The sequence below is a fragment of the Salvelinus alpinus genome, chromosome 33 (assembly GCF_045679555.1).
Source record: "Salvelinus alpinus chromosome 33, SLU_Salpinus.1, whole genome shotgun sequence".
Taxonomy (NCBI): domain Eukaryota; kingdom Metazoa; phylum Chordata; class Actinopteri; order Salmoniformes; family Salmonidae; genus Salvelinus; species Salvelinus alpinus.
The window spans coordinates 14,671,039-14,742,468 of NC_092118.1; the positions used below are offsets into that span (position 1 = coordinate 14,671,039).

A 71,430-nucleotide genomic window follows, 5' to 3' on the forward strand; every position below is an offset into this window, starting at 1 on the left:
GGTCAGACACCGTGTTATGCGGTAAAGCGCACGGTGTCCCCAGTACGCGTGCTTAGCCCAGTGCGGGCTATTCCACCTTGCCGCACTGGGAGGGCTAGGTTGGGCATCGAGCCAGATGTCATGAAGCCGGCCCAACGTATCTGGTCTCCAGTACGTCTCCTCGGGCCGGCATACATGGCACCAGCCTTACGAATGGTGTCCCCGGTTCGCCAGCATAGCCCAGTGCGGGCTATTCCACCTCGCCGCACTGGCAGGGCTACGGGCACCATTCAACCTGGTAAGGTTGGGCAGGCTCGGTGCTCAAGAGCACGTGTCCTCCTTCACGGTCCGGTATACCCGGTGCCACCTCCAAGTACCAGTCCACCGGTGGCAGCCCCCCGCACCAGGCTGTCTCTCCGGGTTCTCTCTCCAGCTGCTCCCACCTGTCCAGCGCTGTCAGAGCTTTCCTCCTCTCCAGCGCAGCCAGTGCCTATACCACGCACCAGGCCTACTGTGCGCCTCAGCAGGGCAGAGTCGGCCGTCTGCCCAACGCCTTCTGCACTGCCTGTCTGCCCAGCGCCGTCGGAGCCATCTGTCTGCCCAGCGCCGTCGGAGCCATCTGTCTGCCCAGCGCCGTCGGAGCCATCTGTCGGCCCAGCGCCGTCGGAGCCATCTGTCTGCCCAGCGCCGTCTGAGCCATCTGTCTGCCCAGCGCCGTCTGAGCCATCTGTCTGCCCAGCGCCGTCTGAGCCATCTGTCTGCCCAGCGCCGTCTGAGCCATCTGTCTGCCCAGCGCCGTCTGAGCCAGCTGTCTGCCCAGCGCCGTCTGAGCCATCCGTCTGCACAGCGCCTTCTGAGCCATCCGTCTGCCACGAGCCATTAGAGCCGCCCGTCTGTCCCGAGCTGCCAAAGCCGCCAGCCAGTCAGGAGCTGCCAGAGCCGCCAGCCAGTCAGGAGCTGCCAGAGCCGCCAGACAGTCAGGAGCTGCCAGAGCCGCCAGCCAGTCAGGAGCTGCCAGAGCCGCCAGCCAGTCAGGAGCTGCCAGAGCCGCCAGCCAGTCAGGAGCTGCCAGAGCCGCCAGACAGTCATGAGCTGCCCTACAGTCATGAGCTGCCCTACAGTCATGAGCTGCCCTACAGTCATGAGCTGCCCTACAGTCATGAGCTGCCCTACAGTCATGAGCTGCCCTACAGTCATGAGCTGCCCTACAGTCATGAGCTGCCACCCAGCCCGGACCTGCCGGAGTCCCTCAGCCCGGACCTGCCGGAGTCCCTCAGCCCGGACCTGCCGGAGTCCCTCAGCCCGGACCTGCCGGAGTCCCTCAGCCCGGACCTGCCGGAGTCCCTCAGCCCGGACCTGCCGGAGTCCCTCAGCCCGGACCTGCCGGAGTCCCTCAGCCCGGACCTGCCGGAGTCCCTCAGCCCGGACCTGCCGCCCCTTATCCCGGTGCCGCCCCTTATCCCGGTGCCGCCCCTTATCCCGGTGCCGCCCCTTATCCCGGTGCCGCCCCTTATCCCGGTGCCGCCCCTTATCCCGGTGCTGCCCCTTCATTTAGGTGGTTTTAGTTGGAGGGTGGTCATTGGGAGGGGGATACAGAAGCGGGGAGTGACTATGGTGGGGTGGGGACAGCGTCCGGAGCCTGAGCCACCACCGTGGTCAGATGCCCACCCAGACCCTCCCCTGGACTTTGTGCTGGTGCGCCCGGCGTTCGCACCTTGAGGGGGGGGTTCTGTCACGTTCCTGACCTGTTTTCTGTTGTTTTGTATGTGTGTGATGGTCAGGGCGTGAGTTTTGGGTGGGCAGTCTATGTTTTCCGTTTCTATGTTGGTTTTGGGTTGCCTGGTATGGCTCTTGATTAGAGGCAGGTGTTTTGCGTTTTCCTCTAATTGAGAGTCATATTAAGGTAGGTTGTTCTCACTGTTTGTTTGTGGGTGATTGTCGCTGTGTCTGTGTATTTTGCACCACACGGTACTGTCTCGTCTCGTTCGTTCGGTCGTTCCTGTTTATGTGTTCCTCGTTCATGTAAGTTCATAGTTTAAGTCTGTCTAGTTCGTTTTGTTATTTTGTAAATCATTCAAGTGTATTTCGTTTCGTGTTTTTTCCGTCTTGTCATTAAAACATTATGTATTCATCACCCGCTGCGCCTTGGTCAACTCACTCATCGAAAGACGACCGTTACACGTACAGTATGTTGTCGTGTACTTATATTACTGTAGATCTAGGGATTGATGGTGACTGAACAGTATCGTTTACCTCATCAGTGTAATTACAGCATATAAAACAGCCATTGTTAATAGGAACTGTGTCAGGGTTAACGAGTTAGCAGATCGTCTCTCAGATGGTCTCATCGGTATCATTCATTCAAGTCTCTGAAACAGGTGGGCGGGCTAGCATAATACAATGACTGATGCAAGGACAGAGGGATGGATGCCCTGCCTGCCTGCCTGCCTGCCTGCCTGCCTGCCTGCCTGCATGCCTGGCACTGTAATGCTGTTGATGTCTCTGAACTGTCATGCTCTTAGTGCCTGATGTTACATAAGACTGGTAACGTCATTGTGGCTCTATGTCACACTCTCACAAACACTGACTGTCCTTAGGCCTTGTGATTCCAGACTGGAACCTGTGTGTTGTGTTGGGTATCACACTACAGGACAGGATATGATGTACAGGTACATGTACAGATAAAAACAGCCATCTGCCAGCAGCCATTTCATTTAGCGTTTTCACATGTGTATGTGTGTGTGTGCGTGTGCGTGTGCATGTGTGTCAAATAAAATGTTATTTGTTACACGCAGTGAAATGCTTACTTACAAGCTCTTTCCCAAAGATGTAGAGTTTTAGATAAAAAGATTAAAAAACACATGAGAAATAAAACACACAAGCATGAAGCTATATACAAGGAGTACCAATACCATATTAACGTTCAGGGATACGTGGTAATTGAGGTAAATATGTACATGTAGGCAGGGGTAACATGGCTAGGCATCAGGATATAATAATAAGAGTGAAAAGTAGCAGCAGTGTATATGATGGGTGTATGCGTGAGTGTGTGATTGCGCGCGCGTGTGTGTGTGTGTGTGCGTGCGTGCGTGTGGATAGAGACCTGTAAGTGTGTGTATATAGCCAGTGCAGGTAGAGTCAGTGCAGATAGTCCATACAGATAGTCCGGGTAGCCATTGATTAGCTATTCAGCAGTCTAATTGCTTTTAAGATAGAAGCTGTCTCGGAGCCTGTTGGTCTGAGACCCGTTGCTCCGGTACCGCTTGCCTGACGGTAGCACAGAGAACAGTCCATGGCTTAGGTGGCTGAAGTCTTTGGCAATTTCCTGGGCCTTCCTTAGACACTGCCTGGTATAAAGGTCCTGGACGGCATGGAGTTCAGCCCCACTGATGTACTGGGCTGTCCACACCACCCTCTGTAGAGCCTTGTGGTCGAGGGCGGTGCAGTTGCCATACCAGACGGTGAAACAGCCAGTCAAGATACTCTCAATGGTGCAGCTGTAGAACTCCTTGACGATCTGAGGGACAAATCTGTCTTTTTAGTTATTGTTTTTGATTTGTTGTTGAAACAGGGAGCCTCCGGCAGCGTAAAAAAAATTGGAATGATGTCAGAGGGGAAAAAAGTGTGTTGGTTGTTTGCAGTAACTTCTTTGTTGTTGTAATCTCCCAAACAGACGTGGCAGTTTCACCAATTAAGGATTCCAGCTGTAGCCCTTTCCCGCAGTCAAATGACCTAGTGGCCTCAAAAAGGAGGATGGTTATGAACAAACTACTCCACTCCTACGAGTGGAGTACTTTTGTTTCAAAGTAGATTTGTTTGACTACCAAGAAACACTCTGTGTGACACAGATTTAGTCCTCTGCAGTAAAAGGTTTTTAAAGCAGGAGAAAGAGACGAGTTGGTGCACTGTTACCAGCCTTTACTCTTCAGCTGTCCTCTGTATGGTTGCACTTTCACGTTGCTGTACTACGCATTCAGCATCCTCTCTCCTTTCGCTGCAGCACAAATCAGGATAGCTATGTCTGTCTATACAAAGGTCTTAGTCATGAATGTTTCAAACTATTCACGTTGATTCAATCACTGCTATTCAATAGGGAATCAACAAAGGTTTACACCACACATTGATTGCCAATGAGAACTGTCCCTTTGAACCAGGTGACTCATATGCCTGAGTCATCTGTGATCATATAACATTCAAAACCTCCTTAGATCAACAAGTCACATAGTCTTGAATGACACCTACAGGAATTTTGTAACTCTGGACGTCATTCATTTCTTCTATATTTTATTTTGAAAGAATATTTCAAATCCATTGCTCTGAGTCATAAGAGTTCATTGTATTTCAGCTGAATTCATTGTATTCACAAGTGATGCTCCCATTGAGGAGCCTCTCGATCTACGTAAATAGTGCAGTGGAGTCAGGCAAGTTGGCCATGGACTTTCTTTGTTTGGCACGGTCTGTTTCACCTACCCAAAAGCTACTTGAAACTTTACGTCTTTTAGTTTGAATGACTCCTCGGCAAAGATACAATCCCGTCAACAGTTTAATTCATAGATCTGTTTCTTCAGAATGCAATCATTTATGATGTTTACGCATTTGACCTTCACTGTCCTCAAACCTTTGTCTGACCACATATAAACACACATATAAACAGACACCGAGTCATCTGTTGTAGTCTGGAGGACTGGCTGCTGGCTGCTTGTCAACAACTTTACAGTCCATCTATTTATGTATTGCCTCATAACCTTAGTTTAACTGTTGTACCCCATCAGATCCCAAAATAAAATATTGTTTTACTCCATTGTTTGTAAACAATGCCTCAAAACATGGTTAAAACTATAACTTTGATTCCATGGATGGTCAGTCCTTGCATCCATAACTCTGTCTATAATTTTGAAAGTGGTTTCATTTCTCCAGCCCCATCGCGCATCCCTTTACTAAAACGTTGTTATGGTTCAAACTGCAGATTACCATTGGCTACATTAGAGTGCTTCTAAAACAGGATGGAGGAATTCACAATTGACAAGAGGAGAATCTACATAGTAAAGCACTCAAAGCAAAAATGTCAGTAACACCACTCAGCACAGATGCGATGACTCTACCTGACAGCCATGTGGTTTAAAATACAGCACATTCTCACCAGGGTGCTGTACCTTTAAAGAGATGGTGTGGGCTGTGCTGTGCTGTGGGGGACCATATGGTGAAAGGACGCCAAGGAACTTTGTAGATCATATGAGGTATGGGGTCATTAAGTGGGAGGGGGTGGGGTCAAAGCCATTTGATGTGACCGACCGAGAAAATGGGAAGAGGGCATGGAAAGGCAATGGGAGCAGTGCTTCCTGGGTCTAATATTGTGATGTTAGCGTTATAGTCTACCGATCAGCTGCATTCCCCAGTTGTCTCTCATTGTGGGTCATATTACCATAGAATTGGGAATTAGAATACTAGAACAGTTATTTAATAGGATCTCTATACCTATTATTCAGCTGGAGTGGACTGACAAACTCATTAGCTAGCTACATCCTCTCATGAGAAACAAAAGTCCTTTCGGAAAATTAGTCAAATTAATCGCATGGGTGAGCTTACTTTCACTCAGAGCCTAATTTAGTTACATGGAGAGTTTTTCTTCTGGAATTTCTATTTTGCATCAGGCTATGTCACTACATGCTGACTGGCTTTTAAAAGAGGATAATGAACTGAGAACTGTCTTTTCTCTGCGGTATTGTTTTGCTATCTTGTCTGACAAGTTGACTGAGTGTGATCTTGGAGGGAAGACACTGTGCTGAAAATATAAATATAAATCGCAACAGTCAGCACGCCATTTTAATATAGCCTTAGGGGTTTGTAGGTACAGTATGTGAACCCCATACCACACAAATGCATTATAAGACAAGACAAACATGGACATGCTAGGGGGAATGCTTTGACGTTGCCAGATTATCCAAATCGGAAAGAAAAATGACCTTATTGTATTTCTATGTGATTGAGTGTGTGCATTTATATGAAGTTAATTTATATGTTGTTAACAATTATGTAGTAAGTCACTAATAGTTCAGCAGCCCAATAAGACATCTAGGGATTGAAGAAGTGTTTACCTGGCTCTGTGGATCTACCGTTGACTGCAAGCTGTTGTTATTTTATTGTGATAAGTTATTATGATTGGGTGAAGCAGCCAAGCATGCTCAGTGCATACACATGAAGTGCAGTGATAGTGGAGGGGGGAGTTGACTGGGATGGTGCCTCCCTGAGGGCTGCGGCAAGGCCGTGGCAGGATGTGACCCATGCCAGGGCCCCTAAGCGATGTGCTGCTACCGCATCTACTGGAGCTGGGCTGACGGTCGCCAGCGTATGCTCTCTGCTTCACAAGGGCATGGACTCTGGCGGGGGATTAAGAGTGCACTGCCAGGGGTGGAAGAATGGGAGAGGAACAGAGAGGGGGGGGGGGGGAAATGAGAGAAAGGGAGAAGAGGAGAGAGAGTGGGGAAGAGGAGAGAGTGAGTAGGGGAGGGAGAGAGTGCCCGAACAAGGAAGCCAGGGGAAAGAATACGAGCCACAGAGAGAGAAAGAGAGAGCTAGGTAAGGGTTAGATCACGTAACAAATTCATTCCACAGAGGGCCGAGTATCTACAGGTTATCCCTTCACCCTTGTACTTGATAGATGAATTAAAGTCACTAATTAGTAAGGAACTCCCCTCACCTGGTTGCCTAGGTCTTTATTGAAAGGAAAAACCAAAAACCCGCAGTCCCTTGGGAATCAAATTTGACACCCCTGGGCTAGACGTTTTTGACTGTGGAGTTGTTGACTGTGGACTGACTGGAAAAAGACTGACTGAGGGAGAAAAAAGAGTGAAGCAGTGCCTAATTTGTAAATTGGGAGATGCCGGAACAAAAAGTAAGCATCAGAGAGGGGTGACCTGGGGAGCTCTGAGGTACCGGACGGAACACATGAGAAAAAAATCACCTTCATAAGAAAGCATTGGATGCAAATCATCACATTTGCGTAGTGGCATCGAGCAGTAGAGTACAGGCACTTACAGAAGTCGCACACATGGGAGAAAGAACATTTGTGGCCTAGGGTCCGGAATATTGTTGGCCTTTTTATAAATGCATTTAATGCAATTCTACTTCATTTTACATGACTGGAGACTTTGGCATAATCCTTTTGAATGCTGCATTCAAAACAACTGGGAACTCGGAGCTGGGAAATCTCTGACTTCTGACTTCAGTGCGTTCAAGACAACTGGGAAATTGGGGGGAAAAGGAGCTCCGATTTGGAAAATTTGTTTTGAACGGAATTCCAAGTGTGGAACTCTGGCCTCTTTTAGACCTCCGACTTTCTGACCAGAAGATCACTGACATCATGATTCAACCTAGTTTTTTTTCAGAGTTCCCAGTTATCTTGAAAGCACAAAATGATCGAAATGACAGGCTACTTAGACTGACAAACTGAGAATCTGAGATCAATGAAAACGACCTTGAATCCATCAATAGCCTAGGCTTAGGTGTGTGGAGACAATTGTATGCTACAATATGAGGAATAAATTATAGTCCTAAAAAAGCATATGCGCTCGTGCAAAAAACATCTCTCCCTCACTTTCTCTCATTTCACTTTGTAAAACAATAGTTTTATCAAATATGTTGGTAGCCTACAGCTGACGGATTGGAGACTTATCTTTTCAGCAGGAGCCATTTGCTTTCCAACCTGTGTTTTCTCACGATTGTAGACTATTTGAAATATTAGGAAAGGACAGTTTTGTCTGCATGCTGTTTGCTCACCCACAGATTTGCTGAGCGTTCCCGACTGTAGGCTATGCCTTAATATTGGGCTACATTACACAGCTAGGCAATTTTTTAAATAAGCTATTGATCCTCTGTGTCTAAATGATAGGCCTTCTCATGAGGTAGTTCTGCTATTCTGAATGATTTCATTTATTTCTGAACAGACAACAGTAATTCTATAACTTTAGCAAATGTATTTCAAATTTTCAGGCGTGCTGCATAAGGAAATACATTCTGAAGTGCATTGCTGGAGAGATGAGTTGCAGGCTCCTGTCTATCAGAGCAGAGGGAGAGAGAGATTATAGAAAGTGAATCTCATTGTAATTCTGTGAGAGATGGGGGGGTGAGAGAGAATTAAAGATGAGGCAACTCGAATGAACTTTGATCGCGTTTGTTATAATTTGTACATTGCAAAAAGGGACAATTATTGTTGATGCCAGAAGAGGTACCGGATCTGGCCAAATACAGTTGAAGTCGGAAGTTTACATACACTTAGGTTGGAGTCATTAAAACTCATTTTTCAACCACTCCACAAATTTCTTGTTAACAAACTATAGTTTTGGCAAGTCGGTCAGGACATTTACTGTGTGCATGACACAAGTAATTTTTCCAACAATTGTTTACAGACAGATTATTTCACTTATAATTCACTGTATCACAATTCCAGTGGGTCAGAAGTTGAAATACACTAAGTTGACTGTGCCTTTAAACAGCTTGGAAAATTCTAGAAAATGATGTCATGGCTTTAGAAGCTTCTGATAGGCTAATTGGCATCATTTGAGTCAATTGGAGGGGAACCTGTGGATGTATTTCAAGGTCTACCTTCAAACTCAGTGCCTCTTTGCTTGACATCATGGGAAAATCAAAAGAAATCAGCCAAGACCTCAGAAAAAAAATTGTAGACCTCCACAAGTCTGGTTCATCCTTGGGAGCAATTTCCAAATGCCTGAAGGTACCACGTTCATCTGTACAAACAATAGTACGCAAGTATAAACACCATGGGACCACGCAGCCGTCATACCGCTCAGGAAGGAGACGCGTTCTGTCTCCTAGAGATGAACATACTTTGGTGCGAAAAGTGCAAATCAATCCCAGAACAACAGCAAAGGACCTTGTGAAGATGCTGGAGGAAACAGGTGCAAAAGTATCTATATCCACAGTAAAATGAGTCCTATATCGATTTAACCTGAAAGGCCGCTCAGCAAGGAAGAAGCCACTGCTCCAAAACTGCCATAAAAAAGCCAGACTACGGTTTGCAACTGCACATGGGGACAAAGATCGTACTTTTTGGAGAAATGTCCTCTGGTCTGATGAAACAAAAATATAACTGTTTGGCCATAATGCCAATCATTATGTTTGGAGGATAAATGGGGAGGCTTGCAAGCCGAAGAACACCATCCCAACCGTGAAGCACGGGGGTGGCAACATCATGTTGTGGGGGTGCTTTGCTGCAGGAGGGACTGGTGCACTTCACAAAATAGATGCATCATGAGGAGGGAAAATTATGTGGATATATTGAAGCAACATCTCAAGACATCAGTCAGGAAGTTAAAGCTTGGTCGCAAATGGGTCTTCCAAATGGACAATGACCCCAAGCATACTTCCAAAGTTGTGGCAAAATGGCTTATGGACAACAAAGTCAAGGTATTAGACTGGCCATCACAAAGCCCTGACCTCAATCTTATAGAAAATTTGTGGGCAGAACTGAAAAAGCGTGTGCGAGCAAGGAGGCCTACAAACCTGACTCAGTTACACCATCTCTGTCAGGAGGAATGGGTCAAAATTCACCCAATTTATTGTGGGAAACTTGTGGAAGGCTACCTGAAACGTTTGACCCAAGTTAAACAATTTAAAGGCAATGCTACCAAATACTAAATGAGTGTATGTAAACTTCTGACCCACTGGGAATGTTATGAAAGAAATTAAAGCTGAAATAAATCCCTCTCTCTACTATTATTCTGACATTTCACATTCTTAAAATAAAGTGGTGATCCCAACTGACGTAAGACAGGGAATTTTTACGAGGATGTAAATGTCAAGAATTGTGAACAACTGAGTTTAAATGTTTTTGACTAAGGTGTATGTAAACTTCCGACTTCAACTGTAGGTTCTAGAACGAAACAGTCCAAAACTGAGCGGTGCCAGATCCTGTTCCGGCAGGATCCGGCTTAAATTAAGCACTGGAGTGAGGGAAGGAGAAAGGTGAAGAGCGGTTTAGAGAAAACATCTTATCCCAGGAAATGGAGAGAAGATTGGAAGATTGTTTTCCTCCGGTTATTAAACAAATAGTTGGCCGATGTCGTTTCAATTATTTGAATTCCATTTAGTTCGTTATTTTTGTGATCCCAATGCGCCGTTTCTCTAGAGAGAAATCAAATCATTCTCGAGAGAAATCAAGTCAAAAACTATATGGGACACTGGGCTGAAGGGAGTTGTAGTTTTCATTAACCAACTATTAATTAACCTAGTTCAGCGCAGAAATGTGGTAATTAACTACAGTAACCACGTTTTCATCCTCAGTTGATATGTGGGTAAAGTATACGGTATAAATAAATACACTAGCTATGATGGAAACAGGAAGATTTGGTACAATTGTATAAATGCAGACAAATAATTTCTTCATTTGACATGGTGGGATCTTTTTGTGTCTGTAAAATTAATTATGGAGGAATGGCGGTGGAAACGCCTTTAAGCTCAAATATTTATGTAATAACATCATTTCGAAGTAAACTTGTCACGCGATGATATTGTGTGTGGTCCTCCCACTACGACTCAGGAAACCATGCAGTTTATTAGGCTACAGATTTTAAAAATTATGATGAATTTCACAGGGTGGTGAAAGTGCACGGTGATGAGCATGATGCTCCTTTCCAATAAATATCGAGGGTCTTATTCTGGTGACACAATGCTCGACTGCCATTTGTCAAATACAAATATCCATAATAATTTAATCACGTGTACTAGCCAGTGACCAGGCATTCAGGGTAGGTGGGGCACCTGCTTTGAGCCCCACACTTTTGCATATTATTTTAGCATTAATATGTGTCACATAACAGTTTGCAAACAATGTAAAAAAAATTATAATCATAAGAGTTAATAAAGCCTCCATGCAAACATGGTCTCTTTTTTGCTTCCTTGAGTAAGGCAGCTCCAAAATGCAGGTGTTTCAGCCTAGCTCAGCGCTTTCTGTGGTGGTGGGGCAGCCAGCGGAAAATACAGAGCATAGGGGTTGGTAATGTTCTCTAGTTGCGCCGTGATTGGCTTTGTGTTCTGTAACTCATGGGGACACTTAATCACTGCCAAATCTAACATGCTGACCACACCGCCCACGTCGTGTTCATGAGAATTGCTAAATAAATGTACATATACATGTTATTCAATCTACAATCTAAACTAGATGTCCTCAATCTCACAAAAATTATCAAGGAACCCACCAGGTACAACCCTAACTCCGTAAACATGGGCACCCTGACCAACTTGCCCTCCAAATACACCTCTGCTGTTTTCAATAAGGATCTCAGCGATCACTGCCTCATTGCCTGCATCCGCTATGGATCCGCGGTCAAACGACAACCCCTCATCACTGTCAAACACTCCCTGAAACACTTCTGTGAGCAGACCTTTCTAATCGACCTGGTCCGGTTATCCTGGAAGGATATTGACCTCATCCCGTCAGTCGAGCCGAAGCCTGGTCGTTCTTTAAAAGTAATTTCCTCAACATCTTAAATAAGCATGCCCTTTCAAAAAATGTAATACTAAGAACAGATACAGCCCTTGGTTCACTCCAGACCTGACTGTCCTCGACAAGCACAAAAACATCCTGTGGCGGACTGCACTAGCATCGAATAGTCCCCGCGATATGCAACTTTTCAGGGAAGTCAGGAATCAATACACGCAGTAGTCAGGAAAGCAAAGACTAGCTTTTTTCAAACAGAAATTTGCATCCTGTAGCTCTAACTCCAAAAAGTTTTGGGACACTGTAAAGTCCATGGAGAATAAGAGCACCTCCTCCCAGCTGCCCACTGCACTGAGGCTAGGAAACACTGTCACCACTGATAAATCCACGATAATCGATCATTTCAATATGCATTTCTCTACGGCTGGCCATGCTTTCCTCCTGGCTACCCCAACCCCGGCCAACAGCTCCGCAACCCCGCAGCTACTTGCCCAAGCCTCCCCAGCTTCTCCTTCACGCAAATCCAGATAGTAGATGTTCTGAAAGAGCTGCAAAACCTGGACCCGTACAAATCAGCTGGGCTCGACAATCTGGACCCTCTCTATCTAAAATTATCCACTGCCATTGTTGCAACCTCTATTACCAGTCTGTTCAACCTCTCTTTCGTATCGTCCGAGATCCCTAAAGATTGGACAGCTGCCGCGGTCATCCCCCTCTACAAAGGGGGAGACACTCTAGACCCAAACCGTTACAGACCTACAGTATATCCATCCTGCGCTGCCTTTCTAAAGTCTTCGAAAGTCAAGTTAATAAACAGATCACTGACCATTTCGAATCCCACCGTACCTTCTCCGTTGTGCAATCTGGTTTCTGAGCTGGTCACGGGTGCACCTCAGCCACACTCAAGGTCCTAAACGATATCATAACCGCCATCGATAAAAGACAGTTCTGTGCAGCCGTCTTCATCGACCTGGCCAAGGCTTTCGACTCTGTCAATCACTGCATTCTTATCGGCAGACTCAATAGCCTTGGCTTCTCAAATGACTGCCTCGCCTGGTTCAACAACTACTTCTCAGATATAGTTCAGTGTGTCAAATCGGAGGACCTCTGGCGGTCTCTATGGGGGTGCCACAGGGTTCAATTCTCAGGCCGACTCTTTTCTCTGTATATATCAACGATGTCGCTCTTGCTGCAGGTGATTCCCTGGCCCACCTCTACGCAGACGACACCATTCTTTATACATCTGGCCCGTCTTTGGACACTGTGTTAACAAACCTCCAAACAAGCTTCAATACCATACAACACTCCTTCCATGGCCTCCAACTGCTCTTAAACGCTAGTAAAACCAAATGCATGCTTTTCAACCGTTCACTGCCCACACCAGCACGACTAGCATCACTACTCTGGACGGTTCTGACTTAGAATATGTGGACAACTACAAATACCTAGGTGTCTGGCTAGACTGTAAACTCTCCTTCCAGACTCATATTAGACATCTCCAATCCAAAATTAAATCTAGAATCGGCTACCTATTTCGCAACAAAGCCTGCTTCACTCACGTCGCCAAACATACCCTCGTAAAACTGACTATCCTACGGATCCTCGACTTCGGCGATGTCATTTACAAAATAGCTTCCTATACTCTACTCAGCAAACTGGATGCAGTCTATCACAGTGCCATCCGGTTTGTCACCAAAGCCCCTTATACCACCCACCACTGCGACCTGTATGCTCTAGTCGACTGGCCCTCGCTACATATTCGTCGCCAGACCCACTGGCTCCAGGTCATCTATAAGTCTATGCTAGGTAAAGCTCCGCCTTATCTCAGCTCACTGGTCACAATAACAACATCCACCCATAGCACGCGCTCCAGCAGGTATATCTCACTGGTCATCCCAAAGCCAACACCTCATTTGGCCGCCTTTCCTTCCAGTTCTCTGCTGCCAATGACTGGATCGATTTGCAAAAATCGCTGAAGCTGAAGAATTATATTTCCCTCACTAAATTTAAACATTAGCTATCTGAGCGGTTAACCGATCGCTGCAGCTGTACATAGCCCATCTGTAAATAGCCCACCCAATCTACCTACCTCATCCCCATATTGTTTTTATTTACTTTTCTGCTCTTTTGCACACCAGTATTTCTACTTGCACATCATCATCTGCTCATCTATCACTCAAGTGTTAGTTTGCTAAATTGTAATTACTCCGCTAATATGGCCTATTTATTGCCTTACGTCCTCATGCCATTTGCACAAACTGTACATATATAGACTTTCTTTTTTTCTACTGTGTTATTGACTGTACACTTGTTTATTCCATGTGTAACTAACTCTGTGTTGTTTGTGTCGAACTGCTTTGCTTTCTCTTGGCCAGGTCGCAGTTGTAAATTAGAACTTGTTCTCAACTAGCCTACCTGGTTAAATAACGGTGAAATAAAAACATTTTAATAAAACATTTGCAGCCACACTGCTCTATTTGTGACGCTTCACTCGCTACAAGTCCTGCTTCTCCCATCTCCTCATTGGTTATTTGCAGCATAAACCCACATGGGTGATTGAAAGATGAACTGAGGTCCACACTTCAGTTCAGTTGGTGGTGCTAATGGAGCTTAAAGTTGGTTGTCAACTGCCATATAGGTCCGAAGAAGAAGAAGAAGAAGCCAGATGGAGGAGAGATTGCTAGAAACAAACTCGGTTTACCCTTATCTGTGGATGAATTGTCAGAGTAGAGGACCTTGTGCATTTCAGGTAAAATAACAACCCAATGTTTATATCCCAGGACAAATTAGCGAGCAACAGCAAGCTAGCTAGCTAAATTGCCATAAATGTTTAATGATATACGACCTGTCCCCAAATTAATATAGTTGGTTCAGATATCGTTTTGGTATTTCAACCTGCGTGTCCTGATCGCGGGCGCGATGGCACACGCAGACACACGTGCGCGAGTGGTTTGGTCAGCATATTAAAGTAGAGCTCGAAAATTCAAGCCCTTTGGGTGATGCCATAGAGTTATATTAGAAGAGCCCATCCAAGAAGGCTCAAGGTAATTGGCCACAGATAAAATTACTTCAAATCAATGTTATTTCTACAGTAGCTTTGATTGGACTAGTCATGTCAACATCATACTTTCAAAATCTTAGCTAGCAGTCATCATCATGAATCAAGTCGACAATCTACTGGCAAATCCTTTTTAATCCTTGTCATATGACGAGAAATAATGAAGAGAAATTATAGATAAAATGTATCAGTGCTCATCGGCCAACAAGTTGGAAATAGCAAATTCAGCAATGAGTTGGTTTGGAAGGAACCAGTGGCTAACTGCAAGCATTGCAAAGCAATCACTAGCCTACTATTCAGTGGAGTAGGTGTGTGGTCCCAATTCTTGGTTTAACCTCTAACGAGTCTCCCTCCCGGATCCGGGATCCTCCTCATCAAAAAAGCTGACTAGCATAGCCTAGCCTAACGCGACAGGGATATCATATAATATAATTTCATGAAATCGCAAGTTCAATACAGCAAATGAAAGATAAACATCTTGTGAATCCAGCCATCATTTCTGATTTTTTTTATGTTTTACAGCGAAAACACAATATATATTTATATTAGCTCACCACAATAGCCAAACACAGAACGCCATGTTTTCACCATGTTTCCACCGCATAGGTAGCTTTCACAAAACCCACAAATAGAGATAAAATTAATCACTAACCTTGAACAACTTCATCAGATGACAGTCTTATAACATCATGTTATACAATACATTTATGTTTTGTTCGAAAATGTGCATATTTGAGGTATAAATCGTAGTTTTACATTGCAGCCACCATCACAAATAGCACCAAAACAGCCAGAATAATTACAGAGAGCAACATGAAATACATAAATACTCATCATAAAACATTTATGAAAAATACATGGTGTACAGCAAATGAAAGATAAACATCTTGTGAATCCAGACAATATTTCAGATTTTTTAAGTGTTTTACAGCGAAAACACAACATATATTTATATTAGCTCACCACAATAGCCAAACACACAACACCATTTATTCACCACCAACATAGCTTTCACAAAACCCAGAAATAGAGATAAAATTAATCACTAACCTTTGGACAACTTCATCAGATGACAGTCTTATAACATCATGTTATACAATACATTTATGTTTTGTTCGAAAATGTGCATATTTAGAGCTACAAATCGTGGTTTTACTGTGAATACGTAGCCACAATGCACCAAATTATCCGGAGATATTTTGGACAGTCACCTAATCTAACCAAAGAACTCATCATAAACTTTACTAAAAAATACATTTTGTACAGCAAATGAAAGATACACTGGTTCTTAATGCAACCGCTGTGTTAGATTTTTTAAAGTAACTTTAGTACAACATACAGCATGCAATATTGTGAGACAGCGCCCTACAATTCTCCGCCTTGTTGGAGCCAACATAAAACACAAAAATACGAAATAACATCATAAATATTCTCTTACTTTTGATGATCTTCCATCAGAATGTTGTGCAAGGAGTCCTAGTTCCAGAATAAATTGTTGTTTTGTTTTAGAATGTCCGTTTCTTCTGTCGAATTAGCAACTTTGGCTAGCCATATGGAGGGCACATGTCCAAGAAATCTTTGCGCCTGGAACGAAAAATTCCAAAATTCCCAATAAACGTCGAATAAACTGGTCAAACTCGGTTGAAAATCCTACTTTATGATGTTTTTCTCATATGTATCCAATAAAATCAGAGCCGGAGCATTTCGTTGTGTATACGTAACGCATTTCAGAAGACAATGTGGAGTTCCCCTGTGCGCAGTTGAAAACTGACAAAAGAGCAGACCTGTCACTCCAAAAGCTCTCATTCGGCCTCACATCAAGCTAGACACCCCATTCAACCTTCTACTGCCTGTTGACATCTAGTGGAAGGCGTATGAAGTGCATACAGATCCATAAATATAAGCCAGTTGAATAGGCAGGCCCTGACACAGAGACCCATTTTCAGAATTTTCACTTCCTGTCTGGAAGTTTGCTGCCAAATGAGTTCTGTTTTACTCACAGATATAATTTGAGTGTTTTTCTAACTTCAGAGTGTTTTCTATCCAATAGTAATAATAATATGCATATTGTATGATCTAGAACAGAGTACGAGGCCGTTTAATTTGGGCAAGATTTTTTCCCAAAGTGAAAACAGCGCCCCCTATTAAGAGGAAGTTTTAAGGGTCTCTTTTCCAACATTGGCCATGCTGTCAATCCAGCACGATTTCTGCCGCTTTCAAAACAACTGTTAACTCTTAAATCTGACTTCAGTGAGTTCAAGACAACTGGTAACTCCGACTTGAAAAATAGGTTTTGAACGGTCATCCAACTCGTAATTGTAAATCTGGCCTCTTTCTAGAGCTACGACCTGAAGGTTACTGACATAATCATGATTCGAAAATGTTTTTTTTTCGAGTTCCCAGTTGTCTTGAAAGCACCATAAATCCAGAGAATGACAGATTTTGATGACAAAGTTTGATGCCACCTTCCTGTTCAAGTGAGCACAGCACAACAAGGTGAGTCCAACATTGGCTTGTATGCTGCTGCATAAATTATGTAATATGCCAGGGAGATATGTATACTGTAGCTAAGAAAGTAATACTAAATGTATGTTGTGTAGTAAGCTGTTAGTAGCCCATGTGCCTCACCTTAATAATTTGGTCTGTTTTCCCCTCTTAATTTTGCCTACTGTTCTGACTTGGTGGTGCACATGTAGCCTATAACCTGTTTTAGAGAAATGTAATCATTATTGTAAGAGCTTTCCATTGTCTGCTTATTTTATTTGACCCCTTTTTCGATCCAATTGGTAGTTACAGTCTTGCCCCATTGCTGCAACTCCCGTACGGACTCGGAAGAGGTGAAGGTCGAGAGCCATGCGTCCCCCGAAACACGACCCGCTAAGCCGCACTGCCTCTTGATACACTGCTTGCTTAACCCGGAAGCCAGCCAGGAGGAAACACCGTACACCTGGCGATCGTGTCAGCGTGCATGCGCCCGGCCCGCCACAGGAGTTGCTAGAGAGCGATGGGACAGGGGCGGCCGGTCAAACCCTTCTCTAACCCGGACGACGCTGGGCCAATTGTGCACCGCCTCATGGGTCTCCCGGTCGCGGCCGACTGCGACACATAGACGAGACGGTCTCATAGACGAGACGTAACATAGTAAATGTAAATCAGGGACTTCCAAATCAGTGTCACGTTTGGTATGGTTACATTAGACAGAAGGTTACTTAAAAAGTTGGGTGGTTGGTCGGGGTGGATGGGTCTAGCAACCCAAAGGTTGTGTATTTGAATCTCATCATGTACAACTTTAACATTTTTACTAATTAGCAACTACTTACTACTTTTTAGCTACTTTGCAACTACTTGGCATGTTAGCTAACCCTTACCCTAACCTTAACCCTTTAACCAAACTCCTAACCCTAACCTCAACCCTAACCTTAACCCTAACAATAACCCCTAACCCTATCCTCTAGCTTAGCTAACGTTAGCCACCTAGTTAACGTTAGTGTTAGCCACCTAGCTAACGTTAACCACAGCAAATTTGAATTCATAACATATCATACATTTAGCAAATTCATAACATATTGTATGCATTGCAATTCATAACATATTGTACGAATTGCAATTAGCAACATATCATACAAATTATAATTTGTAACATATCATACTACACTGAACAAAAATATAAACTCAACATGTAAAGTGTTGGTCCAATGTTTCATGAGCTGAAATAAAACATTCCAGAAATGTTCCATATGCACAAAAAGCTTATTTCTCTCACATTTTGTTTACATCCTTGTTAGTGTGCATTTCTCTTTTGCCAAGATAATCCATCCACCTGACAGGTGTGGCATATCAAGAAGCTGAATAAACGGCATGATCATTACACAGGTGCACCTTGTGCTGGGAACAATAAAAGGCCACTCTAAAATGTGCCATTTTGTCACACAACACAATGCCACAGATGTCTCAAATTTTGAGGGAGCATGCAATTGGCATGCTGACTGCAGAAATGTCCACCAAAGCTGCTGCCAGATAATTGAATGTTAATTTCTCTACCATAAGCCGCCTCCAACGTTGTTGAGACACTAGTCTCAATGTCAACAGTGAAGAGGCGACTCCGGGATGCTGGCCTTCCAGGCAGAGTTGCAAAGAAAAAGCCATAACAGCCTTCATTTCTCAGAACAAGAATAGACTGACGAGTTTCAGAAGAAAGCACTTTTTTTCTGGCCATTTTGAGCCTGTAATCCAACCCTAAACGCTGATGCTCCAGATACTCAACTAGTCTAAAGAAGGCCAGTTGAATTGATTCTTTATTCAGAACAACAGTTTTCAGCTGTGCTAACATAATTGCAAAAGGGTTTTCTAATGATCAATTAACCTTTTAAAATGATAAACTTGGATTAGCTAACACAGCGTGCCATTGGAACACAGGAGTGATGGTTGCTAATAATGGGCCTCGGTACGCCTATGTAGATATTCCATAAAAAATCCAGCTACGATAGTCATTTACAACGTTATCAATGTCTACACTGTATTTCTGATCAATTTGATGTTATTTTAATGGACAAAAAATATGCTTTTCTTTTAAAAACAAGGACATTTCTAAGTGACCCCAAACGTTTGAATGGTAGTGTATCTGTGACCAACAGATGCATATCTGTGTTCCCAGTCCTTATATGAACTATAACTCAGTAAAATCTTTGAAATTGTTGCACGTTGCATTTATATTTTTGTTCAGTATAATTGAAGTGTCCCAGATTTAGTTTACTATGTTACATCTACCTCTGAGTCCACGTTGTTTATCTACTTTGAAGAGCTAGTAAAATGATTTTGTCAGACAGCTCTGCAGCATACTTAGGCAGGCTTGCCTAGCTGAATATGATGACCAAAGACAGTACGAGGAGCCCAGAGATAACATTGTCTGGCTGGCTGCTCCTGCCTGAGCAGAGATGAGATGATGACTTTAAGGAATGAAACATGGTAAAGCCATCAAATAAAAACGAAAATAAAAACAAAGTAATATACACAACTGAAATATTGTATTATTTCATAGTAAATTACTATTTTTCTATTGATGTCTACTCAACGTGGACCTGACAGAGAAAATGTAATATTTTCAATATTTTGTCAATTGAATGTTCACAGTTGTTGGCTTTGGAACTTCCATTAAAAAGCTCTAAAATCATTTGAAAATCATTATTTCATAATGGTTCTCCTATGAGGACAGCCGAAGAATCCTTTTAGGTTCTAGATAGCACCTTTTTTATATGAGTGTGAAGAGCGCACAAGACATAGGGCATATAAGTCGCTTGGAGTTGTGAGGGACAGAAGGGGGAGGGGACGTGGGAGGGAAAGTGTGGGGGAAAGAGACTGGGAGAGAGATGCTGCTGCGTGTGGACTGTAGCTTGCAGCTGCAATTGTGGAAGAGCGAGAAAGCGTGCTCATGTGAGAGAGACTCAGAGACTACTAGAAAGAGAGAGAGGGATATAGTGAGAGAGAGAGAGAGTGAGAGAGAGAGAGAGAGAGACAGACAGAGAGAGAGAGAGAAGGCTGAAGCACAGAGAGTGAAGTAAATAAAGAATGCACGAAAGACAGTAGAGTGGCGCAATGCTTCTCTGTCTACTGTAGATGTACGAATTCGGTTGTGTCTGTGGAGGCAGTGTGATACCAGAACGACACATTTGCTGTCTCATCCACTTGTCTCCTATCAGCTGGATTTACTCAGAAAAGGACATCAATGACCATTGGACCATTTACTTGTTCACAATATTGCAGGCACTAAAGGTGAACTTTTAAGAAGTGCAGTGACAATGCAGGTGAGATTCTCTTGATTATTCTAACACTGTACATGTGTTCAACTGTATGTTGTACTGAAATTAGAGTTTGGTTTGCCAGATTTGAATTTGAGCTTTTGGTTCATGGCATTTCTATCTGTTTATAATTGGGGAAACTGAATATCTACCAGATGCTGAGTTATCTATATTTCATATGTTATGTTTGCGGTAAAAAATATTCAACAGCTTCTGTCTGAAGCCAGTTGATGTGTGGACAGAGGCTGTGCTGTTTAGTTAAATTGAGGTAATAAGCTGTTACTATGCATTTACTTGTAATCTGAGATATATTTGATATGCGCTTCCAGGTAAAAAACAAAACAAAGATGTGCTTTGAAAAGTGAACTTTTATGATTGAGTGTAGAGAACAATGACGTACTGTGTCTCTGTATCGCTCTTCTTTCCCCTCTCTCATACCGTACACACAGATACAGTCACACTCACAATATGTGTTGCTTTTGTTCAGTAAGTCCTGTGCTGCTGGCTCTCCCTAGAGCTGCAGACAGCAGGACAGTTGATGGAGAGACGTGCTCTGGGTGGGATGCCTGTTCATTAGATGAGTGTGATTGAGACCACAGCATATTGACAGGGAGTAGAACAACGAGACTTCTGTACATGGTTAACAAACACAACAAAGATCAACAGAGCAAGCGAGGAGATAGCTATAGATCAACGGATAGCTAGATTAAGGAATAAAGCACTGTTCACAGTGGTCTTCACACATCCTGCAACAGCAAAATAAATTGATAGAGAAAGTAAGAGGTAGATGAGAGGTGTGAAAATAGAAGGCTGGGAAGAGATATGCAGTATGGGGAGTCGTCAGAGATTGAGTAGACTTTGGAGAAGGGAAGAAAGGGTTAAAGGAGGAGAGGGAGTGTGAGAGAGATGAAGGAGTCACTGCTGTGGTCAAGTACAGCTAGGCCATGACAGTGAAGACAGCCCTTGGCTTGGGGGGACATCGAGTAGAAATGGCCAGTCCATTATTCCAGATGAGCGTTTCCTGCTCCAGGGAGGGAGCCCTGACCTAGCCCCTAATCCAGCAGCCTTCCCCACGCCTCGCTTCTCACTCAAGGAGACCGCCACGGCTCTCCTCACACAGTCAAACATATATCCACTGCATGCATGACAAGCACAGGCCTCATGAGCCCCATGGTCAGTCAGCCCTCCTCACCCACCTCCTCACCAAAAGGTTCACCACACACTTCTGCCTACCACTTAGGCATTTTACTTTGCACAGACGCCTGTATATCAGTTTTAATTTGTATCAGGGGCAAGGCATTTGTTCGTCTATTGTTATACTGCTAGTGCACACAAACACTTGCATCTCCTTGGTCTTTTGCATTGGTTTGGAGTTTGTGAGATTTGTTTTGTTGTAAAACTAAAATATTGTGTGCATGAAGTCTAGTAAGTCTGCCAGATCAGAGGCAGAAGGGATGACCAGGGATGGACTCTTGATAAGTACGTGAATTTGACCATTTTCCTGTCTTGCTAAGCATTCGAAATGTAACAAATACTTCTGGGTGTCAGGGAAAATGTATGGAGTAAAAAGTAAAAAAAATTCTTTAGGCAGGTAGTGAAGTAAAAGTAAAAGTTGTCAAATATAAAGTACAGATACCCCAAACAATGACTTAAGTAGTACTTTAAAGGTTTTTTACTTGAGTACTTTACACCACTGGTTATGTGTCATTAAATTATGCAAGTTGAGCTTCCACCTCCCATTATGACCTGTAGAGTAAATTGCTGCTCTTAGTTGAGCTATTTAGTCATGGTGATTGGTCTATAGGCATGGCTCATAATGAACAAAAAAATGCAGCCTCTCTGTCCATGTTGGATTCATTAGCTTCATTCAGCCTGTTGCACACACACATACGTCTGCGTTCGAAGATTGCATGGAGAGAAAAAGCACCTTTGAATGTGCCGTAAAGGTTAAGGGCTCCATTATTCTGTGTGCATTATCTTAAACATGTGAGGTGTGTCACTTAGGCTGGTCCTGCTGGGCCATACTGATAGTTCCCATGGCACTCATCCTCGATGTTAATAAACTGGATGTAATTAGCTTGAAGAATACTGTCAGTCCCTGGAGAACCCTTGATCTGTGTCCCTAACGTAAGATGAAGTGGGAATGCTGCTGCCTGAGGAGCTCCAGCTGCAGTCAATATGAACTGGGCTGGGCTATTTTTACAGTCGGACTCACAATGTTCTTTAACACATTTCCACGTTCACATTTTTTATTGTTGTTCTGTCAGTGTTCCCTCCAATTGCCTTTTTCTTGCTAGATGTCTGTCTCTTGATGTCTTCATGCACAGCAGTCAAGGGGATATTGTGTGGGCGATTGAAAGGGAAAGGTGTGTAGTTGTCAGCTGAAACCAAAATGTGGTTCTGAACATTGAGTACTCTTGGACTATCAGTTTCGAAGACAAGCATAAAAATGTTACGCAATAACAAGATTTAGAAGGAACATTTAGCTTCCATCTTACCTCACATAAAAGGTACCTCTGAAATATGATGGACTATTTGATTACATACAGTCAAGTCCCAAATTATTGGCACCCTTGAGAAAGATGAGCAAAAAAAGACTATATGAAATATATAATACAAATACCGATCTACAGTATTTGAATGCAAAAAAGGGAAAGTTAAATTGTTTTATACTAATGCAAGTGCTAAGAGGAAGAGATTTTATTTAACAAGTAATAAAATAGGGTCTTTAAAGAAAGGTATCAAAATTATTGCCACCCCTGTTTTTAATACTCTAGCACACTCCCCTTGCGAGGATAAGAACACAGCCTTTAAAAATGTTTTTATGATGATTGTAGAACATTTTGGGAGGGATCTTATACCATTCCTTCATACAGAATATTTCCAGATCCTTGATATCCTTCGTCTGCCCTTGTGGACTGCCCTCTTCAATTCAAACCACAGGTGCAACTCAATATTAAGAAGGTGTTCCTAATGTTTGGTAGACTCAGTGTGTATGTATAGATTTTCTTTAATGAATACTACTAACAACAACAGAATAAACACATTTTGGCCAAGGGATCCGTGGAATAAGTTTAGAGGGTGTAATACAATACAATGTCATATTATTAATTTACAATTTTTCACTGATGAATTTGATATCACAAAAAAGTTAGAGAACCCCTGGGCTAGGGGTTAGGGCTTAAGGTTAGGGTTAGGGAAGAGTTAGCTAACAAGCTAACATGCTAAGTAGTTGCAAAGTAGCTCAAAAGTAGTAAGTAGTAAGTAGTACATTTTTTAAACAAAAATAAGTAACCATCCTTTTTCATTTTCACATGTAGCAAGCAAAGTGTTTGTTGTTTCCAATCAACATGGGTAGTAGCTGAGTCAGACAGACAATACAGTTTTCATGCATCTAATTAGCCTATTTCTCAGTTACGCCGGTGGCAACCCTGTCACGACTTGTTCGGGCGGCGTTCGGCGTCACCGGCTTTCTAGCCATCGCCGCTCCATTTCTCATATGTCCATTTGTTTTGTCTTGTTCCATACACACCTGGTTTTCATTCCATAATCACTGCATGTATTTAGTCATCTGTTCCCCTCCATGTCTTTGTGTGTAATTGTTTATTGTTATGTGGATATTGTCAGGCGCCATACTTTTGTTACGTTCCGTGTTTTGGCACGTTTATGTTTTTATGTGCTGTCGTTTTTGGACCGGAATTAAAGTGCGCCTGTTTACTACACTCTGCTCTCCTGCACCTGACTTTGCCTCCCGTACACACCCCTAACAAACCCGCCTCTGCTATCAAGTTCAAAAAAGTTAGGTGAATCAGGTCGGACTCGGATGGAGAGTGAGTGAGTTGTTCAAGATGGATAAACAAAGGCAAGACTAATTGGTGCACAAATACGCCGCAAAAAGCTTTATCTGATCAAGCTCGTGTCAAATTACAGACGATAACCACATCAGCAAAGCTACCACCTTGTTCTCAACTGACCAAACACCATCGCAGGTGGAAGCTAGTAGGCTTAGTCATGCAGCAGCTAGCACTAGAGTCTCCCAGTCCCCAGAGACCTCACTGCCAGGGCCTGGCAATGACAGTGGCCTTGCTTCTCCTCTACTTCCTCCCCTCAAGAATAGTGACAGTTCCTCTAGAGAGAGTACCGGTCCTCCTCTTCTCCCAGGAAACCAAGCTGATGACTGTCAGAGACCCAGCGGCGCTGAGCAACCCCCCTCCCTTCTATGAACACTGGTAAAAGCCTATGAGTGATGAGACTGATATCCCCGACAGCTAGCCCTGAGTACCAATCTGTAATATAAAGAGGCTACCAGCTAAATACTGTATATAGCTATAGATAGGCTAGTAGGCTAGACTGCATTGTTTGCATAATGAAACAAGCCCTAGTAAGCTATTGTTTTGACAGTGGACTGATTTGTATTATTTGGCATTAATAGACTGGTTTTATGCAGCCCAAACTTTCTATCCGTACTGAGAGAGAGTGCAAGGATGGCTGGTAGGCTATAGGCCTACAGGACAGTTGTATATTAAAAAAAATAATCTATTGGGTACTGATTTAGTATGCTGTTGCATCGAAAGTTCATTTTACAATCTGACATTTTAGAATTTTCCACTTTAATTACTGAACAAGTAAATACACTATTGCCATTATTGCCGTAAATACATTATTACATTATAGCATTCGAAATTGCAGCTTTGCGACACCGTAGGCCTATAACTTCGTGAAACATAAAAGTTTGACTTAACATGAGAAAATGACGACCAAATAAATATAAACGTATCCATTCAAGCAAAGCTACAAGATACTTCAAGCACTAGCACCACATAATCTGATATGGGGAGCGCAAACTCCGATTTTGCTCGGGGTCCAGAGAAACTGCGCTACGCCAGTAAGCGTAACATATAATTTGAGTGACACAAATTTACATTTACTATGTTACGTCTAGACTTTGAGACCAGGCTGTTATTTTATATAGTCTTTTTTACTCATTTTTATCAAGAGTGCCAATAATTTTGGATCTGACTGTATATTGCAGTGAAACAAAACAATGTTTCTCACAAATCCCCTAATCAAGCATTGTGATGTGCATAGAATAATAAATATATATTATGTATTTGTATTTTTTATTTAACCTTTATTTAATTAGGCAAGTCAGTTAAGAACAAATTTTTATTTATAATGACGGCCTACCCCGGACGACACTAGGCCAATATTTGCTGTGATACAGCCTGGATTTGCACCAGGGACTGTAGTGATGCCTCTTGCACTGAGATGCAGTGCTTTAGACCGCTGCGCCACTCGGGAGCATGAGAATATGACATGCCTATGACAAATTTCCAGTACAGTGCAACACCAAGTTTCTATTGTCACGTACACAAGTACAGTGAAATGCTTTTCTTGTTTGCTCTTTCCCAACAATGCAGTAATGAATATAAGAAGTACTATAAAAAATAAACACCATACAAAAACCTGTGGGGTACACTGTGTACTTACACTGATTTGGGAAGTATACAGTACATGTCATTTCTTTTGAATACATCATGATTGCCCATTTTGTAGTATATTCAATACCTCAAAAGAGGTTGTCCGTTGATGGGGATTTGTGAGGTGTCGCTAGCAGTGCCCTTCTGCAGAACATACTGTACAGGTAACTGCCAAAATAAAGGAAACACCAACATAAAGTGTCTTAATAGGGCCACCACGAGCCTCCAGAACAGCTTCAATGCACCTTGGCATAGATTCTACAAGTGTCTGGAACTCTATTGAAGGGACGCAACACCATTCTTCCACAAGAAATTCAATAATTTGGGGTTTTGTTGATGATGGTAGAAAACGCTGTCTCGGGCACTGCTCCAGAATCTCCCGTAAGTGTTTAACTGGGTTGACATCTGGTGACTGAGACACACACACAAGCCTGTGTGGAGGCATCTGCTTTCAATAAACTTTGTATCCCTCATTTACTCAAGTGTTTCCTTTATTTTGGCAGTTACCTGAAGGTCATTTTAGGAAACATATAGCTAGACAGCACAGTAGGTCATATGAGTGTTATCATGCAAATCAACTCTGTATGATGTGTTACATAGCAGTGTTTGTAGTTTTCTTTTGAACAGGTTTGATGGTTTACCTTGGTTTATAATGTTCCTGCTTGTTTCTCCAGTAGCATCTCTCAGTCCAGCACATGGGCACCAGGAGCACAAAGTTCACCTAGTAGTGAGGTTTGTCCTGGGCCTCGTCCAGACTACCATGACTGACCTCCTGGCCAACCTGAGTGTTCCATGGGGCACACAGGCGATTGTGAGACCCAACCTGACAGCAGCTGCCCTGGTTGTGCCAGGGTCAGACAAGTCTCTGGCCCCCTTCTGCACCTTCTGCTGCTGTGGCCTGCTGAACCGTACCCTGGCTGTGGTGTTTATGGTCAGTCTGGCCTTCGCCATAGTGGTGGGCAACGTGGTCACGCTCACCGTCTTCATGCAGACAAGACAGGTCCGCACACCACAGGGATACCTCAAAGGTAAACAAACAAACTCACTGATTCATTCAGAATGAGCTCATTTACTCTCTAGAAATGCTGTTGATTTGGATAGGAGAGAATGGTAGTCACATGTAAGTTGCTTATGTTTACGCACATAGGTGCAATAGATTCTCTGACATGGAAGAACAAGCTTTGGTGTTTTTGACATTGAAAGGTGAAATTCATTTAAATTCAAATTCTGGTTTAATGTTCTGGAGTTGTTCTAAGATTTCTAGAGTCACATGTTTGTTTATGTTGCCTGCTGGTTACATATAATTTTTTAGCAGATACTCTTACCCAGAGTGACTTATAGGAGCAATTATGGTTAAGGGCCTTGCTCAAGCACACATCGATACATTTTTCACCTAGTCAGCTCAGGGATTCGAACCAGAGACTTTTCGGTTACTGGCCCAATGCTCTTAAACGCTAGGCTACCTGCCACCCTGCGTTAGTTATATTGGCAGGATTAATTAAGACAGTCGGTGCTTGTTGATTAACAGAGAACTAAATCAATCTTCAATACTGTTCAGTTACAATCAGGGATTCCTTTGTGCATTGCCTCAAAAGCCGCGAAACCATTTCCACACAGACTGTTGATTTTTCCCCCATGGAATTGAATGTAAAATCAGCTTTTAGAACACAGGGATTTGTACCGTATGTGGTTGAGTGTGAACTGTGAATGACCTTTCTCTCCTGACAGTCTCTCTGGCCATAGCGGACATGATGGTTGGACTGCTGGTGGTTCCTTTCTCTGTCTACACTGAGATCTCTCTGATGGTGACCAGTTCCCCTCCTGTCTGGTACCAGGGGGGCACTGACCCCTCCATGGGGGGCCTGGTGGGACCCTGGCAGCCCTGCATGCTGATTGGTCCAGTCTTCGCCGGCTGTACATTTGTCTCCATCAGTACTATTTTCCTGATGACGGTAGAGCGCTGTGTGGCCATCTTATGGCCCCTTCATAAGGACCACCTGGTGACACGGAGACGTACCCTGTTTCTCATCCTCTTCTCCTGGGCAGGCAGTTTCCTCCTGGCCCTGGCCCCCCTCATCCTCAGCAACAACTTCACACTGGAGTACAGTGAGTGCAGCCGGATGTGTAACTACGTCCCCCTGTGGGATGGAGTCACGCTGCCCTCTGACGCCAACATCCTCCTGCTGTTCCCTGTGTTTGACTTCACGCTGCTGGGCGGCACCCTGGTATTCAACATCCTGTCCTTCACCAGCATCCGCCACTACACACGCAAACGTAAGCTCATGTCAGAGGGGAATGTAGGGGTCGAGGGAGGGGGAGGCGGCTGCCAACATAGACCCTCCTTCTCTGACATCAAGGCTGCCAAGACGATCAGCATTCTGACGTTTGCCTTTACGGCTTCCTTCACCCCCATCGCTGTGTTTGTGCTGGGCAACGTGGTGGGCTTCACCTGGTGCAACTTCTCCTTCGTAGCCTTCTGGATACTGACTGGGAACAGCTGCTGTAATGTGATAATATACAGCGTGAGAGACCAGCGCTTCAAGAAAGGAGTGACTCTGCTTTTTCAGAGGGAGCACTCACCTTCCCACGGGGAGAAAGGCGGAGCTACACCACCCCCACTCACCTTGTGACTACACCCCAAACCCCACCTCCTCTATTTTGAAAAGACAACCAGTGCCCTTTTCTTTAACTTTACTATGGAGAGAGGGATTTAATCGGCATTTAACTTCAGGTAAAACAACAACAAAAAAGACACAATTATGGAAAATTAATTGTTTCCATTTTTTTTCACTGTGTCTAAATAATGAAACATAACTGTAGCTAACCTATGCGGTATCTAGTAGTTGCCAGTTATTCCCAGCATCATTTAAATCATATGACTCAAGCTGTCTCATTGGACTAGGTGAGATATCTGTGGGGGATATCTTAATAACATGCACTTTATCATAGAGTTGTAAGTAATGTATGGTTTTCATTTGTTTTGTGACTATCCAGAAACGTGTTAATTTTGCACAATTTTCTCTATAATAGCTTTTATTTTTGCTATAATACCATTATATTCATGAGGATGGCCTAATCAAATGTGAGTGAATGAAATGAATCTAAATCAAGAGTGATGTTGATTTTTTATAAAGTTATGGGCAAATCCACAGGTCCCTGATCTGTACTACACATAAATGCATAATTATGGATATGAATGTCATTCTCTTCACGGTGATGTATCCTGAATAGGTTCACAAAGGTTTACATATGCAATATCCTCTTTTGCATATTTGAGTATTATTCTACACACTGGATATTATTTTAATGAGCTCTGCCCCCAAACAAGACCAAATGAAATCTGAACCAATCATAGATGTCTTTGTTTCATAAGTTTGGACATCAAAGTACAGCAGAGTACAGTAGAGTACAATACAACACAGTAGAGTTCTGTACAGTACAGTAGAGTACAACACAGTAGAGTTCTGTACAGTACAGTAGAGTACAATACAACACAGTAGAGTACAATACAGCACAGTAGAGTAGAAATCAGTACAGTAGAGTTCTGTACAGTACAGTAGAGTACAATACAACACAGTAGAGTAGAAATCAGTACAGTAGAGTAGAAATCAGTACAGTAGAGTACAATACAGCACAGTAGAGTACAATACAACACAGTAGAGTATAAATCAGTACAGTAGAGTTCTGTACAGTACAGTAGAGTACAATACAATACAACACAGTAGAGTAGAGTACAATACAGCACAGTAGAGTAGAAATCAGTACAGTAGAGTACAAAGAGTACATTACAACACAGTAGAGTAGAAATCAGTACAGTAGAGTAGAAATCAGTACAGTAGAGTTCTGTACAGCACAGTAGAGTACAATACAACACAGTAGAGAACAATACAACACAGTAGAGTTCTGTACAGTACAGTAGAGTACAACACAGTAGAGTTCTGTACAGTACAGTAGAGTACAATACAACACAGTAGAGTACAATACAGCACAGTAGAGTAGAAATCAGTACAGTAGAGTTCTGTACAGTACAGTAGAGTACAATACAGCACAGTAGAGTACAATACAACACAGTAGAGTAGAAATCAGTACAGTAGAGTTCTGTACAGTACATTATAGTGTACTCAACTCTAGTGTGCCCTACTGTGTACTGTACTAAACTCTACTCTACTGTACAGTACTGTACTAAACTATACTTTTCTTTACTGTATGGTACTGTACTGTACTGTGCTGTGCTGTGCTGTGCTGTGCTGTCCAAACTTGTGAACCCAACTGTGATTTGTGACTACTATTTCAAGGCACAAGGCAATGTTTCATAAACTTACAGAAGGCAGAAACATTTCTCCAAAACAAAATATGTGTTTGATATTAGTTGGCAGGTGTCATTTCTTCAACATTATTGTGTTTTGATGTATTTATGATACCTTTTTAAGACTTTTTCTGGTAGTTTTCAAAGACCCCTTTTCCAGAAAATCAAAGCACTTGCTTATTCCTAATTTCTAGGATGGAAAATTGTAAAAAAAAATATACACTGCTCAAAAAAATAAAGGGAACACTAAAATAACACATCCTAGATCTGAATGAATGAAATATTCTTATTAAATACTTTTTTCTTTACATAGTTGAATGTGCTGACAACAAAATCACACAAAAATGATCAATGGAAGTCAAATTTCTCAACCCATGGAGGTCTGGATTTGGAGTCACACTCAAAATTCAAGTGGAAAACCACACTACAGGCTGATCCAACTTTGATGTAATGTCCTTAAAACAAGTCAAAATGAGGCTCAGTAGTGTGTGTGGCCTCCACGTGCCTGTATGACCTCCCCACAATGCCTGGGCATGCTCCTGATGAGGTGGCGGATGGTCTCCTGAGGGATCTCCTCCCAGACCTGGAATAAAGCATCCGCCAACTCCTGGACAGTCTGTGGTACAACGTGGCGTTGGTGGATGGAGCGAGACATGATGTCCCAGATGTGCTCAATTGGATTCAGGTCTGGGGAACGGGCGGGCCAGTCCATAGCATCAATGCCTTCCTCTTGCAGGAACTGCTGACACACTCCAGCCACATGAGGTCTAGTATTGTCTTGCATTAGGAGGAACCCAGGGCCAACCGCACCAGCATATGGTCTCACAAGGGGTCTGAGGATCTCATCTCGGTACCTAATGGCAGTCAGGCTACCTCTGGCGAGCACATGGAGGGCTGTGCGGCCCCCCAAAGAAATGCCACCCCACACCATGACTGACCCACCGCCAAACCGGTCATGCTGGAGGATGTTGCAGGCAGCAGAACGTTCTCCACGGCGTCTCCAGACTCTGTCACGTCTGTCACATGTGCTCATGTGCTCAGTGTGAACCTGCTTTCATCTGTGAAGAGCACAGGGCGCCAGTGGCGAATTTGCCAATCTTGGTGTTCTCTGGCAAATGCCAAACGTCCTGCACGGTGTTGGGCTGTAAGCACAACCCCCATCTGTGGACGTCGGGCCCTCATACCACCCTCATGTAGTCTGTTTCTGACCGTTTGAGCAGACACATGCACATTTGTGGCCTGCTGGAGGTCATTTTGCAGGGCTCTGGCAGTGCTCCACCTGCTCCTCCTTGCACAAAGGCGGAGGTAGCGGTCCTGCTGCTGGGTTGTTGCCCTCCTACGGCCTCCTCCACGTCTCCTGATGTACTGGCCTGTCTCCTGGTAGCGCCTCCATGCTCTGGACGCTACGCTGACAGACACAGCAAATCTTCTTGCCACAGCTCGCATTGATGTGCCATCCTGGATGAGCTGCACTACCTGAGCCACTTGTGTGGGTTGTGGACTCCGTCTCATGCTACCACTAGAGTGAAAGCACCGCCAGCATTCAAAAGTGACCAAAACATCCGCCAGGAAGCATAGGAACTGAGAAGTGGTCTGTGGTCACCACCTGCAGAACCACTCCTTTATTGGGGGTGTCTTGCTAATTGCCTATAATTTCCACCTTTTGTCTATTCCATTTGCACAACAGCATGTGAAATTTATTGTCAATCAGTGTTGCTTCCTAAGTGGACAGTTTGATTTCACAGAAGTGTGATTGACTTGGAGTTACATTGTGTTGTTTAAGTGTTCCCTTTATTTTTTTGAGCAGTGTATATAGACTCTTAGCTTCCATTTGACAGCCAGTTTGATGTGCTCCTATGACCTTTACAAGTTGGTGTTCATAGGTCCTTTTACATGAAAATGACCTTGTTCATCTCATGGATGCCAGTGTACACAAGGAAAAATGTATCTGAATGGTACAACAAGCAAGAATGAATACGAAACATAAATGAAACATTTATAAATTCACTGAAATAGACATAACGATTCAGATGCCTTATCTTATGTTTTGAGTGTGAATGACCCACAAAGACCAAATTCTCTGTTTAATCTGTTCTGTTTGGCGGCTGTAAAGGTACACCATTAGAGGGGCTACATTTACCTCTGAATATTCTCATTAAATACCATTATATGTTGAGTATAAAATTATTATTATTCAAGGAAAAACATGTTCCAGATATTTACAGCACTTATACAATGTTGATCGAATAAATGCTAATCAACTTACTTAAATTCAAATAATATCTAACTTGAAATTACATGACTTAAAGTAAACATTTTTTAGCATTTTCAATAAACATCACCAAAAGAAATCAGGATAATTTGCATATGATCAGTACTAAATAGCTGTTTGGTACATTTTGTCACAGTGGCAATGATAATATTTCATGAAAATAAAATATCTGTTTTGAAATATTTTACAAGCTTAGAGACTTTGGTTTATGTGAACATTGCTGTGTCAATATTTAAGCACTGTACAGAACTTTATCAGTATTGCATTATTCATCAGATGACGTCAGATTTTGTCATAAATGCATTTGGAAACAGTTCATTTGTGAGTTTTTAATGGTGTTCACTCATGAGAGTAATGTGTTCAGACAGTGCTAAATGTCTTTCTCTGCTCTAAAATTCACCGCTTCAGCAGTTACACAAGCAACACTAGAACCAACCATTTTCATCTTTTGCCCCCATCAGGATCCAACTTCCTTCCATTTGAGAAACGTTAGTGGAGAAGGGAACATCCTGCTAGCTGTGGTCAACAAGCCACTGGATGTCTCAGGAGTCCTGACAATGTCTACAACGTGATCTCTCACACATGAGTCATGTCATAGTTTACAAATGTGGCATAAAAAAAAGTAGATAAAAAAAAAATATATACAATAGATTTTTATCTACTATCACTATTTATGTACGACCATGCCATCTTCCTGACAACAGATCACCAAATGGTAGACCTAGTAAATGTGCATATAATCAGGAAGCTACTCCTCACTCCCATGTGCTGACCTCACAAACTATGTCAGCAACAGGGTTATTATGGCGACAAAACAATTGTATATATATTTGTTTACCTTTATTTAACTAGGCACGTCAGTTAAGAACAAATTCTTATTTACAATGACGACCTACCATGGTCCCCTAACCCAGACAACGCTGGGCCAATTGTGCACCGCCCTATGAGACTCCCGATCATGGCCGGTTGTGATACAGCCCAGGATTGAACCAGGGTCTTCAGTGACACCTCTAGCACTGAGAAGCAATGCCCTAGACCACTGCGCCACCCGGGAGCCCAATAAATAGGCCATGATTGGCACCAGGCCCATCACTGAGCAGTGAATTGCTTGTTTGTTGAGAGAAATGCTCTTTGCTGAATATGGAACATGTCAGATGCATGCCCCGTACAGCCGTGCTTCATCTTATCCCCCCGGTTGACAGAGAGGGGGTTTGGATATCACATTCACTCCTCATAAGAGAAATCTGGAGATGCTGCAAGGAAGCATTAGATGGAAATGGATGGGGAGAGGCTAGTATGTCAGAGCAGAGGTCTGGCTGGCAGAGATGTGATAAAAGCATATTCCTCCTACAGCACTACCATGACATAAATGATCTGACATGGCTGGTCATGTGACACAAGGCAAGGCTAAGGAGAACACTGGACTGTCAAAAGAACCACTTACTGGGAGAGAGAGAGATGGGGAAGAGGGAGAAAGAGAGGAGAGAGAGCGAGACAGAGGCATGATTAAAATATGCTGCTGTGTGTTGTTCATTTCACAATCTAAAAGTGGACCTAGAATTTGGGTTGTATCATTACGGCACAACTAACAGTCTGACAAGTGTTCGTAGGTCTATGTTTGCATACTGTATATACCCAGCGCTTTGACTCCTTGGCCACCAGAATGACAGCACTGTTGATTTCCCCAGGCATTTTGGACACTGACAACCCATCTGTGGTTCATCTAATTAGGGTTTGAGATGACAAGAAATCCTTTTTGTGCTTAGGAAATCTTGAAAGTTACTGGCTAATTGCATCCTTAAACTGCCCCTGCAGACATCTGCCACCCAACCAGCTCTAAACCATTTTTCCCTTTCAGCTGAAAGGTAGTCATTAATGAGAGGATGTTCTCAGCTCATGGTTAAAGTTCCTACTGCCTAATTGCCAATCTCAAATAGTTGGCACCAAATCTGCTGCCAGATAAAGATGAGAAATCAAATTATGTGTTTCACTTCAGGCAATGTTGTGGGGTAACTTGACAGGTTGCATATTTTTCCAGTAACAACGAGCAACTCAAGTAAACAAGGTGCTACTTTAAATGTTTAACCTGCCAAGTGATTCACAGACACATTTTAGGCTTAAGAAATACACACATGGTAATCATTGTACTGAATTTCAAATCTCTGGTAGCAAAAGCTATTATGTTTTGGTTCCTTTTGATGTTTTTCATTTTCATGGTCTATTGGTGTGCTGGTGAGGGACAGAAACAGAGTCCTTGTAGGCATCTTAGCAACATTGTGTTGTGTTACATTAGAGTTGGTTCAGCCATTACACACAGGTGGGAAATCAGACAACTGCAACTTTCCTTGCGGCTACACTTTTATGGAAAAATAGATGATTTAGCCTGCTTGCTCTCGCTGTGTGACTAGCCAGTCTGAGGTTAGTGAATCGCTTAGTGAATTCACATCGCTTAGTGAAATTGTAAGGTCAAAAACTTTGCAAGACATGAGTTTAATTAAGTTTCATTAAAAACATTTTACCTTCTTGAAATTGTGTATTAGGCATTGGATATGATTTTAAGCTTGTCTTCTACCAAAAGATAAAGGTTGAAACGCAGATTGACTAAAGCATTTTCTAAGTGCTTAAAAAGTGTTTTAGCCCCATTGCAATTATCATATTTGTAGCAACTCTGAATAGGCAGGCTGGCATTAATCCCTCCTGTTACTCGAGTGAAGTTCTGATGCAAGGTGCCTGAGGGAAGCTCCTATCATTACCACCCAGGTAAATAGGACCCAGACAATTAACAGGAAGAACATTGTGTCAGCTACTGATAGCGCTCTTGGAACAACCTCAACAAACCTCCGTCAAATATCACCATTCATTCCTGTATTATTTTTATTTTAAAGGACACAAAGATGCTTTCCTCTAAACAAACAAAATTAAATTTGCCAGTAAAAAAAAAAGAGACCTTAAGGCATTTGTTATTCACAGAGAGATTTGAATATGTTTACGACACGTGCATGGAGCCAGCCAGTGTATTTTAGTCACAGTTTGGAGAGCTGTCACAGGTTTGTTCTCTGAAGGTGGGGTGATTCACCATACAGGCCATTCAACGATCAGAGGCTCCGTTGATAAAGACAAAGATCGACTCACTATATGTAAAATATTCATCCACCCTCAGCACCCTTGTGATGTGGAATCCATGTGGAAAATACATTGGATTTGAAAAAAGGTCAACGTAAATGGTTGTTTTGAGGGTGTATTTTCACAACAGGATTATGTCATCATTGTAACCACATTCCAACATATTTTACACAAGGTTTGTCTATGTTGAATTTGCACCTTTAAAACAACATCGTATCTTCTCCCATCCAGGGTTTTAACCAAGCCCAGCCCTGCTTAGCTATGATATCAGTCAGACTATTACCAATGTGCTATCGTGAGAATGATAGATCTTCACTTAAAAACAAAACAGATTCACTGTTGTTATCGAAGTCATTCCTAAAGGTAGGTTTAACAGAGACAAATGAAATGTGATCATACTTTACCAGTCATAACATCATTGATGCTATTGAGGCTTATATAGCATTTTCAAAGTCATCAACAGCTATTGTTTCAAATCAACCCAGAATTCAACTCAAAATAGGCAATACAATAGGCCTAGGGTTTCTAGGATTTCAAATGTAATGATATTGTCACGATCGTCTAAATGAGTGGACCAAGGCGCAGCATACATAGAGTTCCACATGTTTATTTAAATGAAACTCACCAACAAAACAATAAACAGCAACCGAAACGTGATGTCTGGAGTGCTCACAGGCACTACACAAAAAAACAAGATCCCACAAAGGTGGGAAAAGGCTGCCTAAATATGATCCCCAATCAGAGACAACGATAGACAGCTGCCTCTGATTGGGAACCATACCAGGCCAACAAAGAAATAGAAAACATAGATTGCCCACCCTAATCACACCCTGACCTAACCAAATAGAGAATTAAAAGGATCTCTAAGGTCAGGGCGTGACAGTTATTTAGTGACATTGAATTGTGTTTGGTTGTCAATGCAACCAAATATCAACATTTGACGGAGATGTGTCTTCTGCTTGGATAATTCCATCTGTTCCACTGACTTAGTCTAGTTTTAATTCCAGTTTGTCTACAAATTAATCATTTAAATATTAGATTCACGTCTCCAAAAATTGAAGTTAAAGAATTGCACTAAATCATATCAAACTTTATTTAAAGTGCATTTAAAGTTTGATTTGATTTAGTACTATTCTTTCATTTTGATTCTTGGTTGAGACGGAGACGTGAATCCAACATATAAATTATTCATTTTTAGACAAACTGGAATAAAAGACAGAAAGTATTCAGATCCCTTGACTTTTTCCACATTTTGTTATGTTTACAGCCTTATTCTAAAATTGATTAAATTGTTTTTTTCCTCATCAATCTACACACAATACCTCATAATGACGAAGCAAAAACAGGTTTAAATTATTTTTTGCAAAGTTATTACAAATAAAAAACTGAAATATCACATTTACAAGTATGTAGACCCTTAACTCAGTACTTTGTTGAAGCACATTTGACAGCGATTACAGCCTAGAGTCTTCTTGGGTATGACGCTACAAGCTTGGCATACCTGTATTTGGGGAGTTTCACCCATTGTTCTCTGCATATCCTCTTAAGCTCTGTCAGGTTGGATGGAGAGCATTGCTGCACAGCTATTTTCAGGTCTCTCCAGAGATGTTTGATCGGGTTCAAGTACGGGCTCTGGCTGGGCCACTCAAGGACATTCAGAGACTTGTCCCGAAGCCACTCCTGCGTTGTCTTGGCTGTGTCCATAGGGTCGTTGTCCTGTGGCAGAGTTGTAAAGTACTTAAGTAAAAATACTTTCAAGTACTACTTAAGTAGTTTTTTTGGGGTATCTGTACTTTACTATTTATATTTTTGTCAACTTTTACTTTTTCTTCACTACATTCCTAAAGAAAATGATGTACTTTTTACTCCATACAGTTTCCCTGGCACCCAAAAGTACTCGTTACATTTTAAATGCTTAGCAGGCCAGGAAAATGGTCCAATTCACACACTTATCAAGAGAACATCCCTGGTCTTCCCTACTACCTGATCTTGCAGATTCACTAAATACAAATGCTTCAATTGTAAATTATATCTGAGTGTTGGAGTGTGCCCCTGGCTATCCGTCAATAAAAAAAGCAAGAGAATTGTGCCGTCTGGTTTGCTTAATATAAAGAATTTGAAATGATTTATACTTTTACTTTTGATATTAAGTACATTTTAGCAATTACATTTACTTTTGATACTTAAGAATATTTAAAACCAAATACTTTTAGACTTTTACTCAAGTAGTGTTTTACTGGGTGACTTTCACTTTTACTTGAGCCATTTTCTATTAAGGCATCTTTACTTTTACTCAAGAATGACAATTGGGTACTTTTACCACCACTGCCTGTTAGAAGGTGAACCTTTGTCCCCAGTCTGTGGTCCTGAGCACTCTGGAGCAGGTTTTTATGAAGGATCTTTCTGTACTTTGCTCCATTCATCTTTCCCTCAATCCTGACTTGTTTCCCAGTCCCTGTTGCGGAAAAACATCCCCACAGCATGATGCTGCCGCAACCATGCTTCACAATAGGGATGGTGCCAGGTTTCCTCCAGACGTGATGCTTGGCATTCAGGCGAAAGAGTTCAATCTTGGTTTCATCAGACCAGAGAATGTTGTTTCTCATGGTCTGAGAGTCTTTAGGTGTCTTTTGGCAAACTCCAAGTGGGCTGTCATGTGCCTTTTACTGAGGAGTGGCTTCCGTCTGGCCACTCTACCATAAAGGCCTGATTGGTGGAGCGCTGCAGAGATGGTTGTCCTTTTGGAAGCTTCTCCCATCTCAAGAGAGGAACTCTGGAGCTCTGTCAGAGTGACCATCGGGTTCTTGGTCATCTCCCTGACAAAGGCCCTTCTCCCCAGATTGCTCAGTTTGGCCAGGCGGCCAGCGCTAGGAAGAGTCTTGCTGGTTCTAAACTTTTTCCATTTAAGAGTGATGGAGGTCACTGTGTTCTTTGGGACCTTCAATGCTGCAGAAATGTTTTGGTACCCTTCCCAAGATCTGTGCCTCAACACAATCCTGTCTTGGAGCTCTATGGACAATTCCGTCAACCTCATGGATTGGTTTTTCCTCTGACATGCACTGTCAACTGTGGGACCTTATATAAACAGGTGTGTACCTTCCCAAATCATGTCCAATCAATTGAATTTACCAAAGGTGGACTCCAATCAACTTGAAGAAACATCTCAAGGATGATCAATGGAAACAGGATGCACCTCAATTTTGAGTCTCAGTGCAAAGGGTCCAAAAACGTATGTAAATAGGTTTTTATTTTTTATACATTTGCAACAATTTCTAAAAACCTGTTTTTGCTTTGTCATTATGGGTTATTGTGTGTAAATTGACGAGGAAAAATATTAATTTTATCCATTTTAAAATAAGGCTGTAACGTAACAAAATTTGGAGAAAGGGAAGGGGTCTGAATACTTTCCGAATGCACTGTATTGTATCTTCTTCAAATGTTGAAATTTGGTTGCATTGACAACCAAACACAATTCAATATCACTTTTGAAATACAATAAATTGCCTATTAACTTGTCGGCAACCTAAGTTGGATTCACGTCTTCAACTCAACCAAAAATAAAAGCCTTCTAATATTAATCTCTCACTCAGTGGCCACTTTACCTGACACATTCCTTAAACCAATGTCCATTAGTGTACTATGAGATCAAAGCCTATGGTTCAACTTCATTTATGTAACTACTTTTCATATCACAACAACTTGGCTCACAATGGATGGCCGTCACTATAAATACATCCTAATGCCGCAGTATAGTGTATTGGTTCCTGGTTCCTATCTCTGTCTGCAGGTACCTAACTGGCTCTTGGTGTGTGATCTCAGTCTGGGTCACAACAGGGCAGTATTGTTCTCTTGATCTGAGACCTGTGCTCCACTCACACACCCATCCACTCTCATATGAACACAACATGGAAATCAGGTCTTTGAAAACTATGCCGCCAGCAAGGTGATTTTCTAGAGCACACTGAGAGCCTTAGCATCGGTACGTGAAGTCTGCTATGTTTTCCCCTCTATTTTCATGGTGCTTTTGAATTGTTAATTGGTCATAAACAATGTCCACATGTGGCCCGGGTCTCTTTTTGGCTCTGGCAGGAGTACAGAGATCAGAGTCAGAGATCGCTCAGGGGGAACACCTACAAACTATACAACAAATCTCTCTCCAGATATAGAAACAAAACATCAGGAAGTATAAACTCATATGCCCTCAATGGGCCATTAATATTTCACCAAGATGCTGAGGTAAAAATGCTGCTCTGCTACTGATGTCTGAAAGCTATGCCATAAAATATGTTTTCTGAAAATCTGACCTGCTGACATTCCTCTCCGTGTATGTGGATTGATGATGAGGCTAGGGAACAGAAATGTATGCACTTGAGCTAATTATCTAGCTTGTTTTGTAAGCGATACATTTTATATTTCTGAACCATCACTGAGTTTTTACTGACTGAAGAATCATTGCTTGAGTGAGAAAAAGTGATGAGCATTGATTGCGGCTTAAAAGTAGCCAATAGCATTCATACATCAAAGACACAGAAGGGAAAGACGGTATTAGTCTACAGTAGCAAAGTCTGAAAAGACAAAAATCAACAAACAAATTTTTTGTTTTTCTACAATATCCAGCAAATAGTTAAAGTGGGTCAGGGACTTGTGGTTTTGTTAGTGTGTGTTAGCAAAGAGTTTAAGTTCATACTCTCCTCTCAGACTAATAGATCAATACATTCATACCCATTCTCAGCTACATTCACAATCAATGCTTATTACTTTTTCTCCTCACTCCAGCATTCAAAACTCAGACAGAAATGTAGACTGAATCCCAAACAATCAGCTAGACAATAAACTCAAGGACACACATTTCTGTCCCCTGGCAATGATTGAAATGAACAATAGATATGTCGCATAATTTCAACCTGAAGGATAATTAAGTTTCCAATATGGATGTCATATGAGGATGCCTGCATCATACAATCACAGCAGAGCAAGGACATTACAGGGTGTCCTCAGAGAGGCCAGGTAGGCTACCACTCCCACCCTCCCTTCCACCTCCCCTCCTCCAGCTAACCGCCATGTCAACTTGATTATTCACACAGCCTCCAAGTCATAACGGCATATAATCTAGAGGTACATTTTATTGAAATAACTATGAAAGACTGATTGTATTCTTTAGAAAAGCATCAAAACACAGAATAATACATCCTCCACTCACAGCTCCAGATTTTCACAGACCCACCATCCTACTGCAGGTGTGATGAAGAGAGAGCGTGACAGATGGAGAAAGGGATTTTTGTCAAAGTCTAAGATGGCTGTTTTTCCCATACTTAACTTTAGATATAGCAAGGAAGAACTCACTTGATAACGAAACAGCTCAGTCTATCCTGTCAGTCACTGAACCGCCGTTGTTAGTACTATTGTCTGCCATGTTCTACTACCCTGTTTGCTTCACACTCTCCTGAGCTGATAAGAGCAGCAGAAGTCCCATATGTTTCCCCTGCATGGCTCTGTACTCTGTGTTTTCTTGGGTTATCAGCAGCTGTGTTGTTATATAACACCCAAATATCTACAGGACATAGCTAAATAAAGATCAAATAGAACCCAAATATTAGTACAGGACCCACAATAGCATTTTACAACCTTGTCCGTTGCTTTTATTGTATACGTTCTGAGCTGTTGTGTGTGTGTGTGTGTAATTCTATCAAGAGAGTAGCTGATAATAGGCTTGGTAGGGAAGTATGGATGGCACAGCCCTTGACGCTCACACCTGTGACTGCCAGGACCCAGAAGCAGTGTCTCCCCTGGCATTCACACTTTAACACACTACACACACCCACACATTACTTTTATTTGGTTGTATTGTTTCTTTTTTTCAATGTGTCCTTTAGTTGTCGTATGCGGACACCTTCTTGTCGAACATTTCATTCCAATATCATGGATGTTAATATGGAGTTGGTCCCCCCCTTTGCTGCTATAACAGCATCCACTCTTGTGGGAAGGCTTTCCACTAGATGTTGGAACATTGCTGCGGGGACTTGCTTCCATTCAGCCACAAGAGCATTAGTGAGGTCGGGCACTGATGTTGGGCAATTAGGCCTGGCTTGCAGTCGGTGTTCCAATTCATCCCAAAGGTGTTCGATGGGGTTGAGGTCAGGGCTCTGTGCAGGCCAGTCAAGCTTTTCCACACCGATTTCGACAAACCATTTCTGTATGGACCTCGGGGGCATTGTCATGCTGAAACAGGAAAGGGCCTTCCCCAAAATGTTGCAACAAAATTGGAAACACAGAATTGTCTAGAATGCTATTGTATGCTGTAGCATTAAGATTTCCCTTCAATGGAACTAAGGTGCCTAGCCCGAACATGAAAACAGCCCCAGACCATTATTCCTCTTCCGCCAAACTTTACAGTTGGCAGTATGCATTGGGTCAGGTAGCGTTCTCGCCAAACACAGATTTGTCCATCGGACTGCCAGATGGTGAAGCGTGAATCATCACTCCAGAGAACGCGTTTCCACTGCTCCAGAGTCCAATGGTGGCGAGCGTTACATCACTCCAGCTAACGTTTGGCATTGCGCATGGTGATCTTAGGCTTGTGTGCTGCTGCTCGGCCATGGAAACCCATTTCATGAAGCTCCCGACAAACAGTTAATTTGCTGACGTTGCATCCTGAGGCAGTTTGGAACTCGGTAGTAAGTGTTGCATCCGAGGACAGATACATACGCGCTTCAGCACTCGGCGGTTCCGTTCTGTGAGCTTGTGCGGCCTACCACTTTGCGACTGAGCCGTTGTTGCTCCTAGACGTTTCTACTTCACAATAACAGTACTTAATGTTGACTGGGGCAGCTCAAGCAGGGCAGACATTTTACGAAGATAAGACACCAGGGTATAGCAACCACTTCAATCAAACTACATTCCAACACGTGGTCGTGTAATCTACTCAACTGTATGCTGTGAACTGCTTGACGATGCCATAGGTTCCTTGTATCATGGCATAGCAGCAGAATCATTCTGATCCTCTTGAACACTGAGCACCGAGGCACACTCACAGAGCACCAGGTGACTTGGGTGACCTGAAAGGATGACCGCTGTCATTCCTGCCTCAGGTGCTCTGTTTATGTCATCCTGTCTGTCTGACCTATTCCTACTTTACAATCCAATTATAAAACATGAGAGAAAAGCTCTGTATGGAACACCAGGAGTAAACCCGGGTCTACAATACATCTCTGGGGCTTTCTCACTAGGAATCTACAGTAATGTTACCACACTGGTACCTACCCGTCTACTCAAAGGCAAGGCGTCTTGACTTCCACTGAACGCCAGGGAACTGGATGTTTCTCAGCAGCCTTCTCATCGAGCCAAAGATCAGAGGCTATGATAGATGTAAAGCTTCCATTGACATGACGATGATGCCTCTCCACCCTACAGAGTCGATATGGAAACAGTAACTGCTCTCCAGAAGTGTTGCAGAAGAAAGGGGTGGCGGAATACTTATAGCCTTATTATTAACTGGGTGGTTCGAGGTCTGAATGTTGATTGGCTGAAAGCTGTGGTATTTATTTTTACTGTTCTAATTATGTTGGCAACCAGTTTATAATAGCAATAAGGCACGTCTGGGGGGTTGTGGTATATGGCCAATATACCACGGCTAAGGGCTGTATCCTGGCACTCCGCGTTGTGTCGCGCATAAGAACAGCCCTTAGCCGTGGTATATTGGCCATATACCACACCCCCTCGGGCCTTATTGCTTAATTGTAGCCTTCTGTATTGTGTTGTATTGTAATGCAAGCTATTCAGAATTTGTACGTGTTCAATGCAAGTACATTCTATAAAAGGGAATGAATTGAAATCATACATTTTCAAAATCTTTTGACCAATCAGAACAGCTCAGAAAAAGATCTAAAGTAAAAAGATCAGAATTGGGCTGCCTGTGTAAACGCAGCCATTGAGAAACAGTATAAAACATACCACCTTATGTACAGTTTATACTTTATTCTTCATATCTCCACTATCGTTGGATCATGTCCACCCACAACCTTCAAGGTTGATTTGTTTCAGAAAGACCAATAATCCAAAAGAACTAGCTCTACTCAATTCTAATTTCTCTTATGAGGGGAGCATATGAGACAACTAGACAAGAGTCCCTTCCAGTTAAACAATAGTTTGTTGACTTCGCTGTTGGATGTTCAATGCACATCAAGAAAACAGAAATATCACATTTAAGTAAACGTCAACATCTATAAAAGAGAAAAGAGAACTAACATTGGACTGGACCAAGAGAGACGAGAGGAGAGGGAAGGGACATCAGTACAAAATTAGACTAGCAATTTGAATATTATAGCCACAGTGTATTCTGCCAGCAGCGAGTAGACTGCGTCACATAGGGCTATGTGACGCAGTCTTCTAATTCGTTCAGGGGAAAGTCAAAGAGTCAGGACCCCAAAATAAATTAGGGTAGTCCATTTTTCTTTTTTCACATTATTTTGCATGCTCCAGGAACAGAGAGCAGCTGTTAAGTTTGGTCAACATGTTTTGTTTACAAGCTTTGCATGCAGATTCTGGGCAAGAGTCTATGTGTATTGGCATCCATTGTTGGTGGACTGACTCACTGTAGTCTGTTTTCTCTGAACCAACGAGGATGCCTAAATCAGAGAAGGTAAGTACTTAGAGGCATTCAGTGCTATTGCTGGGGCCCGAGGGCAGCTGTCAAGACATGTCTCCACACAGCTGCTACTGCTCACAAGGAGCTGAATCACATAATCTGGGAGAAGGAGTGACTATGAACCACTACTGACAGCAGGCAGAGATTCACACTTACAGCACACCTGATGACTGTAGACAGATGCGATCATATATAAATGACACCCTTAAATGGTTCACAATTTATTTTTAAATAAGTTGAAATTGAAAAAACTTTGTGTTCACATGTATTTGTTTGATTAACAACTGCACTGGACCCCCCCCCCCCCCCCCCCTGAAAAATAAAATCCTCACCAAAATTTAGATTTTTTACTTCAAAGTCCAAAAATGACCTGGACTAAATTATTTAAATGTTTAATTAATTTGTTTGGAGGCAAATTCTTGTTTTCTGTGTCATTTATCTCAGCTGTGATAATTTGCAGGTGCATAAAGGGTACAAATTCCTTTGGGTGGTGGACCATTCTTGATACACACGGGAAACTGTTGAGTGTGAAAAACCCAGCAACATTACAGTTCTTGACACAAACCGGTGTGCCTGTCATCTACTACCATACCCCGGTCAAAGGCACTTTAATCTATGGTCTTGCCCATTCACCCTGTGAATGGCACACATACACAATCCATGTCTCAATTGCCTCAAGGTTTAAAAATCCTTCCTTAACCTGACTCCTCCCCTTAATCTACACAGATTAAAGTGAATTGAACAAGTGACACCAATGAGGGATCATAGCTTTCACCTGGTCAGTCTGTCATGTTTTGTATACTCAGTGTATTTGACCACATCTGTATGACCCTAAAATGATGTGCACTGGATCTAAATAGGAATGGTGTTTAGAGAATCATCTATGAACTGTACCTCTGACAAGTGGTCTCTCCTCAGATTGTCAGATGGGTCTGTTTGGTTTATATGCCAGTCTTCTGTCAACTCACTCCTTTTCTGACAAATCCAGCTTTTGGGGAGTCTGTATGTCTGTCTTTCTGTCTGTCTGTCTGGACTGGACCCTCAGGAGGAGAAGGATCCCTCCACAGCTGGTCCATTCTGACCTACATGTATTCTGAGATCAGAGGCAGTGGCCAATATATTGGCAACAGGACCCCAGGAGTCAGGGAATCAGGAGACAGGGAGACCCTCCAGGGAATGTGTTAGTGTGTGAGCACACTAGGAATAACATTTATTTACCCACAATGCTACACTACAGTGCCTCTGAGTTAAGCCAGGCTGATATCTAATCACGAGCACTGGGTTGTTGCCGATGGCCACAGCCTACATACTGCAGATGCAGTTCAGTTAAGGGGAAGACAATTCCATTTTTATAAGCATTAAAAATTCCACCATATCAATCCTCTAATCAAAACCCAGCAGTCAGACTGGACATTTAGTCAACATGGAACAACAGAGTCAACAGAGGAAGTAAGATTGCTTTTGTGCTTTGTGTCTGCTTGAATTCTCATGACGCCTTAGGAAGGACTCAACATAAACAGTACCTTCTTTACCCTGGGAATCTATCGAACCCACTCATGATAGTGGTGAGGTTAATCTGACACAGAAAAATATGTACAATGGACAAACTGGCAGAAACATTTGCTCAGGGGGTGGTGGGTGAGTAACCTCTACTGAATGTCACAACCTGGCTCTTAGATGGTGACAAGCAAGGGAGTCCACACGTTTGCAGTTAAGGAGTAACAAAAATATTTATTAAATAACTAACAAAGTATAAAACTACAAAGGAAAACTGACCTGTGAAGTGTGAAAGTAGGCATGTGAGGAGTATAGTGGAGATGCATGGATGAAGGTAAAATGTGTGTAAATGTTGAAGGGTGTGCCTAATCAAAAAACATATCATCAACCAGATCACAAAACAAAATGGTGCTTGTGGAGAGAGAGAGACAGTAGTGGGCACCAGGAACTTTGATCTCTTAGTTGATCCCAAATCCAGGTGCAACTTGTCACCTTAACGGCCCAATCAGCTCCATCTGTCCCCAATCTGCAAATAAAGCACAAACACAGAGGAGGCAGGGAGAGCGTAACATGAAGGAGAGCTATAATGCTGTACAGGGCTTATACAAGGTCTTAAGGGCCATGAAGTGGACAATCTCTGAAGAAGTCAACTGGGGGAGGAGAAGTACAAGCGAGGCTCTGAGAATGACAGGAGAGTACCGACAGGTTCTGATAAACACTCAAAAATATCAACAAAGGTTTTGATGATCATTTACAGCGTTTCCCCTGCCTCCAAAAAACATGCACATTGAGTGTGGAATACCAAAATAAGATATGGACAGTCAAGACATAACAATTTAAATTGACTTTTATTCTTGCCTGAGGCGTGTGCTCGAAGGTTCATGTTTCTCAAATAGGTCAACTATATAGTTTAATGTACATGACTTAATGTATGTTAAGTACCCCCTTGACATTACACTCGTAACAGGAGGCAATTCAATGTATCAAACAGGTCAGAAATAAGACAGAACTATTAGTGCATCCTGTTGGACTTGGTCCTCTTTGTCAGCTTGTTCTGGTACACTTCTCATCAGTTATACTGCTGAGAGTTAAGTTTTTACCATCTTACAGTGGGATCATGTGTATTTAAAGCCTGCTGACATTTGGCAAGTAATTGTGCTATCGCCCTTTCTTTAAATGTCAAAGCTGTTATATTTCCTCAGTGTTTAACTGACTGCTGCAGCAAGGCTAAATGGTAATTGTCAGGTAATTGTCATTCCGCTCATTACTAGGTGATCAGCGCTAACTTCAGACGAGGTCTCCATTATGTGGGTAGCAGTTCATTGATTTACAAGGGACGTGCATTTAAGCACTTTGAATGGAAGTTATTTGTGAACAAATGTTCAATTTCTATGGTCACATAGTTCTATAAATAGCAGCACACAGTATTTCTGAATAGAGCACACATATTTACATAATTTTAAAAAACAGTTTATTTTTTACATACATTACACATGACAACGTGACTGCTAGTGTCAAAATACTGTTAGCACTTTGGTGTCATTTAGCACTTAACCATTCTTACGGTTACATCGCCCAATAACCAACAGATCCAGTAAGAACGTGAAATGGGGCAGGTTACCAATACTGCTGTAATATTTGTGTGCACAGATATCATTCTAGGCAGTCGTTACATGAATTGACCAGGCAAGCCACTCCATGTACTATAGACTTCAAGTAAAGGCAGGAAACTGGATTGTAATCAGTCAAACCTGTAGAGCTGACTGACACTCAGAGCCTTGATCATTGTCCCTAACTAGGCTGTTGTTGAAATCTCCCCTCAGCTCCTCTATGGTCAGCTCCAACAGCATCCGATATGCTTGCAAATCCTTGTTCTCTGTAAAATATAGGATACGGTCAGAATACTACAAAATACAAGAAATTTGACTAGATGAAACCACATATGAAGTCACTCAGTAAAAAGAACACATGCAAGTTCACACTTACTTTAAAAGCTGTTCTAGTTCCCTTTTGATTTTGATGACAATTGGTGGACCATGATAGGTTAAAGACGTGTACAACTGGACCAATGAGGCTCCAGCACAGATCTTGTCCAGGGCATCTTGTCCACTGGCTACACCCCCAACTCCAATGATTGGCACCTTACCTTCAATGAGAAAGAACAATACTGGGTGAATGAAGAGAACATTCTATACACCCCAGCCCACAATAAATCAATCCAAATCAAATGTATTTATATAGCTCTTCTTACATCAGCTGATATATCAAAGTGCTGTACAGAAACCCAGCCTAAAACCCCAAACAGCAAGCAATGCAGGTGTAGAGGCACGATGGCTAGGAAAAACTCCCTAATAAGGCCAAAACCTAGGAAGAAACCTAGAGAGGAACCAGGCTATGAGGGGTGGCCAATCCTCTTCTGGCTGTGCCGGGTAGAGATTATAACAGAACATGGCCAAGATGTTCAAATGTTCATAAATGACCAGCATGGTCAAATAATAGTAATCAGGCCAGTATCAGCTGCAGCAACAACCATTAACAGTGTTATGATGATCCTTCATGGAGCCAACCTACCTTTTGTCAAGCTGTACATCTCTCTCACAGTGCGTGTAGAGAGCTCCTTGATGGGCTGGCCGCTCAACCCTCCCACCTCTTTACTCTGGGGGTCCTGTAGGGTCTCAGGCCTGGATACTGTAGTGTTGGAGACCAACAGCCCATCCACACCAAGCTAAAACACAAACCATGATTACCTATTTGACATTACCCCATAACACCACATCAAAACAAATTTAAGTAACCCAATCATTGAGAATATTTCACGATCTATCTGTTTAAAAGTGAGTTCTGTATTCCATTGGAGTTGGTGTAGCATCCTAATAAAATTTGATTTAATTGTTCCAGGCACACTTAAACGAATACACTCAGGCTGCGTTTAGACAGGCAGCCCAATTCTAATTCTTTTGACCAATCAAATTAACTCTGAAAAAGATCTGATGTGAAAAGATCAGATGTGATTGGTCAAAAGACCAATTAGTGGAAAAAAGATCCGAATTGGGCTTCCTGTCTAAACGCAGCCTGAGTGTATTAGTTTAAGTGTGCCTGGAACAATAATAATGCTACACTAACTCCAATGGAATACAGAACTCACTTTTAAAAAAGATGGATCATGAAAAATAAGTTACGATTTGTTCATCTTCATTCTCAATGATTGGACTGTCCGACACAAATTTACCGTAACGTATCTAATACTCTTTAAATATTTGCTGTGCTTTCTATCGGTCTTTTTCCATTCGGAGTCTGTCCCCTTACATGAACACAGAAAAACAGAAACACTCCTCCAGTCCCCTTAACATAGAGAGTGGATAGGAGGCAACAATAATGCATTCAAATCAATTTGGTGACATAAGTCCTCTGCTGGCTAAGACCCACGGCAGCAGGACTGATCTGATGACGGCTACAGAACACAAGCCGACTACGTGAGTGGGGTGAGAAGTGTGCTCAGGAAGATGAGCAAACAGGAGAAACACGGATGACCAAAGTAAGCAGCCCCAAGTCATTGGGGGCTATATACTGTAGGTTAAGGCTTGGTGAGTAGGCTACATAGAGAGGCCCACAGAACCACACTGACCTGTGTGGCTAGGCCTCTGACTGACCCCTGTGTGGCTAGGTCTCTGACTGACCCCTGTGTGGCTAGGTCTCTGACTGACCCGTGTGGCTAGGCCTCTGACTGACCCCTGTGTGGCTAGGTCTCTGACTGACCCGTGTGGCTAGGTCTCTGACTGACCCGTGTGGCTAGGCCTCTGACTGACCGCTGTGTGGCTAGGCCTCTGACTGACCGCTGTGTGGCTAGGCCTCTGACTGACCGCTGTGTGGCTAGGCCTCTGACTGACCGCTGTGTGGCTAGGCCTCTGACTGACCGCTGTGTGGCTAGGCCTCTGACTGACCGCTGTGTGGCTAGGCCTCTGACTGACCGCTGTGTGGCTAGGCCTCTGACTGACCCCTGTGTGGCTAGGTCTCTGACTGACCCCTGTGTGGCTAGGTCTCTGACTGACCCCTGTGTGGCTAGGTCTCTGACTGACCCCTGTGTGGCTAGGTCTCTGACTGACCCCTGTGTGGCTAGGTCTCTGACTGACCCCTGTGTGGCTAGGTCTCTGACTGACCCCTGTGTGGCTAGGTCTCTGACTGACCCCTGTGTGGCTAGGTCTCTGACTGACCCCTGTGTGGCTAGGTCTCTGACTGACCCCTGTGTGGCTAGGTCTCTGACTGACCCCTGTGTGGCTAGGTCTCTGACTGACCCCTGTGTGGCTAGGTCTCTGACTGACCCCTGTGTGGCTAGGCCTCTGACTGACCCCTGTGTGGCTAGGTCTCTGACTGACCCCTGTGTGGCTAGGTCTCTGACTGACCCCTGTGTGGCTAGGTCTCTGACTGACCCCTGTGTGGCTAGGTCTCTGACTGACCCCTGTGTGGCTAGGTCTCTGACTGACCCCTGTGTGGCTAGGTCTCTGACTGACCCCTGTGTGGCTAGGTCTCTGACTGACCCCTGTGTGGCTAGGTCTCTGACTGACCCCTGTGTGGCTAGGTCTCTGACTGACCCCTGTGTGGCTAGGTCTCTGACTGACCCCTGTGTGGCTAGGTCTCTGACTGACCCCTGTGTGGCTAGGTCTCTGACTGACCCCTGTGTGGCTAGGTCTCTGACTGACCCCTGTGTGGCTAGGTCTCTGACTGACCCCTGTGTGGCTAGGTCTCTGACTGACCCCTGTGTGGCTAGGTCTCTGACTGACCCCTGTGTGGCTAGGTCTCTGACTGACCCCTGTGTGGCTAGGTCTCTGACTGACCCCTGTGTGGCTAGGTCTCTGACTGACCCCTATGTGGCTAGGTCTCTGACTGACCCCTGTGTGGCTAGGCCTCTGACTGACCCCTGTGTGGCTAGGTCTCTGACTGACCCCTGTGTGGCTAGGTCTCTGACTGACCCCTGTGTGGCTAGGTCTCTGACTGACCCCTGTGTGGCTAGGTCTCTGACTGACCCCTGTGTGGCTAGGTCTCTGACTGACCCCTGTGTGGCTAGGTCTCTGACTGACCTCTGTGACCACATCAGCAATGTCCTGCTTATCCTGGGCGGTAAGGTCAGGGGCAATCTTCACCAGTACAGGTGGCCTGCTCCCCCCCTGTAGGGCATCACGCTCCTTCAGCACCTGGATGGGAGAGGGGGGTGGTGGAACGGGGGGGATGACAGGAGGGTACAGGGACATACACATGAGCCGCCACAGACACACAATCAATGCGATCCATCACATCCACACAGGTCAATGAGATTTAACAATTTACAGCACAACATGGAGACCAAACAAGAGCAATATAGCTGAGCAGTTTTTCCTAAGGTTAATCGTGTTCAATCCAAACAGTGCTGTGCTGTGCTTGTGTGATGTGTATGTTGTCTATTGGGAAGTAGAAACCCAAATGAAAGATCACCGGCTATATCAATAAAAGTCGAACTGAACAGAAACACCAGACTTCAATAAAGGAAAAGTTGCAGCACCATGCTTTCTGGACAGCCAACGATACATAAACTATAAACATAAAATAAATGACATAAATAGTATGATATCCTGGTTAATTAAAGGATAAATAAATCATATCTAGGTCAGTCAAAAATTGCCACCACTGACCTTGTACAGCAGTTGTCGAAGTTCCCCTTTCCCCTGCAGGTCCCTGAGGCCTGGGGTGTTGGGGCTGCTCACGTTCACCACTAGGTAATCAGCCAGAGGGCCCAGCGTCCGCACCCCCTCCAGGTAGTCTGCCACTGCGTCCTGCGACAGCTTGTTCTTTCCCAGGTTGATGCCCAGGGGCAGGCCAGCTAAAAACACACAGACACCAGGATATATTACAGTTATGAGTCCCTGGGAGAGGTTAAGGTCAGAACATAAATAGAATGCATGGGAGTGAATTAAGAGAAAACAGACAGTCCGCAAGCGTCAACTGCGTCACGAGCGTATACCGCATCAAATGACGCCTCGATAACACCGTCATCGTCATTGTATTTTGGTACACCAGAAGTACATTAACTTCCAATGGAACGCCGCGTTTGCCTCGCAGCATTGAGTTGCAGAGGCAGTTGCAGTGCGTTCTGTGTGGCGCATAAATTGGATTTATCGAACGTATGCATCAAACTGTATGCGTTCACAACTTGACAGACATGGTAGTAGAAGGTGAATGTTGCACACATGTCCAGATGATGATTTTTCTCACGTCTACGCGGAGCAATGCTGGTGAAATGCGCTGATAAACTGTCAAAAAATAGACTGTGGGTGCATTGTTACCTCTGGAATTGTGAAATGTATAGCTAAAAATGTCAATTTAGTGTTCATAAGTTTAACAGCGCGCCACCATTGCCTATATAGGCTGGTGATTATGAAAAACGGTGTAGCAATGCAGGAACGCAACGACATTCTACATTTAGAAACTGGATTTGTTTCAGAATTAAATATCACGTGGTCAATGTCATATCTTGACAGTATCACCGTTGTTGCTTACAGCGGATTGGATTGAAATACAGCTCAAAAAATGTGCATGGTTAGCGAGTGCCTTGGTTTAAATGAATCAAATCTGTTCCAGAGATTGAGTGGGTTGTTTGTACAAAGGGAATTCGAAGGAATTGTTATGATCTTCCCTACTTTGCTATGTAAAGTTGTATGGTTAAAAAGTAAAAATTTGGTTGTAGGCTAAGGTTTATCTGATAAATAGACTACATATTTGAAAGCAATACAGCGGCCTACCTGTTTTGATTTCGATCATGGGCATATAGTCTAGGCTACTATGGCTGGAAAACCTGGAAATGAGGTACCTCAGATTGAGAGAGTATACAACTGTTTATAACCGCTTTCCATGACAATCGCGGCGTAATAACTGGCTTACGTTACGTCGTCTATGTGAATTAATGCTTGCTACTCTCGCACAAGTAAATTCACGCCGTTGACGGACTTCCCCCTTGTGATTTCGGCTTAATGTCCCAATCCAAATCAGTGGGGAACATTTTGTTACGAATGCTCTATTTTACTGAAAACTAGAGAAATATGGCAAATTGATTTCAATCAAACTTGAAGCAAACGCTCCATCAAACGCTCCATCAAAGATATAAATCAATGTTTTAAAAATACAATGGTGAAAATGTATTGTCGATAACACTTGACAAAAACATTTCAGTCGTTTGCTTTTTGTCTGTCAATAGAAGACAGTATAGGCTAGTACTGTTCTGACTTGGAGACTCATTTGTAAGTGTTTACTAGCTCCTCTGCCAGAGTGTGATTGGTATTAGGAACAGCCTGGGGAAAGGGAATCTCCATATACAATAGGGGCAGAGGATTATAGTGTAGTGTAGTTGGCTGTGTTCCTGAGACACTTGTCAGCTCACTGTCCAACCCATCTATCAGTCTGACAGACAGGACAGAAACATGAGTTGTGTCTCTAGTACCTTTAGTCAGCTCTACCTGGGTGCCTTCTCTTGCCTTTAGTCTCTCCCGTGCTGCTGCAAGACCACAGCTGTTGAACCCATATCTGAAACATACCCACAACATAATCAAGAGGTTAAGTTGATGTAATACACAAAAATCCATAAATTTGCCAAAAAAGCAATCAGCAATTTAGGCTCCATTCCTTTATCATGCCATTATGATACAGTATGTGTTAATCCCCAATTGTCTAGAGTGCACATTCAATTCATTTGATTACTAAAATCCATAATACATGAAATCCAGATGTTTTTTTTAGCCAAATAATTGCAGTAAGTTGAGTAAAACTGTAATAAACACCACCATAAGGAAATGAGGCCTTTAATCATCTAATGCACTCATCTTGACTTTTAACTTCTGGGAAACTGTGTTGTTGTTCACTGAGGAGTGAAAGAAGCACTCTGGGCATATTATTATACAAGCGGCTTGTTAGTCTGAGCATCTCACATCCCTGCATATCATACATGCTAAATTTAATTAATCATATTGATTCTAGCCTAATATACAAAAACTTACTGTCATTTACTAACTCCATGAAATAAAAGACAAACAATTTGGATACATCCTCAGTGAGCTCCAAAAGTACTGGGACAGTGATACATTTGTTGTTGTTTTGGCTCTGTACTCGAGCTCTTTGGATTTGAAATTATACAAAACTACAGCACTTTTTGTATATACAGTTGAAGTCGGAAGTTTACATACACTTAGGTTGGAGTCATTAAAATCATTTTCAACCACTCCACGAATGTCTTGTTAGCAAACTATAGTTTTGGCAAGTCAGTTAGGACATCTACTTTGTGCATGACACAAGTAATTTTTACAACAATTGGTTACAAACAGATTCATTCACTGTATCACAATTCCAGTGGGTCAGAAGTTTACATACACTAAGTTGACTGTGCCTTTAAACAGCTTGGAAAATTCCAGAAAATATTGTCATGGCTTTAGAAGCTTCTGATAGGCTAATTGACATAATTTAAGTCAATTGGAGGTGTACCTGTGGATGTATTTCAAGGCCTACCTTCAAACTCAGTGCCTCTTTGCTTGACATCATGAGAAAATCAAAAGAAATCAGCCAAGACCTCAGAATTGTTTTTGTAGACCTCCACAAGTCTGGTTCATCCGTGGGAGCAATTTACAAATGCCTGAAGGTACCATGTTCATCTGTACAAACAATAGTTCGCAAGTATAAACACCATGGGACAAAGATCATACTTTTTGGAGAAATGTCCTCTGGTCTGATGAAACAAAAATAGAACTGTTCGGCCATAATGACCATTGTTATGTTTGGAGGAAAAAGGGAAACACGGGGGTGGCAGCATCATTTTGTGGGGGTGCTTTGCTGCAGGAAGGACTGGTGCACTTCACAAAATAGATGGCATCATGAGGGAGGCAAATTATGTGGATATATTGAAGCAACATCTCAAGACATCAGTCAGGAAGTTAAAGCTTGGTCGCAAATGGGTCTTCCAAATGGACAATGACCCCAAGCACACTTCCAAAGTTGTGGCAAAATGTCTTAAGGACAACAAAGTCAAGGTATTGGAGTGGCCATCACAAAGCCCTGACCTCAATCCTATAGAAAATGTGTGGGCAGAACTGAAAAAGCTTGTGCGAGCAAAGAGGCCTACTAACCTGACTCGGTTACACCAGCTCTGTCAGGAGGAATGGGCTGAAATTCACCCAACTTATTGTGGGAAACTTGTGGAAGGCTACCCGAAACATTTGACCCAAGTTAAAGGCAATGCTACCAAATAGTAATTGAGTGTATGTAAACTTCTGACCCACTGGGAATGTGATTAAATAAATAAAAGCTGAAATAAATCACTCTATACTATTATTCTGACATTTCACATTTTTAAAATAAAGTGGTGATCTTAACAGACCTAAGACGGAATTTTTACAAGGATTAAATGTCAGGAATTGTGAAAATGTATTTGGCTAAGGTGTATGTAAACTTCCGACTTCAACTGTAGTCCCCCACATTTTAGGGGACCAAAAGTATTGGGACAAATTCACTTACATGTGTATTAAAGTGGTAAGAAGTTATGTATTTGGTCACAGATTCATAGCACACAAATACGACATCAAGCTTGTTACTCTACACATTTTTGGGATGCATTTGGTGTTTGTTTTGGTTGTGTTTCAGATTATTTTGTGCCCAATAGAATTGAATGGTAAATTGTTTGTGTGCATCTATAAATTGTTGCTCGTATGTTTAACTGGTTTGGAATTATACTTGTTTAAGAGAAGATACAAATTAAATAAAAAAATTCAGGTAAAATAATGCCAATTTTGAGTCACTTTTATTGTAAATAAGAATATGTTTCTAAACACCTTCTACATTCATGTGGATGCTACCATGATTATGGATAATCCCGCATGAATGATGAATGAGAAAGTTAGACGCACAAATATTATGTCCTCTCACCATTACAATAACAGGTGGGTGGGTGACTCCAAAATGCCAAAATACACTTTACCATTCACATTCATTTCTATTGGTAACAGAATAATCTGTGAAACACAACCAAAACAAACAGCAAATGCATCCAACGAATATGTAGTCACAAGCTTGATGTTGTCATTGCATGCTATGAATATGGTACCAAATACTTAACTTTTTACAACTTTAATACACAAGTGAATATTTCCTAAAATGTTTGGTCCCCTAAAATGGGGAGACTATGTGAAAAAAGTGCTTTAATTACTAAACGGTTCACCCAATTTAATATAAATTCCCTCAAATTAAAGTAGACATTGTATCATTCCAAAGTACTGGAGTAGAGGCAAAAAATGTTTTATAAAATTGCTGTCCCAATACTTTGAGTTCACTGTATTAGCCCTACTGTTGTTGTGCTAGGGTAGTGTTAACAGTCAGTCTGTGTAGAATTTGCTTTTCAAAACACTAAAGAAAATCACAGAAATGTATCGCCCCTATCCCTGAAGAAATTGGATGGTCCTGGATATTTTTTTTCTTAAAATGTTTAGAACAATGTCAAGCAAGCATAGACAGCCATGACAAAACGCACACCTTTATTGTGTATCAATTATTTACAAATACATAGATTTACATTTGGATCTGGGAAGCTTTTTCCTGAACTAAGGATTAACTTCTCTGACAACCAATATGTCCCTTCATATACGCAAAGTAGTGTGTTCTAACAACTCGTGAATATGTATGTTCGTGCCTTGGCATCTCATTTAACAGCACTTTTCAGAGAATGAAAGCGAACGCAAGGAGGTAGCGGTGGAACACCCTGATAACATTCATTTGGCTCCTTAATTTCAGTGTGAAGAAGCTGTGCTACAACAATTGTAGTCTGTCACCAGGCTCAATGTAAAAAAAAAAAAAAAAAATTGAAACGTGAAGGCGGCAGCCTTATTCCCTTTGAACAGAGTGGCGAATGACAAAATAAACTATCTGTGATGTCTCTGTTCGCTGCCGTTTGACACAGAATTCACAAGCTAAAAACATTCATCTATAATGAATGACAGCCATGCCATGGTTCAGTAGCCATGTCTAATTCATTCAAAACCGTACCGGTTGATGACCGCCTGGTCAGTGGTCAGTCTGAAAACACGTGGTTTGGGGTTCCCCTCCTGGGGTTTGGGGGTGATGGTCCCCACCTCCACGAAGCCAAAGCCTAGTCTATAAAGCCCGTCAACAGCCTCCCCATGCTTGTCAAATCCTGCTGCTATCCCTATGGGGTTCTTGAATTTACAGCCCATGACGTTCACTTCCTGGAATAAGAAGTAACAACGCCAGGTCAAACTGTTGCCTAAATTCCATAGAAGTACACAGTGACCAAAATTACAGTAACAACTTAGATTAAAAAGGTTAACAAAGAGATTTGACTAGCTAGGGTGAGTTATGAGACAGTGGGAGTGAAGGTTCTCAAACAAAGCATTCCATTCTAATCTTACACCAGCACAAAGGCAATTCAGTGTAAGCAAGGAGTCAACACACCCAACAGGCTAAAGGGCACCTCCTCCCGCACCTCCTCCCATACTGACCAGTGATACTGGATCCTGGTAGCGGTTCAGAGGCACCAGACCCAGGCCGATTAACCTCACAGCCATGACATGGGCTGTCTCTGCTCCCACAATCCTCTGCAGCAAGGGCATGAGCTGGTTGGTGTAGAAGCGTTCATCTCCCACAGCAGTGAGGTAGGAGACAAACAGGACGCTGCCGGACCCAATGATCTTCACTGCGTCCTTCAGACGCTGCAAAGAAAAATAAAACAATGTGATGGGAATAAACTGAACTATGATGCACTGTTGTTGAAGCACATCAGGTGAACTGAAGGGAGTAGCAATTATTGTTATTGTACTAGATGACAGAGAGTGAACCATAATACCAAGAGAGACTAGCGTTACCAGCTCTGAACAACCCATGTGTACAACCCAGTGGGTATAATTTAGCATGCCTGTCTGGTCATTCAGGATCCAGCAAACAGTTAACTAACTTATCACTTCACAGAGGCTGGTTACATGAACTTGCTAGCCACATGGTAGTAAGCCAAATTGAGCAAAGTTAGCTAGCTCACTTCATTCAACAACACTCTGATTGTAGTAGCTAACGTGAAGTGGCTACTTCCCAGTTTCGCTTACCATATAGTCAAAACATTGTTCATGACAAATACAAACTATTAAAACAACACTGCTTCATCAATGATGTTACCTTCAGTTGTCCCGCCATGGATGTTATATCACTTTGCAAACGTCTGGAAGCATTTCTTTCACGTTGCCGAGAATCACTTCCTGAATGTAATCTCACGATACTTCAAAGGCAGCTCCGAAAACGTCAAATCAGAGTTCAGTGATGATTCTGTATGATAAACATTACAATTTATTAGGATGAATATAACAAATGAATATGAATATGGCAAAGGACTCATTAGTAACTCTAGTAATTCACTGAGTAAATTTGCACAAATAAGATCAATTAAAACGGCAGATGTTCAAAATGAAGGGATAGCTTATGAGCCTAAATTAATTTTATAAGCCAATTGAAAACCAAAGATGTATTGTTACAACCCTGTTCAATGTCAATATTAGGCCTTGGCTACATCAATTGACTTGTAAAGTGAAGTAGATTGGGAAAGGTTTTTCTTCAAAATGTCTGCCTTTGAGTGACGTAAAGGCACTTTTTCACTTTGCATGTTGTTTGAGTGTCTGCAGGGATTTTCCTAATAATAGTAAGAGTGTATTCACAGTTTCTCGAAAGAAAGCTTTCTAATTTCCATAAGATGGGCAGAGTCTGCCTTTCTTCTGAGATCAGTACTTGTTGCAGATTGTAGGCTATCGTAGCTCTACCATCTATAATGGATTTGTTCATACGAGCCTCTTTGTTTTTGTGGATTTCTGTGGGGATTGAATCTACAGCCAGTACAGCATGCAGTGAAGATGATGCAGATAATACCACTTGTATAGAATTCAAACATGTGTTCAGGAATATGGCCTATGAGTTTTTTCAAAAGCCAAAGAGCTGGTCTCAAGCCCAGGAGTCCTGCAAGGAGCGAGGAGGGAAACTTCTGGGGGACCTGAATTGCAAGACTAAGAGCTTCCTTCAGGACTTCTCAAAAGAGAGACACACAAAAAACCTCACTTGGTGGGTGGCTAAGGGTGTTATAGGGAAGTACCAGGGGCCGGTGATCGGTGAGTAAAAATACTGGTAACCCACTAGAAAATACTAGTAAACCACTCTATACTATGGTTCCAGGGCTGCTCTGTGTCTTTTGCAGAGGTTTTGTTTGACACTGATTTCCTTATAGCTCTAATTGAAAAAATATTGGGCAATCTGATGTAGTTACATCCATTTTTGGACATATAAATGAATGAAATGTACCCATTGATTCTTGAATAATATGAGCTCAGTTCAAGTGTTGTACCCCATCAGAACTCAAAATATAAGCTTCTTTTCCTCCAATGTTTGTAAACAAACTAAATGTAAACAAACACTGTATAGCCTCAACACATTTTTTAAACTATAATGTTGATATCATGGATTGTCAGTCCTTGCATTCATAGCTCTGTCTATGAATTTGAGAGTGGTTACCCACTGGGCACAGATATCAGTTCAATGTCAAGTTTTGATTTAAATTTGTCAACTAACATGATTTCAACGTAAAATAACAAAAAATATCACCATGTCATTGACTTCATGTTAAAAGTTGGGTGAAAAAAAAGACAAAATGCTCTTACATTGATTACTTTTTTCAAAATTCAGTCAGTTTTCTACATTGATTCAACTTCATCACATGACATTATTTTGTTTTAATGATGTGGGAACAACATTTGTTGAAATGATGTGGGAACAACATTTGTTGAAATGATGTGGGAACAACATTGATTCAACCAGTTTTTGCCCAGTGGGTACATTTCTCTAGCCCCATCCCTTAGCTTTTTAGTAAAACGGTGGATGGGAGTACACTTTGTTATTGTTTCAACTGCTGATTGCAGCTTTAAGCTCTCTGTGAACCATGAAAATTTTATAGATTTTCTAATTCAATGATAAAGTTGAGTAATCTTAATTAAGCCACTGCTTATGGTCTTCATGGAATTCATGAGCTGTACAGATGCACTTTGTAAATGACAATCATGTCTTAACTGGAAACCCTGACAGTTACCATTTGTGAGGCACGTCTTCACTATAGATATATTATCAGTGTCAAATGATGACAGGAAATCCATTATTTTTATATAATGAAACCTATTTCCACCTGTCTTGGAACATAGCCATAGGGAAAACTTAGAACCAAGCTTTCACACTTGATCCGTCAGCTATAGTATAAGGATTTTTTAAATGATACATTTTTGTTGGAAAACAGAATATTAAAATAACAGTATTATATGGAAAACAGTCAATTTCATAACTTTTCAATAATTGTTTCATGTGTCTGTAGTGTATAATGCTACAGGAGAGAATGGTACTTCTAAGGGTAATGGGAGGGTCCCGCTCCTCTGCACCTATGTGATGATGGATCCCTTTCAGCTGGTGACCTCAACCAACTGCAGCGCTCGGCGTGGCTACCTCTGCACCCTGGGTACAGCACCTTCAATAACCCCATTTTAACATGTTTTTAAAAATGTGTCCTGATCCTTATTGTAAGCAGATATGCTGCAACATTTTCTTTCGTTGTTTAACAATAGTGTAGAGGCCTCAATGATATCCTGAATGAAATCTGTGCTGTACAATTCTTGTTCTACAGTTTTTAATATCTCTACAAATGCATCAAAGAGTATGGTAAGTGGCTTTTATTAGTGGCCTTTATCAGTTGTTGTAATCCTATGGTGCAGCGTCAGTAAAGTTATTGTGAATATGAATGGTTCTTGTTGACTTTTGTAGAACAAACAGGGAGCAAGTGGCAAGTCAAGACACTGGAGAAGCCATCAAATTAAAGTCAACCGTAAGTTGGTGGAAAGTATGGTGGCAAATTTGTTTCACGGTTTCAACCAACCATTTACTTCCACAAACTAAACGTCTCTCTCTCTTTCTCTCTCTCCTCTCCTTGTTATCCTACAGCTATGTCAAGGAGTCTGTCTAGCATGGAGAAACAAGTGACCAAGATGGATGAGCTCCTCAGGGTCAGAAATGTTGCCGTGTGAAAAGTGCAGTGCGATATTCTGTCACATCCCACTGTGCACAGACGTCCATTCATCATCTATTCCACGTTGGTTCAACGTAATTTTGTTCAAATTACATGGAAACAACGTTGATTCAACCAGTGTGTGCCCAGTGGGATGTTTTAAGCACTTTTTGCTATCAAAGCATTAACACAATTATAGTTTTCAGTGGTTGGTAGTTTTGCAGTCATATCCTCTGTTTTGTTTCAGGAGGCTCAAACGGAACTGGAAAGAATGGAAAAGGCTATAGGAGAGCCTACAGACGCCAACGGGGTAAAGCATCACAATGGCAAGGGACATGTATTAAGTTGGGTGTGGTCAGTGGAGTATATGACAAAGTTTAGGGCCACTGGAACTTTCAGTCATAGTGCTCTCTCTCACCACAGAGATATATTATTATCAAATCAGCAAACAATGAATGTAATTAAATAAGTGATACTGCTGTATCTGGTCAATTTGGACCTAACCTGTACCCTCCCCCAGCAGAAAAAGTACCTTGAGCTTCTACTACATGGAACACAGATGCTGTTTCCAAGTGCTTTGAGATTAGACAACACAACAGCTAGCCTCCTCATCAGCTGCGCTGGGGGTGTCATACTCCTCAAAATGAAAAGATGTAGCGAGGACAGTGACACTGAAGTGGTGGGTCAAGCAATGATAGCATAGTTGTACCACAGTAGGTGCACGTAAAATGTAAATGTTGGATTACATACTGAAAACCTAATGTACTGTACATACTGAAAACCTAATGTCCATACTCTAAACCTAATGTGCTGTACATACTGAAAACCTAATGTCCATACTCTAAACCTAATGTGCTGTACATACTGAAAACCTAATGTCCATACTCTAAACCTAATGCAATGTGCTGTACATACTGTAAACATATAGATCTGGTTTAGTGTTGTAACATATGACAATAGAGAGGGCATTTTGCTGATGCTCTGCTGTCTTCAAACAGGACAAGGAAATGTTTGATTTGACCTTTGAGATTTATAAGGCGGTAAGCTTAGTAATGACCACAGAACTAAATGAGGCCTTCATCGTGAAGCACCCAACAGGCAGCATCTACCAGATCAGGTTAGTGTTAACAACCTGGGCCTCAACCATCTCACTCTACACTCATAGAAAAAAGGGTTCTAAAAGGGTTCTTTGCACAAGGAAATGGTTCTACCAAGAATAGTTTTTTGAAGAAACCTTTTTGAAAGATAAGAGTTCTTTGTAAGGCAAAGAAGCGTTTTCATCCTAAGAACCACTTTCTGGAAGAAAGGGTTATTTGATGATCGTTTGGAAGGCAAGACAGATTCTTTGGAAGTCAAGAAGGGTTCTTCTGCATAGAATAACCTTTTTTGTTATTTTTTTTCTTTCTTTCATTAAAATATTTCCTGAGCGTTAGTGTTTACCTCAGTCCTTAAACTTTAACATCTGGAGTTTGAGTAATCTGATCAATTTAAAAAATATATGTGTGAGGTTTTAAACTACCCATATGTCAATATTTGTGTATGTAATGTATCTGGTATTCCATTAATACTTGTACATATACAGTACTGACATAGTTGATATCTTCGCCAGGATTTCTATTTTTCAAATGAGTATTTTCTGTGATTTTATTGAGCAGAGAGTAGGTGAACCAGTCTGAGTGAACCAGTAGTATATTGTACGGTACACAGCAAATTGGCCAGTTTTACCTAGAGTTGATTTTTCAGTGTAGCCTTTCTAGTGATTCAGGAGTTCAATTAACGTAACACTCAATGGTGTAAAAGATCCCCAGTGTTGGTGTTAATAACCAGAGTCGAGTATGATTGTGTCATTTTTACTCTGTGCACAGTCGTGGCCAAAAGGTTTGAGAATGACACAAATATAAATTTTCACAAAGTCTGCTGCCTCAGTTTGTATGATGGCAATTTGCATATACTCCAGAATGTTATGAAGAGTGATCAGATTAATTGCAATTAATTGCAAGACCCTATTTGCCATTCAAATAAACTGAATCCCCAAAAAACATTTCCACTGCATTTCAGCCCTGCCACAAAAGGACCAGCTGACATTATGTCAGTGATTCTCTCATTAACACAGGTGTGAGTGTTGACGAGGACAAGGATGGAGATCACTCTGTCATGCTGATTGAGTTCGAATAACAGACTGGAAGCTTCAAAAGGAGGGTGGTGCTTGGAATCATTGTTCTTCCTCTGTCAACCATGGTTACCTGCAAGGAAACACGTGCCGTCATCATTGCTTTGCAAAAAAAGGGCTTCACGGGCAAGGATATTGCCACCAGTAAGATTGCACCTAAATCAACCATTTATCTGATCATGAAGATCTTCACGGAGAGAGGTTCAATTGTTGTGAAGAAGGCTTCAGGGCGCCCAAGAAAATCCAACAAGCGCCAGGACCGTCTCCTAAAGTTGATTCAGCTGCGGATCGGGGCACCACCAGTACAGAGCTTGCTCAGGAATGGCAGCAGGCAGGTGTGAGTGCATCTGCACGCACAGTGAAACGAAGACTTTTGGAGGATGGCCTGGTGTCAAGAAGGGCAGCAAAGAAGCCACTTCTCTCCAGGAAAAACATCAGGGACAGACTGATATTCTGCAAAAGGTAGGGATTGGACTGCTGAAGTCATTGTCTCTGATGAATCCCCTTTCCGATTGTTTGGAGCATCCGGAAAAAAGCTTGTCCGGAGAAGACAAGGTGAGCGCTACCATCAGTCCTGTGTCATGCCAACAGTAAAGCATCCTGAGACCATTCATGTGTGGGGTTGCTTCTCAGCCAAGGGAGTGGGCTCACTCACAATTTTGCCTAAGAACACAGCCATGAATAAAGAATGGTACCAACACATCCTCCGAGAGCAACTTCTCCCAACCATCCAGGAACAGTTTGGTGACAAACAATGCCTTTTCCAGCATGATGGAGCATCTTGCCATAAGGCAAAAGTGATAACTAAGTGGCTCTGGGAACAAAACATCAATATTTTGGGTCCATGGCCAGGAAACTCCCCAGACCTTAATCCCATTGAAAACTTGTGGTCAATCCTGAAGAGGCGGGTGGACAAACAAAAACCCACAAATTCTGACAAACTCCAAGCATTGATTATGCACGAATGGGCTGCCATCAGTCAGGATGTGGCCCAGAAGTTAATTGACAGCATGCCAGGGCGGATTGCAGAGGTCTTGAAAAAGAAGGGCCAACACTGCAAATATTGACTCTGCATCAACTTAATGTAATTGTCAATAAAAGCCTTTGACACTTATGAAATGCTTGTAATTATACTTCAATATTCCATAGTAACATCTGACAAAAATATCTAAAGACACTGAGGCAGCAGACTTTGTGAAAATTAATATTCGTGTCATTCTCAAAACTTTTGGCCACGACTGTAGAGTAAAACACTCAAAACCACACCCCTCATTATCATATTTCTCAGCATGCTCTATTGCAGGTTGATTTTCAGAATTGTTCGTTTCAATATCTGTGTTTTTGCTTGTGCATTGATTGGTTGTGCATTGAATGCTACACAAAGATAAATAGCATACATTTTCCTAAACTAATTCAATCTGTTAGAAGTTGGACTAATTTCACTCATTTCTGAGATGGTTGTTCCAGTTTAGATGATTTAGGTAGTCCCAATAATCAATCTTTCCAACCCTGGCAGTCATTCTAATTGCAAATTGCGGGAGATTAAAAGTGTTGATTGTTGGATATCCTCACTCTGGCTGGATTCCAATACTCTGGCTGGATTCCAATACTACACCTTACTTTGCAAACCAGCATAATGTGACTTGCAGACCTGATGTGGCCTGTAAAACGGAATTTCTTAACACCACTTAGGGTATAACTAAGCCCTCAAAGAAAGGCCTTATGAAACATATAAAGTATTGTCATACAGAGATTAATTTTAAAGGCTAATAAGACTGGTGGAAACCGTTCATTGAGGTTCTAATAAGAACTCTTCAAAGATATAAGGGTTCTCGGTAGAACCTTTAGAGGATGAAATAGTTATTGTTAGAACCCTTCATAGAGGGTTCTATGCAGAACCCTTCATAAAGGGTTCTAACTTGCACCAAAAAGGGTTCCCCTATGGGGACAAACCAATGAACCCTTTATGGTTCTACTTAGCACCTTTTTTTCTAAGACTGTATAACTATGGATCTTGCTGTCCTCTACTTGAATGTAAGCTGTCTGACTCTTGTCTTTTTGTCTTCCTCAGCCTCACCCAATCACAAATGCATAACAAGGTTCTAGGGTCAGAGGACGATGCATACATCAAGCTTCCACCTTTCTCAGCATTACATTCCTCTCTGGAAAACCACTCAGCTGTTAATGTACAGGTTTGTACGGTAAACAACATTGATGTTGTTTCGTTGTGCAAATAGTATTTTATTCAGATATTATTTTATTCCTCTCAGATGACCACTTTTATGGGCAACCCATATCCGTCGACTGAAAACATCACAGGAACAGTGTGTACCCTTGTACTAAGGGATGGATTGACGGAAATCAGTGTAGAAAACTTGACAGAGCTATTTGAGGTAGGCTACAGGATAGAACAGGCCAACTACTTTAACTTTAGCCTGCTGTCATTCCATCCTCATTTCCCTAACAGAGATGAGGGAACCATAAATGCAAATAGGTTTGGTTGTTTCTCTCCCTTCTCTATAGATCGTTCTGCCACGCCCAGATGCTCCTGTGCTCTCTGGTATAACTGTATCATTGGAGGAAGGGGCTCGGGTTGGGACCTCTTTCAACACTACGGACCCCAACATCACAGTCATATTCACCGTAGAGCCCAGTGTCAATGTGTCCATAGAACTGCTGCTGGGCCTGGGCTCCCCACCCAATGACACCCACTATAAACACCGCACCGTCCTGAGACACACAGGTAGAGGAGGATTCCACCACCATAGTTACCGCTTGGCATAGCATTACACCCACTGTGCTACTGCTTTCAGTCAATCTAGCTGTCTGGTACGCACGTAGATTCACATAATACTTTGATATTCATGGTGATTCACAAGCTTTAAGACATGTCTGTCTGACATTTCACACTGTAATTGGATGTCGGGGTCTCAAACGTATTGTTGGTTTTCCTTCGTTAGCCTGGGTGGTACAGAGTAATCCATGTTCATAGCCTATTGTGGTCTTTCAGAGGGTTATCGCTGGCTGGTCACCCCTGAGATGATGGAAAAGGGAACAGGCACCTGGTATGTGAATGCCAGTCTGTTTAACTCAACCTGGAGCAAGGGCCTGACACTACAGATCACCACCTTCACTACTAAGTGCATGTACTGGAACACTAAACAGCTGACATGGAGCATAGCTGGCTGCTGGGTGAGGCTGCTATTAATGAGCCCTATCCCTCCTTTGTCTCCATCAGAGTATGAACAAACCTAATTGGTAAGCTTCGAAATGTGTTTGTGACATTGCGAAAGCGTTTGTCTGTGTTGTCTTGTTCTAGGTGGGTATACAGTCAACTCCCAGGATGACACATTGTCTGTGTAACCACCTGACGTCGTTTGGGAGCTCTTTCTTTGTGATGCCCAACTACGTGGACGTGTCGCTCACAGCTCAGTAATTTGCCACAGTGAATGAGAACTATGTGGTGGTGGCGTTGCTCTCTGCCTTCTTTGGCCTGTACCTGGTCACTCTGCTCTGGGCCTGCTATGCAGACAGGAGGGCCCTCACCAGGGTGAGTTTATCAAGGCGTGTACAAACACAAATACACACAAACTCATGATCACACACACACACACACACACACACACACACACACACACACACACACACACACACACACACACACACACACACACACACACACACACACACACACACACACACACACACACACACACACACACACACACACACACACACACACACACACATACCACACACATACACTCACTGAAACACCTTTTTTGTTCGCAGAGGAAGATGACACTCCTGAAGGATAACCACCCATGTGCCAGTTATAACTACCTACTGAATGTCCAGACTGGCAGTCGGAGAAGGGCGGGTACCTCTGCCAATGTAAGATAGGGTGGTAACTGAATAGATCCTTCATTCTGTGGTCAGTTTACTTAGCATAGGAATTAGCTAATCAGAGTATTTATTTTATGTAGGTGACAGTCAAGTTGTTGGGTACACAGGGGGAGAGTGAGCCCCACCACCTAAGTGACCCTGATAAACCAGTATTTGAGAGAAGGGGTGTGGACTTGTTCCTGGTGACCACACCCTTTCCCCTGGGGGAGCTGACGGGCATCCAGCTGTGCCATGACAACTCTGGGGGGCACCCCTCCTGGTAAGCACCAGGGCAGATGACACATCCTCCCTGTAATTATTGTGACTTATTTAAAGTCAAGGTCAAGGCATGTTTAAACATGATTTGTGGCACACTGAACTCTTAGGTTCGGTTAAGAATCTGCAGGGACAACTAGGACCTATAAATACTGGGCTGTTAAAGTAGTTTAGGTGTGACATTATCAAGCTTTGCTCCCCTCACCCTAGGAGACCTGGTAGAGTTTCATCACAATGACACTTCAAAATAGCATCCTTGCCTCCTCACCCTACCTTGTCACCTCCTCTCCTCCTGTTTAATACCTGTCTTAAAGGTCCAATGCTGTCGTATTTATCTCAATATCAAATAATTTCTGAGTAACAATTAAGTACCTTACTGTGATTATTTTCAGTTAAAATTGTCAATAAGAAACAAAATAGCTTCTTAGCAAAGGATTTTGCTCGGACTATCTGGGAGTGGGAAGGGGAAAAGTAGCTGTTACTAACAGAGAGGTTTGGAACTCTATTTCTTATTGGTCTGTTGTCCCCAGGCAGAACAAAACTCCATCCCACCAAAACAGGCTGAAATTCCAGGGTATCTTTTTAAACAGTTCTTACACTAAAAAGGCATTATCATCAATTTCATAGTATTATTCCAACCTCATAATGTGAAAATATAAAACACAGGGAAATCACGTTTTTGACTGCACTGGGCCTTTAAATACCACAACAAAAACATTGCAACCACTGCTATGCTGGCAGGGACTTGTTTTAATTATTTTTTTTTTATCTCTACAGTCTAGAAATCTCTATCTCTACACAGGGAATAATAAACAGTTTCCTGAGCGTAATGTCACGTTTCCTCCCACTAGGTATCTCAACAAGGTGACGATCCAAGACTTGCAGAGACAGAAGGTTTGGCATTTCCTGTCCTCATCATGGCTGAGCTCCGAAAGGGGGGAGGGGCTGACCAACAAGACCCTCAATGCTGCCAAGAAGAATGAGATCAGAAGCTTTAGGTGACTGACCACTGGTAGAATACAATGTTACAACATGTACAGTATGTAGAGGATTTCTAGGCAAGATCAAACATCTTGCAATGTGTCATGGAGTTTAATTCTGAACCCTTGTATCTGACACAAGAATTATGTTGTCAATGTTCATAAACCCAATTCAATTAACTACTCGGTCTGAAACCCAGGATTTGTAAGAAACTGGTTGAAATGAATCAGACGGAGGCCCAGCTACGATAGTCAGAACGTTTATTTACGAGAGCCCTGGTTAGTTGTACAAAGCAATTCATTTTATGAACACACGCACATACTCTTGCACACAAACAGAATTCATACGCACATACATTTGCACACAAACAGTAGGTATCCTACGCTACCCAGCCGACAAAGATTAGGGACCGTGAGAATCACTCCCTGTCCTTTCCCCAATCTCTCAGTGGCCCCTAGCCAAGTTCGGCACCGAATCTTGCTCAGACAGTCTGTGTTTAAGACACTTTAGAGACATATTGTACAGTTTATATTGTTTTACCCTAATTCTGACTAAAACTACACACCTCATGAATTATGCTTTTACTGACTAAACCTAAACAAATCCATCAGATAATAAATGTATGATTCTAATCAATTTCAAACAGTTATAAGGTTTCAGAGTGGGAATTATTTCATCATTATCTTTCAACATTTAAATTACTTTAACAGTATCCTAGTCTACTTTTCCAATGTAATTCCTTTAACTTCCACTCTGGTCATCCCTTAATGTCCCACACTTTCTATGTCCTAGAAATATTTTCCAGACCAGGACGTCGTCAGGCTTTAGAGATCAGCACATCTGGGTGTCCATCGTAGACCCTCCCTGGCGTAGCCCGTTCACCCGAGCACAGAGGGTGTCCTGCTGCATGAGCCTCCTGCTCTGCACCATGGCCATCAACATCGCCTTCTGGAAGATCCCCAAAAACCATCAGTCTCCTGTCATCTTCACCATTGGTCAGTCCATAGAGATACAACACTGTATTGGGTACTGGATAAGTCCTTGTTGGTGAGTCAATCTTTTGTGACTGTGCCATTCATATCTGAGCCCACATCTAATGAGCTGCCTCTGATAAGGATGGGCAATTTTACTCTCCACGCACATAGAAATGGGACATTTTGGCTACCGGAAAAAGTTTTTTCTACAGTAAAAAGAGAGCAGTGCAGTACATGGGAATTATGATTAGCCTGCAATATGGATGGTAACATATCAGACTTTTTAGATGCAGCCGCGTTAAGTATCAAAGACAAGGACTGGTCTCAATTATAAATGTTAGATCCAACTCAAAGCTCTTTTCTCCTTGGTGTTCACAGAGTTACAAGGACTAGTAGTTGTAGGCAGTGGATGGCTCTTCATAACCCTTCAATAGACAACGTTTCAGCCACATTCTTTCGACAATCCAGCCCTGAAAGACCTTGTCACACAGCACAGAGTGGTTATTCAATGACCCCGAGCCCTTGATAAACCTTTCATACGGCTAAGAAATACTTGACCCAGAACAACACAACAAGTGTTCGGACATGGAATGATATATTGAGTGATATAGCCTCTGTTATTGTGCCTTGACTCCTTAATGGTGTGTGCTTTCATGTCCCAGGTTCGCTGGAGGTCACTTGGGAGGAGATCATGGTGGGGGTGGAAAGCGGTTTGCTCATGTTCCCCATCAACATCCTCATCATCACCATATTCCGCAGTATCAAGTCACGAGTCGCCCAACCAAAGGAGAAGAACCACGATATGCAGGGCCTGAAACCCCTCGCTGTTACCATGCCAACCATTCTTAAGGTCCTGTCTTTACATTTTCAAAATAAAGTGTTGCTGCTGTGTTATAGTTCTGCTCCATACTTTGTCTATAACCTTCAAACACTCCCATCGTTTATTCCTTTCAGCTGTGCCTTCCTTTTTTTTACCTCCAAGGCCATACAACATCTTATTGGTTATAGCAACCATTAAGATTGGTATTTGGTCTTTTATTAGGAACCCCATTAGCTGTTGCAAAAGCAGCAGCTACTCTTCCTGGGGTCCATAATACAAAACAGAATTAGACAAGAACATCTCAAGGACAGAACTACATACATTAAGATTGGTACTAGCAACTGTGTTTATGTATGTTCTGTCCTTAAGTACTGTATTCCTGCGTACTACGTCCCTATCTAGGACACAGAGGAGATGGTGAATCTGCTCTGTAAGAGCCAGAAGAACAAAGTGCCTGAGCTAGAGAAGAAGCTGGAGTCATGCGATGACCTTTGCTCAGCCTTGGGCAGAGTGCAAGGGGTCATTCAGCTTATGCAAGGTGCTGCACTGACACTGCAAGAGCAACCTTACAAGTCACACAGGTGTTGACGTCATTGTAATTGTTGGAGATGTCCTAAAATTTGATGCGTCTGCCTACGTATCACTAGGGTTGAGTGAGAGTGACCCACACTGGGTCTACTGCAGCAAGTTTGTCCTGTACTTCCTCCACCACCTGTCCATGTGCCTGGAGCGGCTGGATCAGAGTGCCTTCTCCACCCCAGAGGCCCGTCAACACATCCTGAACACCGTCCACCTGCTGCAGAAGACGTCCGAGATGGTTTTCACCAGCCACATGGCTTACAGGTTGGACAATATACCTGTGCAGAGAAGGGAATATAAATAACAGAATTAAAAGTTAAGCTTTTCAAAAAACTTTACACGTCATTCCCTTCCTCTCAATTTCCAATCAAGTTTAATTGCTCTGTATTTGTGTGAATATCATTGTCATACATTACTCTGACCAAGTACCTAAACAGACCTGTGTTTCCTCTGTGCCTCCTCTCCCAGTCCTCCCCGTGTTGCTAGGGAGAAAAGGAAAAGCTCAAGCTGCTGGCTGCCCTGGTGGTTTGTGTTTGTGGGCTGGTTCTTGCTCGTCTCCATCAGTGTTGTGTCCACGTACTTTACCCTGATGTATGGCTTTGCCTATGGGAGGGAGAAGTCCATCCAGTGGGTTATCTCTCTGGCCATGTCCCTCTTCCAGAGCATCTTCATCCTGCAGCCTCTTAAGGTAAGACCAGGGCTCTATATCTTACATGAAGAACGTAGTCCTGCAGTTCTGTTCAATCAATCAGTCAATCATCAGCAGATGTAAAAACAAGAATTTTGTTTGATTCTTGGGTTTATTCTCAGGTAATTGGTATGGCGATCTTATTTGCCCTCCTCCTCAAACCAGTGGCAGTAGAAGACGGTGAGGAGGTTGGACTACTCCTGAAAGGTAAGATCCTCTAGCACAGAAGACCTACTGTACAGGGCTCTCACAAAATCATTATGCTTTACCTTAGTGTCAGTTTTACAAAGGCATAATTGATCTGGGTTTCTCAGTACTAGTACTCTGAAAAGGCAATTACATTTACATTACATT

The 71,430-nt window shown here is 42.5% G+C and overlaps 2 protein-coding genes across 4 annotated transcripts; one reads left to right on the forward strand and one right to left on the reverse strand.

Annotated features, from left to right (window-relative positions):
* Positions 1-19,940: 19,940 nt before the first annotated feature.
* LOC139563215 (trace amine-associated receptor 13c-like) lies at positions 19,941-32,612 on the forward strand. The gene is made up of 3 exons (XM_071381606.1): positions 19,941-20,293; positions 26,442-26,795; positions 27,496-32,612. Exons 2-3 carry the CDS (start codon positions 26,528-26,530, stop codon positions 28,395-28,397), a joined length of 1,170 nt encoding a protein of 389 aa, XP_071237707.1. The 5' UTR covers positions 19,941-20,293; positions 26,442-26,527; the 3' UTR covers positions 28,398-32,612.
* A 14,451-nt stretch (positions 32,613-47,063) lies between these two features.
* On the reverse strand, positions 47,064-57,938 carry LOC139562944 (dihydroorotate dehydrogenase (quinone), mitochondrial-like). 3 transcript variants are annotated; one of them, XM_071381137.1, is made up of 9 exons: positions 57,796-57,938; positions 57,129-57,338; positions 56,656-56,855; positions 53,075-53,157; positions 51,273-51,460; positions 50,685-50,798; positions 48,181-48,334; positions 47,596-47,755; positions 47,064-47,485 (listed from the first exon to the last, which is right to left on the reverse strand). In XM_071381137.1, the coding sequence occupies exons 1-9, from the start codon at positions 57,811-57,813 to the stop codon at positions 47,401-47,403; spliced, it is 1,212 nt and encodes a 403-aa protein (XP_071237238.1). In that variant the 5' UTR covers positions 57,814-57,938; the 3' UTR covers positions 47,064-47,400. The 3 variants fall into 3 exon arrangements, with proteins under 3 accessions (XP_071237238.1, XP_071237239.1, XP_071237240.1); XM_071381138.1 differs by lacking the exon at positions 57,796-57,938 and adding an exon at positions 57,726-57,787; XM_071381139.1 differs by lacking the exon at positions 50,685-50,798.
* Positions 57,939-71,430: the final 13,492 nt, after the last annotated feature.

Excerpts from the sequence above, each read along its gene's own strand:
- LOC139562944 (XM_071381137.1), bottom strand. Across the intron at positions 51,461-53,074 it reads CCAGGTAGAGCTGACTAAAG|CTGGCCTGCCCCTGGGCATC; the intron begins GTACTAGAGACA and ends GTGTGTTTTTAG. Across the intron at positions 47,486-47,595 it reads GAACTAGAACAGCTTTTAAA|AGAACAAGGATTTGCAAGCA; the intron begins GTAAGTGTGAAC and ends TATATTTTACAG.
- LOC139563215 (XM_071381606.1), top strand. The coding sequence starts at position 26,528 with ATGACTGACCTCCTGGCCAACCTGAGTGTTCCATGGGGCACACAGGCG. Across the intron at positions 26,796-27,495 it reads ACCACAGGGATACCTCAAAG|TCTCTCTGGCCATAGCGGAC; the intron begins GTAAACAAACAA and ends CTCTCCTGACAG.